General features: G+C 27.2%; 3 protein-coding genes across 3 annotated transcripts; 2 read left to right on the forward strand and 1 right to left on the reverse strand.

The window, feature by feature from the left end:
* The first annotated feature begins 419 nt into the window (after nucleotides 1–419).
* On the forward strand, nucleotides 420–2,247 carry LOC132941552 (ATM interactor). Its single transcript, XM_061009651.1, has 3 exons — nucleotides 420–888; nucleotides 958–1,169; nucleotides 1,228–2,247. The coding sequence occupies exons 1-3, from the start codon at nucleotides 724–726 to the stop codon at nucleotides 1,688–1,690; spliced, it is 840 nt and encodes a 279-aa protein (XP_060865634.1). The 5' UTR covers nucleotides 420–723; the 3' UTR covers nucleotides 1,691–2,247.
* Nucleotides 2,248–4,518: 2,271 nt separating this feature from the next.
* Nucleotides 4,519–5,931, reverse strand: LOC132941551 (superkiller complex protein 8). Its single transcript, XM_061009649.1, has 2 exons — nucleotides 5,218–5,931; nucleotides 4,519–5,155 (listed from the first exon to the last, which is right to left on the reverse strand). Exons 1-2 carry the CDS (start codon nucleotides 5,714–5,716, stop codon nucleotides 4,683–4,685), a joined length of 972 nt encoding a protein of 323 aa, XP_060865632.1. The 5' UTR covers nucleotides 5,717–5,931; the 3' UTR covers nucleotides 4,519–4,682.
* A 4,197-nt stretch (nucleotides 5,932–10,128) lies between these two features.
* LOC132940736 (protein dimmed-like) lies at nucleotides 10,129–54,504 on the forward strand. The gene is made up of 4 exons (XM_061008465.1): nucleotides 10,129–10,262; nucleotides 43,255–43,388; nucleotides 43,475–43,648; nucleotides 51,103–54,504. Exons 2-4 carry the CDS (start codon nucleotides 43,257–43,259, stop codon nucleotides 51,397–51,399), a joined length of 603 nt encoding a protein of 200 aa, XP_060864448.1. The 5' UTR covers nucleotides 10,129–10,262; nucleotides 43,255–43,256; the 3' UTR covers nucleotides 51,400–54,504.
* Nucleotides 54,505–62,179: the final 7,675 nt, after the last annotated feature.

Here is a 62,179-nt window from a genome sequence, read left to right on the forward strand (position 1 = left end):
ATTGGGGGGGAGCTTGAAAATGAATTACAATTTTATTTTTATTTTGTCCAGTCTAAATAATTGCAGACATTTAGGTGAGGTATTTGAAAATGTTTTTACAACTTCAACTTCTCAACTTTTCTAGTAGAAAAAATGCTTTGATCATAAACTTCAATGGAGGGTTTTGGAAGTTATATATAAGTTAATATTATAAAATAATTCAAATTTAACCCGCAACAATAACTAGGATTTAGAGTCCGAGAGTACCTATATCTATAATTAATTCACGGATAAAAAGTTCTCATGATATTATGATCTATAAGTTTTTATCTGTGAATTAATTCGTGTTGTTATCACGCGTGATTAAAACCACGGAAAATGTGATTATAGTGATTATCACGATTAAAGATATTTTTAACCGTGGTGATTATTAATGTCTGTTATCAATTTTGGCGTAATATTAGATTGTGCTTAGCTTATTGTTCACCCAGTTAGTAGTTAAAAATCGTTTTTTTATTATATTATATTAAATTATATTAAATTATATTTTTGTTGTACCTTAATAGGACTCGGTATTAGGTACCATGTATTATACTAAAAATTCTTTTGCATATAGGTAATGAGATTTAGTTCAATTGTCAATCTAATAAAATTGACATTTGATTACGTTTAAGGTGTATTTTTTGTAGTATTGATATTTAATATACAATCTGTGGTAAGTGTAAGCACTGCATATCGTAAGGTATGTCAAAAAATTGTATAGTTATGGTGTTGTCGGAGAGCAGTCTAAAAAGAAACAATGGTCAAATTGTTAACGATACATTCTACTGCCCAATCTTGGGTTGTAAGTACAACTTACATTTTGGTCAATCTATGAAATCTTTTAAAACTCAAAAACTTCTCAAACAAGTAAGTATTAGATCGTACAATTTTAATTGTGTATAAATTTAAATGTTAATATATTTTTTAATATTATAGCACTGTATCAAAGTGCATTCCGACAAAAAATACAAATGTGACAATTGTGAAAAAGGGTTTCCTTTAGAATCAACATTAAAGTCACATCGTATAACATGCGGAGTAATATATTCTTGTTATTGTGGCATTCAATACAAATCTCCAGAAGCATTCCTCACTCATACAAAACGAAAACAGCATAACATTGGATTAGGATATTCAACTATTATGAAGTTTGATTTATTTTATAAAACGTTAGTATAGTTTTTTTTTATTCATATTTTTAAATAGGTTTTTGAAGACAAGAAAATTGTTGCCAAACACAGAAGACTTATTAGGAGAAGAATTAGAATCTAGCAAAAGATCTACCCAGACACAAACTGTTACTGATGTACAGACTTTATCAGATTCGTCAACTCAGACTACATTTGAAAATAAGGATTGCATGTTAAGATACAATGATCCAAAACTCTCTTCTGCTACTTCTAGTCCTATAAGACGGTTATGTGCACAGACTCAAACCGATCCTATGGTTGACTCTATAAAAATTGAATCAGATCCAATGTTTTTAGATTCAGAAACACAAACCAATTTTGACTTTTTAGACATCTATACTCAAACTGCCGAGTCTGAATGTCTATTTGGTGATTTAGAATTTACCAATATTCAAACACAGACTTATTGTAGTTCTTTAATTAATGATAACTCCATTGACATGAGAAATGATAATTCCTTAAACACAAATATAATATAATTTAATCAAAAAATCAAAATGGTATTTAAATTAAAAACAATAATAATATATAATGTCTAATTTCTCCTTTGGTAGTGTTTCAAATTATTGCTTAGTTAATCAATGATTAGTTATTTTAATTTTAATAATACTTCAATGGGTTTTTTCTAGCACCACCAATCGCCATGTTAATTGTTTACTGTATAAATAAGTGCATATGTATGTGCAGACATTGTTCACAAGTTGCTAGTATAGCGCATTTTAATACCTACCTTACCTACCTTCCTACCCTTTAAACTACTCATATATTATATTAAATGTATTATTTTTTTAACGATTATTTTAAATTTGTTATGCTTCATTAGTGCAAGTAAACACACTGTATTGCCACATGAAATATAATTTTTAAGCTACTTTAATTTTAAATCATAAATGTGAATAACTGTTAATAATTCTTTATCAACATATTGAATATTATTTTGTCTAAAATTATTTTTTTTACATTTTTTAAAATGGCTTATTTAATATAATATTATTATAAATAATTAATCATAAAAATAAATCTATTTGATTATTACTTGTTAAATATGTATTAAGAAAGTAAATACTTATTAGCAGGGCTTGAAAGTTCTAGTAAACGCATATTTTTTTTTGGTAAGTTTTAGAAAATCTAAAGGAAAAACCAAATTTGTTTCACATTTTCTGATGTAGTAAACAACATTTTATCTATTTTTAGGTATATTCAGGAGTATTAGTAAAATAATTTTAAAAAGTATTTCAAGATACTTATTAGTTTTTGTTTTAAATATTTTTTCGGGAAAATGTTGAATTTGCGCCAACATACAATTTAATAATTCTATACTCTGTTCAGCGAGACCGTGTCGCGCACCGACTAAAACTGGTTCCCCAACGCATTTTGTTAGGACGCGGAGGGATGCGCAGAATCCACGTGCTCTCTCATTCAACAGAATTATAAATATAGTATGATTAAAGATTTTGATATTAAATTTAAAATGTGTATAAGATTGTAAAAATGTTCAAGAAACCAGGGTTGTAGCTTACATGTAAGCACTAGTATCAGAAAGTATTATAATGAAAGTGCCGATTAAAATATAAGTTTTATTTTCAAATTTTATAAAATTGTGGAAAATTTGAAAAACTGGCAACGGGCTCCTTAACCTAAATATTTTGACAATGCTAGTGTATATTAATATACTTACATAAAAGTTACAAGACCCCATGAATAATAGTTTTGAACTAACTATAACAAAACAACTAAAATTGTTATTGTTATGAAAAAATCCAATTTCGTCAAAACTTGAATTTTAAATGCCAATATTGGTAGGTATCTGTATCTCGTATTCATTAATAGTCAATACAATTATAATTGATTCACTTACAGTCCTCACGGAACACTCCACAGAGCATTTTAATATAATTTAACTTTTTTTTTTGTTTAATGTTTCATTTTTGAAATAATATGTATCACGAAAGAGGTTGATGTATGGAATTTAATGGGATTGTGATTCATGACAGCGGAAAATTAACTAAATAAAATGGTAAACTAAAAAAAAAGTCCCCAAAGAAATCAAACAGGATAAAAAAATCTCCTACTGACATAAAATTAATTTCATGTATGGAAGGGTTTTGACCAATACTTTAATGTTTAGCTATAGTCCGTTTAGGTGTATAGTATACTTCACGGAAGTAATGCGAAAGCAATTACCGCCAGTTGAAACCGGAAAAAAAAAAAAAGGTGTATAATATACTATACATATTAAGCATAATACAAGTTATTCATCATCCTATTGTAAACTTATGAGCTACGAACTATACCACCTGGGTACTTATCCGTTCATATTTCAATCAATTTGTATTTTGTTCTGCTTTAATAATTCTTTATGAATAGATTTTACTGCTAACCTGAATTAATGCTTATTATCTAGTAAGTTACTCATTGAACATTATTATTTATGACAATAGTATAAAATACATGAAATAGTTTAGGCACGTATTAAAATCAATGACTAATTAATAATTATTAGCATAGACGTAGATAGAATTTTAACCTGGAAGGGTATTTATTTTATATTTCATATATTAGAAATTCATAAAAATTAAAATACCTATATTTTAAATTAGGTTATAATAGTATTAATGATACATACAAATGTACAAAATACATATCACTACCTATAGCTTGTTTTAATAAAATAAAACCATTTTATAATTTGTAAAAATAGACTAAGTATAATAAACCTTAGTGGGCACCCATGGCTGGTGTCAACGCGTAGTTCACATACAGTAACTAGTTTTGTATTTAGTCTTTATTAGGCGACTATAGCAGAACAAATAAAAAATTTCTATCAGCCATTCATAACTGTATAGACTATTAAGAAAAATCTACCAATTCTACAAATTGTGATGGGCACCCACAGGTCAAATTACGTTGGCTACTGGTGGGCGCATGTACAATTGACATTGGGTTTTGAACTTCTTAAATTTGTTTAAAAATAACATGAATGGAGACATTTTATTACTATAAGTTTTACCATATTGTTATTTATTATATTGAATAAAATGCAAACTATGGTATCTTTTCAAGATAAAATATATCTTATAATTATTTTCGAGTACACTTTTAAATGCTTTTTAACACTTTTTTACAAAATTGAATAAGTTTAAAAATAATTTTATATGTATTTTGAGTTTTTATGAATAAAAAATACCCAAAATATTGCAGGTGAATTTAAAACAGAAGTTTTCATTCAATAAATTATATTTTAGGATCATATTCAAGTAAAATGTACTCATTTTTTTGTTGTTATTTAAAAAAAACAAAGGATATGTATAATGTAATTGTGTAAACTCTAATTCATATTGATCTAAATTAAAATACATTTTTTACACCGACAAAAATTGAAACAGGTATGTATTGTTTATAATATTATATTATATACATCAATAAAAAAACGATTAGTTGGTATTATATACATTGGAAGTTAGTAGATTATTAAAGAGATGAATATATATTAATTGATGCATCATCAGATACTGATACCATTTTATCTCCAGTTGAGTTATATTTCACACACCATACTTTGTCTTTATGTTCTTTTAATGTATTTAAACAACTACGGTTAGCTACATCCCAGACTTTAACCGTATTATCAGCACTGCCCGAAACAAAGCTTTTACAGTCTGGTGAAAAGTCCACACTCAATACCCATGAACCATGACCAGATACAGTTCCCAATACTTCAGCATGATGAACTGCATAGATTTTCATCTGACCATCATCTGCTCCAGTTAATAAGTATTTTGAATCTGATGAAAAGCACAATGATCGAATTGGCATAGCATGTCCTTCAAGTGTGTGAGTAAGTTTGCCGGACAAAACATCAAAGACATTGATGATACCATCTAGAGCACCACAAGCTATGTATTTACCATCTGGACTATAAGCTATGCTCAATGTAAATTTTCCTATTAAATAAAAAAAAAAAACATATTAATTTTACATTTATAATTTAAGTTCATTAAAATACCTCTAGTGTCAAATGTTTGTTCTTGTTTTCCTGTTTCAACGCCAAACAAATTAATTTTACCAGAATGACTACCAGAAATAATGTAGTTGTCATCTGGTGAAAATGCAATAGTCCATAATTCAACAGGTCCAATTGAGAATGTTTTTATTTTCTCTCCTGTTGTAGTGTTCCACAACATTAACGTGGAATCTAATGCACTGGATGCAATTATTGATGCATCTGAATTCAGTGCAACAGATATCACACCTAGTGTGTGTTCGCTAAGAGTTTTGTCAAGATTGAGATTGGTCGCTTTATCATAATTCCATATTTTCACAGTTTCATCAATGGAACCAGTAACTATACAATCAGATGAAAGTTCTTGTACTTCTTCGTCAGACTCATCACCTTTATCAAAATCGTCTCGATCTATAGTTTTTGTTGTTCGCAATTCACCCCAATCGCATGACCAAATACTATCGTCGTGAGCATTGCTGTGTTTATAAGCTAACGTATGCATTTTACGGTACAAAAATTACTCACTTGACATGCAATTTACAAACGGATGATTACATGTATAACATTAAGAAACAATTTAACTGTATACAATATAATTTAACACAAGACTATGAATTTGTATTACTTGCAAGTACTTGAAAACCGGTAACTCAAATGTAGGGTTTTTATTTTTTATGTAGCTTGTGATTTGTAAATTTGTAAACATTACAATTATTTGTTAACAGCCTGTGTTATTCAAATGAAATGTTTTATCAACATAACCTAGAACTGATGAACAATGTCGCCAACTGTGTTTTACGTTATTATTGTAAAGAACGTAAATTGTAAGACGGCGTATTAGCTATGCAATTTAGCTACACGGTGATGGTCAGATGACATTATATGTAACGATATATGTTATAATATTATAGATAATATTATATTACAATAATTGTATTAAAACGATAAACGTACGTTTCAGTCGTTGTACGTATTAGAATATTAGAAGAGTGGACAATATTCAAAATGCGTGTCTTACCCGACGTTAAAATTATCCATACAGCTATATGTGGCAACAAAATACAATGAATCGATTAATGGCAGATTCGTGAGACAAATAAGTCTATCGAAATATTAACAATAATATATTGCTTTCGCCGGGAGAATGTGATTACTTGGCGCACACGACTGGAGCCGAGGACTGGGGATTTGGTTGGTTGTGGCGGGGTGCGTCTCGTTTTGGTTTGTGCACAACCACATTTTCTCGGCGAACAGAGTATAGTTTCAACGTTCAATTCGCGAAGACTCTATGCGTACCTATATACACATAAAGAGAATCAATATTTGGGAATTTGGCCATAGCTTACACTACTATCCACATTATAATTTATAATCAGTATAACTTAAATAAATTGTATGTCCATTACCTATATTATAACATAAATATTTAAATGACTAATTAGCAATCGCATATAAACACACAACAAAAAAAATAATAATATTCAAACTCAAGCATAAAAATTAACAAAAAAACGTGCTTTAATATACGATATTTTTGCACTCAAATTATCCATATGACCATAATACCATATACATAAAGTTCTGCATAATCTGTAGGTACCTACATAGAATAATAGTATAAAATATAAATATCAATGAAATTAAATTAAAAACTATAGTGATAGGAATCATACAAAATCATTAAAATTTACTATAATGAGTGAATTGGGATTAAGGATGTATGGATTAAAATACATACATAGTTTAACATCATTCAAGATCATTTTATCGGAGGAAAAATAAAACTAAGTAATAATAATACTCTACGATAGTGACCACTAACACGTTTCTCTTATAAAAAACAACTTCGTAGTATAGTTTAGTTTGAAGATAAGACAATTATAACGTCCAGCAAAGTAAAAATTATCTTTTAGATCACTTGATTGATATGTGGATTACGCGGGTTGACTTCGAGACTTATTGTAAGCTCTTTCTGCTTAGTTAATAATGGTTTATTGATTAAAAAACGGTTATTTTACAGTCAAAAAAATAATTTAGAATTCTTATAAAAGCTGTACCAGGTGATCCATTTAGCATATAAGAAATTCATTTATTCACGACATTTTAATTCGTTCAAAAACAATGATTTAATATTTTTTAATGACAACGTACATTTTTAATTTCTCATTCTAAAGCAGAATATTTTTTGAAGTATTTCGATCTTTAAAAATCAAAATTTGGACGAGTAGCTTATTAGTTAAAGTATTTAAATTTTAAATCATTGATGAGTGTAGTATAATAGACCAACATTTTTAGGAGTACCCCTGTACCTCTCGTCCTCTCCACTCTGCTCATCTGAACTTCATAAATACCTAAAATTGATAAACTACTTCTGAAGCATAATATTTTTTGGAGAGCTAGTAAAAGTTTATCAATTTTAAGGATTTAAAGTTCAGATGTGCAGATAGTGGAGAGGTACAGGGGTACTCCTCAAAATATTGGTCTATTACTCCACTCATAAAAGTTATAAAATGTAAATACTTTAACTGATAAACTACTAGTCCGAATGTTGGTTTTTATAGATCGAAATACTCCAAATAATATTCGGCTTAGGAATATGAAATTAAAATTGTGTGCGGTGATTCAATAGAGTAAAATACTTAGGCAATTATAATGATAAAATATAGTATAAAATGTAAATACTTTAACTGATAAACTACTAGTCCGAATGTTGGTTTTTATAGATCGAAATACTCCAAATAATATTCGGCTTAGGAATATGAAATTAAAATTGTGTGCGGTGATTCAATAGAGTAAAATACTTAGGCAATTATAATGATAAAATATAGTATAAAATGTATATTTTTTTTTCGAAAATAGTTGTTATATCATAGTTATATCATATCACTTAAAGTTATTTAATTATAATTTATGAATTAATTAATCGATCACAACTTATAATATTATATAATCTAGATAAATAAGTAAAAAACTGATTATATATATAATAATGGTTTAATAGTTGAATATAATAAACAATTTAATTTTATTATATTGTCAAAATAATTTAATAGTGTGATTCACCAAATATGCTCAACTCACTTATATTTAATTATTAATATTGCTTATATAGTTATATTGTATCGAAATTCTCTGACTTTTTCATTTTGAATTCAGCATATTTAAAGACTATATATTTTCAGATACTTAAATCTTTAATACCATTTAAGGAATATCCTGTGGTGATACAAATTCTTTTTTTAAAATGAGAACCACCCTTTTTATATTTTCAATATTGTTAAGGCAATTTTTTTGTAAATTTTTATGCATCTAAATCGACATTTATAACGAGTAGTTTATTCTGAGTTACTAAACTTTATCTTCTAAAAGTTTTAGACTGAAACTATACTAATACAAGGATAATAATCCTTATTAATGATTTTACATAAAATATAAAAATAGAAGTAATATTCAGTCTAATAAGTAGGTACACATTATTATTTTCTGACAAAGGTATTTTACAAATATTAAAATTATAATATATTTATATTAATTAATACCTAGGTAGTTACTATAAATTATAATATTCAAATCACCATAGCATCCATATATTTAAACTTATTACCGTGGACAATTTATCATCATATAATTACATTTTAATAATTCAGAAGCTACTCGTTCGAATTTTGCTTTATTTATTACATAAAATAAAATTAAAATTAAATAAAAAATATGCTTAACAATTTACGGTAAAAAAGCATCTTCTTATTCTTCTTATTTGAAAAAATAAATTTTCATTGACAGGAGTAAAGGATCCATTACAGTTCTTAAATAGAATACATATTATAAGTATTCGAAAATAGGTCTTTAAGTATACTTAAAAATTCTACAAATCAGAATTTGAAAAAAAAATCATTACTTAAGGAGAAAATGGGGGTGAGTATGCTTCGTGAGCATATATGTAATCGAATAAGACCCTCTCTATATATTATGATTGAATTGCTATTTGGGTATCGAGTAAATTATAGTTTTTGATTAATCAGAATAAGGATGAGTTAAAGAGATATGAAGATATAAAAACTTAGACCTCCAATTGTAAACTACAGGTAGTTTTAAGATCTGAATTGGCTAAGAAATTAATTGTTACAACAATTAATTCTTTATAGGTAATCTTTCGGGTACTATTTCTATCTCTATACAATATTACAAGACTTATTATATAACTTAACAACTTAATTACTTATAAGATAGATATTGTTTATTGTCTAAAGAATAACAGTAATAAGCTGTATAAGTTTAATTGAAAAATTATAAATACTCGTGGTTCGTAATCGTAAATTCAAGTGACTCTTCTTATAAATCAATAACAATATGACGGAAATAATATATATACCAATAATACACACAAAACAATGTAAATTTGTTTAAAATATATTACTATTTCAAATGGTTTTTACTGACAATTTTTACCTCCTCTATGCAATAATTGTTACTAATACGGTTATTATTATGTATACATCCTACAAATAATGGTGTGCATGAATCAATTCCAAAACTCTTAAATTTATAATATAGCAAACGATAGGTGTGCATTATTATATTATTATTTTAAAAACCGTAAAACATACTCAAACAGAATCTCATACGTACAAATGTTATAATATGTTTTATTAGTATACAAAATGTATCTTGACAATAATGATTGATATTAAAAATAATCATTTTAAATATAATATAAAAGTACAGTTCAGTAAACATGCATCGTCACAACGACACATCGTACATAATATACGTTGTACCTACTTTATGTACATGTGAAATTATGAGGGCGAAAAAAGTACACGCACACACATCTCGCCGCGTGTAAACACACAAATTCGTTATTATCGAGTTTGTCGTCGGCGCCGAAGTGTGACGTCAGGTCATACTGTTGTGTTTTCATGTGGGTGGATGGGCGGGTCGTAGGTTGCCACCTGTTCAAGAGAAACGGTATAGTTGCAGCCCGAACGTTCAGCCGAGAATTCGCCACTTGTTGGATTTTTCTGTGGATCGTGCAATCGTAATCGCAAGTAAGTCTTAAGTTTTTTTTTATTCCATTATATATAATTATTTTTTTACTTTTATTCAACGATTGGACAATTACATTAATTTTATATTATATAAGTGTACCTAACAATACAATAAGTTTAATTTATATCTGCTAATAAAGGCATTTTAAATTTCAGTAGTGAGCTTTAGCGTGAAAAAATTGTTGGATACACAATAAAAATACTAAAAATAACAATCAAGTAAATAGTATAAATTTTCCTTTTCTTAAATAATTTTAGTCAGATTTATTTATTTAAAAGCTACAAATATTCATAGTATAAATAAATTAGTATAGTTTTACTGATAAATACATTTTTTTACCTAATAAAATTATAAAATTGATTTTAGTATAAAATAAAGATTTTATTTGAAGCCTTTTCGATGTTTAATGAATAAATATATATTTTTATTGAATGTAATTATAGAAAATTGATTTTTAGTATAAAATAAAGATTTTAATTGAAGCCTTTTCAATGTTTAATGAACAACTTCAATATATTTAACAAGTTTTGTACAATTTTAGTTTTATATCTTGTATGGATTCTGTGGAAACATAAATTAAAAATAAAATTAATCCCATGTCGAAAAAATATGTATATAATATGCGCTTTAGAATATCAGATCTCAGAAACCAAAAACTCATTTTCTCCAATGATATGTTTTTATAACTTACACGTATTGACATCATTGCCATTTTAACAATCGACAAATTATAAAAATTATTTATGGATATTTTTAGGTACATTAATAAGTAACTGTTTCTCAATTCCAAGTCTGAATGATAACAAAATAAAATATAAATTGAGTTTGGAAAATTATCCATTCGTTACTATGAATAATGTAAATTTTTTTTGTCAAACGGCGCCATTAGTATGTAAAAGTCGTATTAAATGTATTTAAGTTCACAATTGAATAATTTAAATTTATATTATTTTTCTTCATGAAACTAAAATTATGTATTATTTAAAATAAAATACATGAGTGGTTTATGCAAGTTTGGCAAGTTATTTTAATATTTAACTTAAATTAGTAAATTAAGTTCTTCTTGTTTAAGTATTAAATGTCAAATATACATTTAATCGAGTTGCTCTGTATATAGGAATTTGTTTTTTGAAAATAATTGCGTGCTCCTATTTCGTCTCATTTAAATGTGATAATAATATTTCTTTTGTATTTGGATTCTAGAGTCAGTTTCTCAGCAATAAAGAAATATTATACGATTTTTTTTTATTTTATATTCTTTCTTTCGACTCTGCCACAATTTTTGCGAAAATCAAATAATATTATTCAGCTGGCCTTTGAAATTAAATATTTTAACTTAATTGACTACTCAGAGTCAGACTGTCGCGTATAATAATGTTAAAATAATAAAAAAAAAATGCCTAAAGGGAGTGGATATTCCATAGCTTAAGCGTGTTGTATTACACGTAAATAAAGATACCATTTATAACCCCTGGGTAGATTAAAGCTACAGTTAATCCTTAGTCGGGTATTGGTGTGATCATTTTCACGCTGTCCCAGCACAAGGGAAATAATATATTAAAATGTTACGTTTAAGATATATTTTAACATCATTGAGTTGATTATCATATGAATAAACAATTTGCATTATTATGAAAACAAAATAAGCATATTATAATTTGTGTATTGCAAATTGTATAATACTATAATAGTATAATGTTTATAATACAAATACATTCGATAAATAAAAGTTTTAATTCAAAAATAATAAATACATTAAAGTAATCTATGATGGCACGATCTAGAGCCGAATGACTTGGGTTTAATTAATTCGTTTTATAAACACGTTATTGCATATTAAACTTAATAATTTCACGTGCAAACTTCCCGCATTTATTAATTATTTTTGTTATGAATTTCTGATGTCTTATCCCATATCCCCTGAGGCTAGAGATACGTTTCTTTACGTGAGAGGAATTGTAAAAAAATGGTTTTTTTATATAAAATAATTTATGTCTGGATAACTGTGCTGCTGCCAGAGTACGGGAATTAATTACATTTTGGTGAGCTTTTAATAATCACTGCTAAATCCAAAACCCTACAGTGTACAACTGAAATGCTCGTCTGGTATTTTTTTAAATCAAGTTATTTTGGACTTAATTAAATACACCTGCCCGGATGAGGTTGTTTTTAATCTCAACATTTAAATTATTCTCCCCCCTTTCGAAGAACTATATAATTTATATTAAACAATTTCCTGCTGCGTATATATAATATTATATACAATACTTTAATGTATATATTTTTCGAACTGATGGAGTAGATATTTTTATCCTTGCTAAAATAAGTACATTTTAACGATTTTATCATTAGAGCGTTCAGCATTTCATCGGTCGAACAAACGTTTTCAGTATTAGCATATACATATATAATATTTTTTCGTCGACATTTCGTATTGACAATATAATTATTATTGTGATAGTGTGTTATTTATACTAGAACATATTGTGGCTTTTATTAAAAATAAAAAATAAGACTAGAAAAAATATCACTGCCGTGACGTATAATATCCGGTTTAAGCTTCTTCCTAATACAAAAAAACCATTTTAAAGAGTTAACGTCCCATAAAAGTTGTTTTATATTTTTAATGCTGTTTTATATGTCTAAAAATGTTCAGATTTTCTTACGCTGAAAATTATAACAAAATTATATCACTTAAACAAACAATATAGGCGTTGTTTATTGTTTAATTTTGTATATATACAGCCAAGGCAATTGAAAATTTAAATGTAGCTTTACGCTTTAACCTTATATAATTAGCCTATATTGAATATTTTTATATAAAGTTTGATACATAAAAATTGAATTTCAAAAATGTAAATAATTAGAAAAATGTATTTAAAGTTTAGATAAGTGGAGTGTATAATGGCACATGTACCACCCATAAAAAAATTAATCTTTGAATAAATAATTATGTCTGTAGTTTATAGTATACAACAATTGAATAACACTTATAATAACATCAAATATTCAACTATCAATAATAATAATCAAGAAATTAAAGTTGTAAGCTTTATGCGTCTATTGTAGATAAATATGTAATTAAAAAAGGATTAAATAATTATACCTAGTTTATTTAAACAATTTTGAGTAATAAGCTGTAAAATATTTAAATTAAAAAAAATATGTTCCTTATATCGTACCTATATTAAATTACATAATTACATAATTTAATTAATTAGTCTGCCAATTGTCTACTTTTATTATTACGTGATTGATGGTATTCAGTTTAATTAGTTAAACACTTTGTTCCAAAAATATGTAATACAGAAAAGAAAAGTGAGGTGACTAACTCTTCTGTACATAATTTTGGAGTACCTATTTCAAACAAAGAGACACTATTTTTTTTTTATCAATTTATGGCTTGATGCTTCCTTTCTGGTGTTGAGCATAATATATAATATGATTAAAAACTTGAAATTTGTTGGACAAGTTTACCCTAAATAACCTTAGAAATGTCGCATTTGTGTAGGAAATGTAAATTGATAGGCACATTTGACATTTTAATATCAATATTATACAAATTATAATCAGTTGGATACATTTTACATGCCTATGTAGAGTCTTAATAAATATAAAATATAAATAATTGTTTTATAGTTTTAATTTGTCCATTCGACGTGTTAATAAATAATATATTACGTTATCATGTTCTGAGATAAGATTATATGAAATTATACCATTAATAGTATAACAGAATAGGTACCTACCTACTTATATTATAAATTTATATAATAAGACGTTAAATTAAGAAGGATCTTAAATTGTGGCTTGATGCATCTTTAGTTATATATCTATACGCATGGGATGGATGGTAATCGAATAAACATTTAAGGTATAATCAAAACCATTATAAATGTATAAATAAAATAAATTGAAAGGCCAGTGGGGAACAGCTAATTTAATTAAATGAGATCATTTATCGGAGCTCTAATATTGTGCTACCTAACATAGTTACCTATAATACATGTTAAACATAAAAATAAAAATAAAAGCTATTCAATTTATCTTAACAATATAGTTAGTCCGTTTAAACACTTTAAAGATCAATGACATTTTCTATTATAAATAATCCCCAAACTAAGGATTTTATATTTATATTGCTCTAACTATAGGTAGACAATTAAATTACTTTTAACAAATATATTAATTATTTTTTAGATAACTATATAAACTGCCTCTTGTAATATGTATACAGTCACAGTGAAAATAATGAACGATCTGAACGGATTTGATTTCCAAACCAAAATATATTCGATATTCACTTATGTATTATGTAATATGATCACTGACCAAAAATGTTGAAAAATGTGGAACCTAAAAGATTTAGATACATGAATTGCACTCTTATAATATATTATACAGGTTATAACTTATATGGAGAAAATGTATCACTAGAATAAGAAAGTTGTTACACCAACATTGCGTTAAGCTCTAAGTGCTTATAGATTAAAGTATAAGAAAAGCACATCAACCGAGGCTCTTGAGAAATGTTTCATAAGTTTTATAATCTAGGACCCCCTCACGAACTAGGCAATTTTACAAGAAATCTCATGAATCCGATTGATAAAACTAGAGAAAGAAAACAAATTATGTAGAATATAAGGAATGTCGAATGTAGTTATGTAATACTTTTACTGTCTTAGGTATTTGCTATTTGATACAAACAACACGAATTTTAAATTACTTATAATAGTCAATCGTAAACCAATTATATAGTTTTAACTTAAAAAGTTTACTGGAATTCAATCAGTTATAAGACCGTTGTCAATATAACACTTAGATAATCGAATACAACGGTTAAAATTAGAGTTTCTCATGTTTAAATTAAACAATTTCTCGTTTTAAGATATTATATTCTACGCTTAATATTATTATTCTGAGTAAAGCGAAATACTATAAATATTTAAAGTACAACCCTGTATGCATAATATACAAGTATACCTACAGCCAATACCTAACCGGTATGGGTGTACCGATATAATATATTATTTGCAGGTATACCGTATACAATATTATAAAAAAAGTATTTACTTCAAAATATAAAATTAAAATTACGTAGCTGAATAGTATAGCATAACAGTAGTGTAAGTACCTACTTATAATATTATTATACGATATACGTTAGTACATACGAAAATATTAACTCCACACGATACATCATGAATAATAATATGATGATAGCAATATAATATTATGTCGAAATTGTGTGATGGTGAAATTCGTTTCGCGCTCAGTGTAAACATGCAAAGTTTACACACATCGTGGTATTGCCGTTAATTCGAATACACGGACTGCAGAGGATTTTAAACTTAAAATTATTGACCCAGTTTAATTCAAACTTTCAAACTGTTCAAAACGAATACCGATTGGATTCAATCTGGATGCCATAATCTGCATAATATAACATTCAGTGTAACCCGTAACTCGTACTGTGTATCTACAGCCTTAAATAATAATCAATAGAGTATTTTGAAATCAATATTATAAAAACATTGTTTCATCTTTTTTGGACGACAAAGAATACATTTTTTTATTTCATATTCCAAAGCAGAATTAGATAAGGTAAAGATACCTATACGATTTAAACAATCTAAATATAAGGATTTCAAACAGGTACCTATATGCAATTTGAGAAAAAGAGTGGATGCGCACATAATAGTAGTCCTCGGCTCCGCTAATCTCAACGTAAAATACTGATAAGTTATAATTTATTATTTAGGTAGGTACTTGTTTGAAAGTCATATTTCATGTATCAAGAATTCCGAAAATTTCGGAGTAGGTATGAAATTAAAATTGTACGTTTGTCATTTTAAATAATAAAAAACTTAATAATAAAAAATATATTTTTTTCAAAAATGTTCTTTCAAGATGACTTCATATTATATAAGAAAATCATTAATATTTTTCGAAACAATGAGTGTCTTGAGTCAAAATAATAAATCTGTATGTATGAATTCACGGGACTATACCCTTCGAATTTTAAAATAAATCTAAATGTTTAACAAAAACATTTTTATTTTATTTTATTCTTGTTCATTGTTGTACAAACTACAAAAAGGGTAGGTAGTTACCATATTTTCTTATCTTCATGTGTCTATAATCCTATGTACAAAAGTATAATATAATGTTATAATTATTATTTGCATCGTCATTCAAGGGAAAATATAATTTAAAAAAAAAAACTAGAAACATACATCGTATTCCACACACGACCAGTGTCTTGCTGCAGTATTAACTATTAAGTACAATATAATATATAATAAATATATGTATACACGACGACGAGCTTCAAGATTATTGACGTATTGTTGCTATCAACTTCTCTCTCTTTCTAGTGGTTGTTTCAACACCAGTTTTTCATTTATTCGTGTGCCGTGGCTTCCCTCCCACAACAATACAACCGTCCGTTAAACCCGCGACCCTTTGTATACAACGGTCTTTTAGCGTTTAGGAGCTTAAAAAGCCTTTCTCATTTATCTCGGCGGGTAATAATAGTGGAAACTGATGTTATGTCGCGCTGCGTGTGTAGGAGTAGGACAGCGGGTTACCGTGGCAACCAGATTTTCCACTATAAATGCCACCGTAGATGGTTATTATTATTATTATTATTATTATTATTATTATTATGACGTTTTATACTTGATCCCGACGTTGACCATGCACGTGTACAAGAAAGCATCAAAACAGTTTCGAATCAACTGAAAGATTACGACTTAACAATAGATATTTTCATTAGGTACTTATTGAAATATAAAGACAATGTCTTTACTCTTTATCTTATATTTTCATTTACAAATCACCAGATAATCAATATAGACTATAGTCATTAGTCGTTGTATATAGCATGAGTGTTACCGCATGACTCATCGTTAATTCTTCTTGAATTAATATAATTCGAATTTTAAAAATAAACTTTATTTTTACTTCACTTTAGTGCTTTCATTATACCTACATGATTTTGTTTGAAATACAAACCATTAATTTTAAAATGTTCATATTTAATATAAAATATTTCACTAGAACTATATCCTCTAAATATACGTGCAATTTTAATATTACCAACTTGCTTAAATATTTGCCGTTTTTATAAATCAAATATAATTAAAATTACTCAAATAGTAAGTAGTAGGTTGTTTACTTTATACATAATGTTATTGGTACATTTTAATAGTATAGTTAGCGTAGCGAGGAACCAAAAATGGGATCTAGGCCACACCTAGATTTTTTGTTGGGAGTATAATACCTATTATCTGTCTTGTCATCAATTACATAGAATTATAATTGTTTTTAACGGTTTTTATGGATACTTTTAAAATATTTGGCCAGGCACTAATGGACTTGGAATAGTCAACAGATATTTAATGAAAATATTAAATTATACGTAAATCGAATACTGGCGTGGGAGTACCTAATATTATAAGCTATTAATAATCTTCAGCGAAGAAAATTCGATTAAAAATATATATTATATACTTGACAATAAACTATGAAGTATAACGTTATAAATATTTAGTAACCGTATTTTTAACACAGAATTACCTACTCTATATTATATTGATGGATTTACTGATGTATTATTATTATATTTTTTTTTTGTATTTTTACTTATTATATTTTAATTATTTAAAAATTTAAATATTACTTACTTGTATAATAGTTGTATGGTATCAACTTATCATACTACTATAATTTATAACTATATAGATTATTGTGTAAATTAAATAGGATACGGATGTATACATAAAAAAAGAAAAACTCCTTAGGGTTTTAAGTTGGTAGCAAAAAAGATTTGTATTCCCGTAATTTATTGCTGTAATCGTATTGTAATAAGTTTCTCAATCCTGGTGAGAGGCGATAAAACATCGAATATTTCCCCCTTCTATATTTTGAAAAGCATATATTTTTTACACCGAAAATACCGACCCACCTAGGGTCCCGACAATATAAAATATGACAAGAAATGTATTTTAGGATGAAAAATTGTCAGGGTTTTTAAAAGTGCAGAGGAAATATCCGGTTTTGAATAGTTAATTTAGGCAAATGCTTCAGGTTTTCTCGTTAAAAACGATTTATAGGGGTCGCAGCGTTTCTTAGTGTAACACGAGATGATAACGAAGAGCAAATGATTTATCGAAGGAGGTATGTTATTTTTTAGACATAATTTGGTTATTCAATTATTAAAGTCGTATAGTGAATTTTCCCGTACATATTACAAGCGTATTTAAAAAGTATTTGGTTGGTTTTATGAAAAAGTATGGGTTTTATAGTTGATAGTTTGGAGGACATTTTTTTCCTTTGAATTTTACAAACAATAGCCTCATAACTTATTGGGTTCAATATTGTAAACTAAAAAAAATTGAATAAAATAAATTAATATTTTTACTTTATGCGTACAATAGGAAATATCATTAAAATCTAAAGAATTCGAAAGGACTGTAATACTTAATTTATTTTGAAATATTATCTACGTATAAATTGAATACTGCTGTTAATTTATAAATAGGCACGTTAATTAATCAGGACTATATTAAATGTATAATTATTTATTACCATATCAAAGTCATTTGGAGGTGGGGTCCTTAGTTCTTAGAGTCTCCTAAAATGTATTACACTTAATATCATAATATAATGTACCTATATATTTGTTTTATGTGATATCAAATTCGGACCATGAGATATTTTAGAACCTTTCCTATTTTCGTCGCAAGCTGGGAAGTGTCAAATCAAAAACGTCGATTTGATTGACCCTTCTTGTTTCAGACGTCGTTTCGATTAACACACTTCGTAGCACGCATATTTGTTTGAATATCGAGTAACTCTTTTACCACATTTTAACTCTCGTGTTAAATTTTAGCTGTAGTGTAATTATTTGAAATAATAATTTCCTAATAGTATTTCTGCAACAAGAATCTGTCTGGAACAAAAGTAATTAGTAAAAAAATAATTGGACTGAAGTGGACAGAGAAAAAAATGTACCGAAAATTAATGATTTTTGACATTGAATATTCAAGTATATAGAATATAGTATACGAGGTAGACCGTAGACTTCAGTCAGTATATTAAGCACTGTAACGTAGGTAAATATTATATTATATTTGTTTATAATTTTTTTATCACCAAAAACATTAATGTTTTTGAAAATATTTATTTTACATGATATTTATGGAGTACCTTATAACACAATTGCATTTTTTTTTTCATAAAAACTAAAAAGTGATATTTGTATTGTCTTAACTCTTAAGCAACTATAATTCATCTCAAATGTTTATAAAGATCTAAAAACAAAAAACACCAATATCATGTCTAGAAAATGGTATTGTAAATATCAAGTCCCTGCGGTAATTTCTTTTTGAATCACGACAAAAATACAAAATCGTTTTTGTCAAAATCCGGTAATTTTTTACAATTATTAAAAAAATATACGAATCTTTTATACGTATAATACTTTTGATTCTCCAGTGTACTAGTACCAATTTGGCAGCAGAAACTACTCTCAAATTGTTTCCGCTACAAAACGTGATAAAAGACATGCACAAAAAATGTTTTTTTTTTTTTTTAAAAAATTTGCTCAGATCCTAAAACTATGTTTAATGTATCATTTACACTATTTATGTATATGCTAAATGTATATACCTACTCCTATATTGTTAGGCAGTTGCTGACCCAACTTTTTAGAATTTCATCTATATTTTTTTAACTGAACATTTTACTAATTTAGTGATTTCTAATATAACCAAGACCCAAGTCATTTGCTAGTTTATAGTAAAAAGGATTATAGTATAGGGTCAGCATTAGTGACCGGGGGTTGTGGCTTGTGGGTAATATAATTTATCCGCTGCCCGGAGGGTTTATGTAAATCGTCGGGATACTCATTGGTTAAAATATAATATGGATTTGAGTATAATACAATCAATATATACAAATATAATACATTTATTTGCTGAATTATTGGTATGACTGATAGGTATACATAATTCAATTGACAATCGGAAAAAGGTATTCGAAAAAGGAATCGGAAGATATTGAAAATTTAAAAAAGTTTTAAAAGATTGTCGACATTTTCGAATTTAAAACGTTTAAGAGATTGTAAGATTGTAAACAAATAACAATATCGTTCGTTAAGATAATTGAGAATAAGAGGTTGTTAGATACATAAAATTTTGAAAATATAAGTACTTACCTCTAAATAAAAGGCATAATGAACTATATTCATAGAATATGAATTTGGCCAGTTGGCTTTATCATCTTCACTCATGTAAATAGTATAATAATAAACTACATTAATGTATACAATTAAGTATTAATCACCACCTATAGCATATAGGTAGGTACCTACTTATCTATTATTACAATAAAAATATATTGTATTATTTTCATAGCTGTATAATAGCTCATGTAATTAGGTCATAGTTATATCATTGAGCGCGTACAGCGTACGTTTTTATACTTTGCTGGGCATGTACTCGTATTAAAAATTGAGCACCAGCCACATGATTATTCTCTAGTCCTTTTTACTCTACAAATTATCTTCGTTGGCCGACAGGAGAGCTAATTAAACTTTTCTTTCTAATTTACTGTCAGTTGAAATTGACTCCACTAATCTCCTATCTTGCGTTAATTTCAAAATCCCTATTTTGGTCACACCTAAATAACTACCCGTTTTATATTCCTGTTTGTGTGCTGCTGATGAGCTGCCTGTAAAAATGATTAGGATTGTTAATACTGAATCGTCTTACTCTCAATCTAATTAATTTTCTGTACCTATCTTATATATATATATATATATTTTATCTTTGTTGTTCATTATTCATTTTGCTGTTTTTTGTTTCTTATTGATCATTTTTTTTTTGTATGCTAATATTTCTTGTACTTAAATGTTTCTTTTAATGTAAGCCATTGGGCTACCAGCTGTACTTCAATAAATAAATAATGCATAATATTGTATAACAAATTAATAGTATTTTTTTCCCTGTGTTTGTATTTAATTTGTAATGACAAAAACAACACAGTGTAAAGTTGAATCAGTACTGGTTGAAGATAAAAAATAATCCCAATAAAATCGTAAAGTGAATCTAATGTTTTATTCATACAAATAATATAAAAATGTAATTTATCAGATAGGTTATAATAGGAAATATTAGTGATATTACACTACCTGCACCTAACTAATAGTACAAGTGCTTCACTAATATGCAGATAATCCTGATTAAAAACAAATGACTAAGGAAGGATCAATAATAATAATAAAATCGATAATAATTGGTCAATACCATTTCAGGAAGACCAGTCTTTTCCATCTTGAAAATTGTTTCAATTCCTACATCTAGTTAATTAAATACATTTCAAAGACGGGACATCTGGGTCGTATTGATTTTGTTTTTCTCCTATTCTCGAATTTCTTGGATGTATTTAATGTGTATATACATATAGACATATAGACATGTAGTATATAGATAAATTGTAATATATACATTACCTATACTATGTGTAAATGTGTAAGGCACGTAATACGATCCTGCACTATTATATTGAATATGCATTACTGTATTCGTATAATAATGTGATATTATATAGTTAAATTATTTTGGGCATATTTTGTCAAATGTCGGATTATAGCAATGTCCTGATGGATTACACAAAATATTTCACACAGTGTTATTTCCTCTTCCTTCCACAGCTTTATTGGTGCACTGGCCACACTATATACTATCATTATTAAGCCCTCTCGAATCCTCCCTAGATATCCGTTTTCCCACACCATTACACATACACATAAACCAACACCCACAAACAAACATACACAAACACACCGGACTCTCAGGTTTACTAATGCTAATAACTGTATTATCTGCAGCAAGTTAAACAATTAATTACTATAATATAATATATTATATACCTACGCACATAGTAATGTCTACGTCAGTTGTACCATTGCCGAGCATTGGAGTCTGCCTCATCCGGTCAGCACTGTTGCTGATCCCGGAAACGTTTTGGCAAAGCGATGGCGGGATTAATGGAATTGAACGGTGTTGTAAACATTAACAAACGCCCGTGGACAAATCCTCATCATCCTCACGGTTATATACAAATTATCATCAAACGCTACGAAAAGGTCCGGTCCATGGTCAAAATTTGTAAAAGCTATTTAGTTTCCTCTATATACACTATAAAGTGAACACTTTGGGCTGTTTACTTTAAATTCTACCTAAAATATAGGACACAATAGTTCCATAATTGGTACATCAAAACTTTTTTACGTACATTTTGGTGGAAATTAGTTGTTCGTCATAATGATTTAATATATTGTTAAGTAATAAGTAATATATTCTATATTCATCGTTTTGAACTGCAGATTGTTGCATCGAAAGGTACGGAGGAACTGGCTGGCGAAGTGTCTTTATAATAGTTTATGAGTTGAATGATTTTTTTCACTTAAAACGTATTAGAATAACTATGATACACGGTGATCCCTTTAACGAAAGAGATTTTTGTTAAAAGTTAAGATTATTCATTTTTTATTACTATTTAGTAAATATTATTACTATTATTTTATATATATGTACATACATAATATTATATAATATATTATACGCGTATTTCCCCTACTGGGTAATACCGATGGATATTTCTCTGATTATATCACTTCCTATAGCATGTTATCATAATTTCTTACGATACTTTCATCAAATTTACATATTGTATTATATTATAGATTTATAAAGATAGTGAATATTTCTCATAAAAAAAAGAGATGTGGGCAAGTGGTTACCTCTCTGCTGTACGTTAGGTGTTTAGTTGGTCACTGTAATGAATGTGTTAAATTTTAATTCAATTATATAAAATTATTGTATACGAAAAACGATTCTGAGCAAAGACACAGTTGATCAGCCAATATAATAATAATATTTTTAATTATTCAATTATCTAATTTCGTCTAAATTAGAATTTTAAATATTTATTAAAAAGTCTGTGCTTATAACATTTTTAGATTTCTTGGTTATTCTATTAAATACTTGTGTAAAACCTCGTCTTAAAATTACAATCCTTAGATATAAAAATTGAATATTTTATAAGTTTTTAACTACAAAATAATTTGCGAATTTTCGTTATTTTGATAAATTTGGTCAAAATTTGAACTTTAAATTTTTATAGAAATATCGTGCTTAGGTATCATTAATATTTTTGAACTGTTATTATAACACTTTGTGTTAAACTTTAAAGTTTTTTGACCGAGTGAAAACATTTTTATCGATGAATATTCAAAAAATATATTATATATAAAATTTCTCATGGCTATTATGTGTAAAAGAGGATAAATAATGTTATATATTATTAATGAATATTATTTATAAATATATGAATATTCTTTATATTCTATATTTTATAGGTAAATGTACTGACAGAAATACGGAATCGATGAGTTCTACAATACAATGCTCTGATTTTTATGACATTAATAAAAACAAGTAAATCAAACAATTTTGTTTCCGGGAGTGTTAACCCTAAATTAAGCTGGGGTACAGTAAATATTTGGGGCCGTTAATATAAAGAAAATTGATCTTTTCGCTCCAGTGGCGTAGCAAGAAACGTTGTGGCTCTAGGGCCATAAGAGGCAGAAGACCTCTTTAAGGCATCTAGCCAATGTAACTTTGTTCACAAAAATACGCTCTATAATGATCCTGTTCTGTAGAATCAACCAAATTCGATTATATTTTTTAACTAATAGAGGGTAATATTTTACAGACCCCATTGAACTCCGTTTTTCAATATTTTAATCTCAAACTTTATGATATGTCTTCAAAATTATTACAATTTCGAGCTTTGCCTTTTTTTACAAATTATATTATACCTTTATTTGACAATCTTTATTTATGTACCTAATGATAAAGATCCTGTGGTCCCCTGACCTGAATATACTTGGGGGCCCGGGACCCAATTATGCCACTGTTTCGCTCGGTAGGTATTGTCTACACATAAATCTATTTTATTCTACTAAGTTTGTACATTAAAATGACAAAAAAAAATTAATAAATTAATATGATAATAAAATTATATATAATTTAGGATATCGTAATACTCTAGGCTAATAACCTGGGATGTTGAAACATTTATTTGTTTAATAATAATAAAAAAAAATGTATAATAATATTTATTAAAAAGAGTAATAGTTCAAAAAATTTATATTTTTTTGTTGACAAAATGAAATATTTTTGTTGTTTGTTGATATGGTTCGACCCCTCTCTCTCGATATTTTATATTGCAATACATATTAGTAATTCAATTTGGACTGATAGAATTTCTAAAATCCAGCACATGATTCTAGCCTCTAGGTCCTTGAGTCTAGGAGTTCGAACCATCCTTTTTCAAATGAATACACTTTTTAAGTACCAAATAATTATCATTATATAATATAATATAATATATTATATCATGCCAATTAAAACAATATAAAAAAATTTCTCATTCAATGAGCAGTAATAAAAAATTATGTAAGTTTTATACACTCTAATAGTATATTATTTTAAAAATAACTATAGCGACCCCCCATACATTTTTTGTCAAAAATAAAGTTAAGTACAATTTTTTGATTTATTATTTGAAACAATTTATGAGCAATACAAAAACTAAAGAGTAAATGTACCTACATGTATGATGTATGGATAATTAATGTATTTAAATAGAAATTAATAATTAATTAAAATGAAAAACTATTTATTTTTAACTTTTGATGAAAGTAGTAAAATAATATAAATAACCTATACTGAAAAACATTATTTATTTTAAATAGTGTAAATATTGTTTATTAACTTGACAATGTGTTGTAACTAACTACTAAAATATGTTTTAATTCATAATTTTATTAGGTAAACCTACTTTTGAATGATGGGTATGTACTATGTATATAAGTAGTATATATAGTATTATACTTTTCAACACATTTGGTGATACATATTTTATAACCATTAATGGATATGAAATAATTAACTCAGTATGTGAAGGATTAATTGAAGTATTTTGTATAAATCACAATAACAAATTTATATTTAAATCTAATTTATTTCAAAAAAGTATCCTCTTGTACGAAAAAACCATACAATTTATGATTTTACTTACTTAGTGGTTAAATAGAAATTTAATTAGATAAAAATATATTTATATACTTTGTTACAATTTCGATTTGAATACAGACATTAAATATATATTTAACTATGTTGTATATACATTATTGTACATGACGCTTTACTATACAAATGCGCAACCAAACAAACTCAGAACGGGTTATATTTTTTAATATTTTCTTCCCGGTAATCGGATATTAGCTTTATGCTTGACTCTGGTATAGTTCCGGTAGTTGAGGTATATATGTGAAGACGATGCAAAGAGGAAACACAGCATTTTCGCTAAAAAGAAATATCGTAGACGGGATAATACTACAAGTTACAACAAGCACAAAATGGCGGCTCAGAAAGAGCCTGTGGTATACTTATATAATACAATTTAGGCCCATTAAAAAAAAAAAAAAAAATAATAATAATAATAAAGGTGTTCGACAGACAAGCTACGTAGGTACCGTTATACGCGACAAAAACGTCGTTTACCGCCGGCAAAATGTTATTTTATCTCGACGGCTTGTTTGTTTTGTACTCTCTATAAAACTGTAATCAATATCCAACAAAAACAATGGAAAACCAACGCTATAGAGGGTTGAGTAGAAAAAAAACATGTGATAGCAGTCAAATGAACTATATACGCGCGAGTTTGTTACATTTTATACTTGAGAGTTTAAGGCCTAGCCGTCAAATCATATTACTTAAGACTCAAATAGCGATTTAAATTTAAAAATGCAATTTGAATATTATAAAGTTTGATTGAAATATCGTGTCCACGTAATGATTCGCATATAAAACAATCGGTATTGAAACGATACACATGCAAATCTAAATGAAATACTGATATTGAACTCGTAGATAAAAAGGATATTATTCGTATTAGCACTTAGGTATTGGATTTACTGAACTATAGTTTAGATTCATATAATATCCGTTAAGATAATAACTTTTTTAAGCAGGCAGGTATTAAAGTAAACATATTTTTTACTGAAATATTATTGTTCTTTTCAATCAAAAAACAAAATACAATATAAATAATATATTTCATTTTAGTCATTTAAAACGATTGTATAGGAATTGGAGACGACTTGATTGCAATAGAAGTTTACGTGGAAAAATACAAATCTGTCAATAACATTTTTGTAATTCAATCTTAACATTAACATTCTAATAAATTGTTAAGTACCTCAGCAGCTATACTTAAACTTGTTGTTTAGTTTTTTTGAAACATGCCGATACATGTATCTACCAATACGATTATATATTAGGTACCTACGATGGAAATTAGTTGTTCTCACAAATAATAAAATTATCAGATAAACTATTAAACCTGCATAACATTATAGATTATTATTATTATTATCAATTGATCATGATTTATGAGGTAGGTAATTTGTAAAATAAAATGTTTTCGTAATAAAATTAATTAGGTACCAACGAAAGTTTGATGCAAATCACCAAAACATCAGTTTTTTTATATTATTATTATATTTTTATACTTTTGTATTTACAATAAAACTAAAAAGTTTATGACTAAACTTGCGTGATATGCACATTCAAATGGTATTTTACTGGACTTGTTTTTTTTTTTTATGATTACACCGTGAAATAAGTCGATATCAGCAGGTATAAAAAAGTGTAGGAATTATAAATGTTTTTTTAACGTGTTGTAAACGTAAATAGATCCATAATAACAAATTTAAATTAAATACATAAGTAAAACTGTAAGTATTGGATTTTACAATCGAAGTTTTTAAGATTCTGGAATAAATTATAGTTCTACTTGTACATGTATTATGCGCGTTTTTAATTAAAATAAATTTAAAGTTGTTCTAATTTGTTATTAAAACTATATTTTGCATTTATATTGTAAATAAATTATTCTGAGTGGAGCGATGAATGTATTGATTTTACAATGATGTGTGTTTTTTTTTGTGTCTGTCCTCGCCTTTTAGGACAGTAAAAGTGCTTAGATTTTCTTCAACAGTATCTTTTATGATAGGAAAGTGAATATAGTCGGTACTTTGTAGGGTCAAAAGTAAAAACTTCCCTGTAATTTTCAATAGTGCAGTGAAAAACAAAAGAAAAATTAAGGAACAGGCATTTTTAATCAAAATCGATTTTGGTTTTTGGTGTACCTAACATCATAGGCTGACTAACCGTCTTCGCTCAGAATCGTTTTCCATATACAATTATATTATATCATTGAATTCAAATTTAACACCATCCATTCCAGTGCCCACTTGTAACTTACTGTACAGCAGAGCAACATCAACTTACCCACTTTTTTTTTTATATTTAGTTGTACTTATACTACTAAACTGTTACAAATTCAAATATTTTAATAGGTAATTTAAATAGCTAAGTACTACCTAGTTATTTTAAGCATATTATATTAAATTTGCGTTAGGAATATTTATTTTCTTATGAAATCTATTCAGTTTTAGATTCTGAGCGAAGCGATGAGTGTATTGATTTTACAATGATGTGTGTTTTTTTTTTATTTTTGTGTCTGTCATCACCTTTTAGGACAGTAAAAGTGCTTGGATTTTCTTCAACAGTAATTTTTCTGATAGGAAAGTGAATCTAGTTGGTACTTTGGAGGGTCAAAAGTAAAAATTTCCCAGTAGTTTTCGTGTGACATGAAAAACAAAAGAAAAATTAAGGAAAAACAGGAATTTTTACGAAAAATCTGTTTTTGAGAAGATCATGAAGGTACATGACATTTTGACTGAATGTTTATAATTGAATTTCCTATACACCATAACATTTTCCAAATATTTTGACTTATTTTGAGCTGTTTACGGACATTGTCAATTTCCATTTTTTTTAGTTTTTTTTTCTATAAATATCAATAAAATTTTAACTGTTGAGTAAAAAAGCTTGACAATTTAAAAGAAGGCTCCTAGGTTATTGTTTCAAAGGCAGATGAAAAAAATTAAAAATCCTTAGTCACAGTTTTTTTTTATAAGCATTTAAAGCTCAAATTTTGACTACATTTATCAAATTTATAATTTATTAACTATTTTGTAGTTAAAAATGTATAAAATGTTTAACTTTTATGGCTAAGGATTGAAAATTTAAAACAAGGCTCCACGGAAATAGGTTATATATAAATTACTTTATTCACAATAATATCATCAAATATACTTGGTAATATCATGGGCTGACTGACCGTTTTCGCTCAGAATTGTTTTTCTTATACAATGATATTATATCATTGAATTCAAATTTAACACCATCCATTACAGGGACCCACTTGTAACCTACTGTACAGCAGAGCGACATCCACTTATACACCTTTTTCAAATTCAATTTACATTTCATATTTTAATGATGGCTTATAAATATACTAATATTGTATATAAATATAATAGTTAACTATTATGTATGTGTTTATAATTACTCGCGTTCGAGCTTATAAACTTGCAATGAATAATAAAATAAAAACTTTCTTATACATTGACGGGATTTTATAGTTCCACCTTTTTATTAGGAATATTTCTTAACATTTTTTATATAATAATATTAAATCATAAATAATATTATATAATATAATTTTTTATACCTAAGGCGTAGAAAAAGAGTTTTTTATAATTAAACAATAGAGAAAAAATGTATACTTATAGCATAAGTCATTTTTTATTGCGTTTTATAAATCATTTTTAGACTTCGATAAGAGCTAATACAGTTTTTCAAAACTTTTTTTTAGCTACCCACATAACTACTTTGGGGAATCATTTTATACTAAACATTGATTTCCTTTTATGATGTAGTTTTTAATTTTATTTTTATAGTTGGGAAGAATTTATTGTTCTTAATATTTCTTAATAATTAAATAATATTATATACATTACTTACTGATGAGATCAGCGTTCAATGTAATATAACAGTACAATGTACTAACATGTAGTCACTAAGGATATCTAGTATTTTTGTCATTGTATATATTTTTTAATTTTGTTATTTACATTAATTAGGTATCTACTCTATAATTATTGTAGGTATTCGATCATATTCGAAAAAAAAAAACAAAACAAAAAAAAACAGGTAAGTGGGTGTCACTCTGTTGTACGGTAGGTTACAAGTGAATCACTGTAATGTATGGTGCGTTAAATTTGAATTTAATCATATAAATATTATAATATCATTGTATATGAAAAACAATTCTGAGCAGAGAATCAGTCTAGGATATTTTATATTGTTATAATTAAACGGTAGCTGATAAGTTAAATTAATATCATTTGAATATTATCCTAAAATTATCAGTGATGCTGAAAAAATAAACTATATACTTAAGTAAAATTGGGCTGTTTTGAAACCAGTGCACACGGTGCATCGCAAATTATAATATAAAACATTATGATAGCAGTCGAGAGTTAAATAATACTAATAATAAAATAAATAGCGTCTAAAATTATATTTTTGGAAATATTTTTCAACAATTTGTAACACACGTGCATTTAGTTTCAATTATTCCATTTAAAATGCTGAAATTTAAAATTTATATTAAATTTATTAAAAATAAAATAAAAACAATTCTAATTGCATTTTTTTAGTGCATTAAAGCATTTTTAAGGGGATTATTTTAAAGTTTTAAAGGGCATTACATTCCCACCCAAACTTATAATATTATAGATACGTAAAATATAATATAATATGTAGCTTATTATATACTATAGAGAGAGTAACTAATCAAATAAAAACTAGGAAATATCATAATAAATAAAATATTATATTGTTCGCTCATATGCAGTCATACTGTAGTTTTTAAAACTACCTTTAATGTTGTTATATGATATTATTGCAATTTGATCACACTCTATAGTACTATACCCATACACGAAAAAAAATACAAACAGCGGAAGGTTAAAAAAAACGAATCACGAAATACACGTGGGATTGCGGGTATATGGTTGAATCGTTGAATGAATCGGTTAATTAATTTAAAAACGGCAAACACGAAGTTTTCAAAGTATAGGTACTGTGTACCTATCAAATTACTAAGCTACCTACTCAATTTATTAATTTAATAATATAATCATTTTACACAACTCATTAAACACTTATTTATTTTTTAATACAAATATTAGTGGATTATTTGAATAACAATTATTTACGATATTGAAAAATTGAATAATTATTATTTTTAATTACTTAGTATTTTACACTAAGAACTAAAAAATAAATTAAATGTTTAATTGAATGAATACGTACTTATTAAATAAATAAGGAAATTTATTTATCTCATAACTTGTGTGCCTATATTATATTTAGTATTTTACATAAACTATAAGTACTCTTGACATAATTTATTTTATATTTTGTTAAGTAAAAACTGAATGTTTTTTTATTTATTTATTTATTTTTATTGGATTAACTATTAAGGCTTAGGTTGGTAGGGTAGGTGCGGTAAGGTTGGAACGGTTGGTACAGTTGTAAAACCGTATATGTGTGGCAAGGTTATTGCGTACTACGAACACGGGTGGTCACCCATCCGGGAACTAGTGGCTGCGGCCGTTACTTACTCTCAGTCACTTTTCTATGTCCTATATCATTGCCTATAGGTAATATAATATAATATATTATTATTAATAGGTCAATTAAGTTATGTTCACAATTTTCAACATAATTATTGTTGTAGATTGTCTCACTGTGCTTGATGGAGGAATTATACAATTTAATAGAAAAAAAACCTCATATGAGATATACGTGTGTAGTTAATAAATAATACTTTTATTTTGTCAAGTACAGAGTATTTTTGTCATCAAATGGATTTCCTCGGGGAAATATATTCTATCCTATCTAATAATTTTAAGAAATATGAAAAAAAAATAGCGAGAGAGAGTGATGGGGAATTACTGAAATGTTATATTTATTAAAAGCATAAAGACTCTATACACAATTAAATATCAACAAGAGGGATTTACTCATAGTTTCTATATATGTATGATATATATGCCTTAGTTGTATAAAGTTCTCAATACATAAATGAAAAATACCTGTTTTTATACAATAGAAAATCATTACAACTTAATATATTTTGGTTCGATGTAAAAGTATAGATTACACCATTCCGTACACGAGCACATTATATTATATTATATATGATGTAGTATAATAATATGTACAATGTATACAAATACACGGACTTGGATAAATAGAATTATTTTACTTGGTTAGGGTTAGGAACAAATGTATTATATTTATATCTATAACTCGAATGGTTTCAATTTTTAGTTCCAACGTAATGCAACAGCAATGTACCTATACCAGTTTTCAAATTTTCTCAATGCATTGCATATTTTTTTCTATATACGTTTGAACAACTGTTAAATTATGTTTAAAATTTAAATCGACACATACTTTGAAACACATCATATGTTTCATATTTAGACAGTAGGCCATTTATATGTACATTTAACAACAAGTACACATCAATACTCCGTTTCACCTACATGATATAGTATACATGTACAACGTGCTGTGAAGATATCTATTAGGCATCTGTAATGCAGAACACGCATATACCCATCAAGTTTCATCAGGGTTCATCAGGGTTAACACATTTTCAATACCTATATATATATATATATATATTCTATATGAATAAATGTTAAATAACTTAAATAAATTGTGAACATTATGTACTAAAACGATGACAAAAACGTTATACGTGCCAATAATTAATAGAGGTACCTTCCTAGCTTTATAATTCATCATTTTTTATGTATTTGTAATATTACACAGCGTATGAAAATAATCTCTGCATAAATGTGCTCAACACATAATCATACCATGTAGAAATTCGCTTGACAAAACCGGTGTGAAAAATAATGCACCGCGGGATGTTTGGACCATATCATTTACGTGGTTCATTATCCCGGTGCGGGATAATGTGGGATAATTTTAAACCGGTTTAGTCTAGCGAATTTCTATCATAGGTTAACAGCTGATAAGTTATTTTATTTTGTACATCAAATATTCAAATGTACATTATTGTAGGTATATTAATAAATGTATGTATATTTATGTGAAGACAATGAAACACAGCTACTGTACCCTACGATTCAATGAGTAAATAATATCATAATATAATATACCTATGTACCTATAGCAGTGTGGGTACGTGTTTAATAAATATTTGTTTTAAATAGAATAGCCACCTCGGCTCATGTAGTACTGTGAAAACGTATAAACATGCTTTACCATAGGCGAGTACAATTTAATTTACATTTAATAAAACATTTAAAATAGTATAAAATAACATTTTTTTTTTAAAATCTTATTTACGTCTTATAAATTATCATTTTCTAATCCTACTTTTTATGATTATATTTCCATAAGTCATTATCCGTGGTCATTTTTTTTTTTATATATAATTTCAAGAACATTGGTTTTGAAAATGACATATTTTAAAAATATGTTTAGTCAGGCTTTTACAAAATATATAGTTACCTGCATTGGACATTTGATATTATAAAATGATGGCTATTGTTTTAAAAACATATTATAAAAAATAGTAAAAAACGTTCAGAAAAACGTGCATTTATGTAAGACAATCGAACAAATATTTCGTTATTTTTAAAATCTCAGACTATTACGGTATTTCTGTAAAAAAAAAAATAATAAATTGATGTCTAGAAGACTAAATAATAATTATATGTATGCTATGTTACCATATTAGTATAAATATTCGTATGCTCTCAAAATATGATTAATATATTATTAACACAAATAAAACACAATATAACACAAATTAATTCATCAAGATTTTTTATGGTACGATGAGTTTGAAACCCATGATTTATGATAAAATGGTGCGCGGTGTAATTAATTTATTAAATTTGATGCTATGCATTATGTTCCTAAAATGCGAAATTTGGCATAAAGCATTCTGATGCTGAAGCTGAATAAAGAACGTGTAATCCATTTATATACAACTGAATGGCCAATATTGCTAAGTAGGTACAGGATATAAAACATATAAAATCATTAGTACGTTATTTTTCTAATATGCTAATATGCAGAAAATTACAGACACATATTACTTACAACTGTGTTTGTAAATATTACAGAGAAAAATATAAGTGCAATTTTCCATCAGTTGTATTTGTATAGAATTTCCGAATAAATTGTATAGGGAATTATTGCTCATATATAGGAAGAACTTATACTATTATAATATATATAATATATAGGTAGGTATATACTAATACGTGCAATAAAAAGAAGATTCGCATGGAATGAAGATTTAGAAATAGAGTATATAATATAAATGATTTTTTACAAAGCAAATATATTGGATAAAAGAGAAACGTGTGACAGTTTGACAAATAGTCTCAGTCATGGCCCGGCCGTTAAGTAGGTTGAAAAGTTCTCGTCGGATTTAGACTTAATAGTGAATGCCGTGATAGAAAATTTGTTTTCCTGTAGGTATACGGTGGGCAATGTGTAATACCGATGATATTCCGCATTAGAGTCCGTTTTTTAGTTGTTTATTTTACCTCTTACTGGTGCATGGCGCATACATGTATATAAATACAATATATATGTATACTATATATATATTATATATATGTATGTATACTATATATATATATGTATGTATACTATATATATGTATGTATGGCGATTGTGTACCCGAAAGTTCTGTTGTCATGGCGACCGACGTCTTCCGATCGTCGTCCTTCGACTGAATTTTCCGTATTGCATGTTTCAATCAATTTCCCCCGAAACCCCCATGAGGTCTAGAGGACAATAAATTTAAAAAAAAAACTCCCTACAGTAAAATATATGATACACATTTGATTAATTTATATGGTTCGATATTAGTCACAACGCTGTATGGAAAACAATTAAATTAATTACCAATTGACCAACCACTGAGTAATGAAAGCTGTTAGTTGTAAAGAATTAATTAATTGAAATAAACAATATTGAAAATTATTTTTCTATTTTTTTATTATTATTTGTGATTATGAGAGGACGGCAGGACGCCTCACATCGATTTATTATGTTATAATAAAGCATATATGTTTTTCATAGGATCGATTTTCACAGATGATTGGCTCCGAATCAATATTATTAAGTAAATATAATATATTGACATGTTATCTGAAAGATGAGAATATTGTGTATAAGTGTATTTGTATTGCTGTGGTGTAGCATTCGGTTTCCTTTTCCATATCTTATGGCTGTATAGAAATGCTCATATTTTTAATATTTTATGATCTGAGCAGATGGCGATTAATGTATTGGTATTACAATGAAGTGTGTTTTTTATTTATGAATTTGTTTTGTGTCTTGAGACACTTTTTAAAGAGTAAAAAGCTCTGATCTTCAACCTAAATAAATAATTACAGTAATTTAAAAATATTGAAATTACATACTCACAATATTGTTACCTTAAGTTTGAAAATATAATAGGTATAAGATTTTCAATAAGTTTTTCATACAAGAATAAAAATTATTTTAATGAGCGTTTGAATTTAATATTTTGACGAAATGTGTTAAAATCGGTCACTTATTTATTGATATAATATATCTGTAGACAATGATTTATTGTTTAATTCAAATGGAACACATTATACAGTAGCGGTAATGCACCTATTCAATGACGACGTAATTCGAAACCTACTATACAGCGGAGCGTTTTACCAGTCTTTTTTTCGAAACCTGACTATAGCTGACTATACATTACACTCATGTTGGGTCGGTCTAACAGCCAAAAGAAAATACGGTAAAGTTGTACATTTGGTATTTCAATGAAACAATTACAAATTGATAAGAAGTGTCCTCTATTATAACTTACAAAATCAAAACGAATCTTTGGCCAATATAAAAATGTATTATTCCAATTACAATAAAGTTATGACTGTTATGAGTATAAATCGTAGAACATATACCAAAATTGAAAATACTTATTTATTTACTTAATCAAAAATTATTTTTTTACTACCTATTTATAATTTTACATTACGTTGTGATTAAAAAATTAAAAGTAATAATTTGCAATAAAAAGTTTTTTCGTGTAAAATATATATACTAATACTCATAGATATAGTATTAGGTGGTGTACCTACCCAATTATTTCTATAGGTACCTTGGTACCAACATATTATATTATTTTTAATATTCAATTAAAATATTTAATTTTTCACAATTTATATAAAATAGTTGTATATGTTTGTGCGATTTAAACCTTATTAAAAGCTTAGCTTTTTAAAAGTGATAATATGCAGCATTTTATCAAAAAATATACTATACTCAACTCTGCCGGCTATGATTAACGATGCAATTTTAAAAAAAATGCTATATCCGCAATGTCGCGATGTCAGTTGAGCTATAGCTGTATGTGTATTAAAGCTGTGCCCTTGTAAGTTTTTCTCAAAATTGGTGAACATTGGTTTTAAGGTAATCACTTTTTTAAAGAAATAAATAAATTCTGCAAATACAAAATTACATTAATTTATCATTGTTTAGGACTTCAGATGAAATATTTACTTTTTGTAGAGTTGCGGCTCAGACATTATACTATAATATTATATGATTATTATTTATGATGTATCATGATACACAAAACAAAATTAAGAAGTGTACCAGTACCTATTACAAAAGTAAATAAAATATAATTTCGTCCAATAAATAAGTAATAACATAGATACCTACGAGTAAGACAATACACAATACATTTATACAATTATATACCTATAATACTATAATATGTCTATATAATTACTGCTATAATGCATTTTAATTATTTTATTGGCAACTTGCTTTAAAATATTGCTCCAACACTTTTCAGATTGCCACGTTGCCGACAAGTAACAAATTGTAGGTAATTTTAAATTAATAATTACATAAATACTCTCTCGAAATAATTTATTGAGGCCAAAACATGAGATCTAATACGCAATATAATTATTTTTGATAGTGATATTTTTTTCATATTTTTTTATTTTATTCATAATTATTTATTATTAAAGTATGTATAAACAAATCAGTTTTTATGGCTGAATACGGATTTTGCCAAGTATAGGGATTACCATTTTAACATTTATGACTATACAATTTATAAACACTTGAATAATTATTTTTAAAAATCCTGTAATATCTATGTATTTTAACACTTAGTATCCATGTCAATATATCATAATATATGTAAATTGTATTATTGCATCATGAACTCCGCCTTTAGTCCACAGTAAATATTATACTCACAGACAGGGCGGCAACTCAAAAAAAATAAATAAAAATGTGAAAAAGTGACCAATAGTTTTTTTTATAGGTGACTAAAAGTGACTATTTAAATAAGCTCAAGTAATGCAAAAAAACTGTGTATTTGAATGCTTTTGCCCGCATGTCGAACTGTTATTATTACAAGAATCCTTTTTTAAGAGCCACGCATCTAAACTGTATGCTTTCTCATAATCGGATAAAAATATGATTTAATTTGATACACTCCAATAACAAAAAAAAAAAAACATTACTAGTAGACAAATTGGAAATTTTAACAGCATAAAAACCACTTAAAGCTTTAATAACAAAATATAAAGATTTTTATTAGAGAAGATTACAACTAGTCATGATAATACAGTGTGATTCTTTTTAAAGGTAACACTAAATAATTCTGTCCAGTGACATCGGATTAATATGCGGTTTTCGGGAGAGGATAGGGAATACATAAGTACACATTTCTTGATGATTTTTACATTTTTTGATCTTTCCGTGTGCGCATGCGCAATACAACTTGCATTTTTTTTTAAATGGCAACAGGTGTTTTGAATACCAAATTCGGATAGACCGATTTTTTTTAAGTCGATTTGGTCCTTTTTACCATAACTCTAAAATCAAAATTGACTAAATGGCAACGAGTCAAAGTTTCGATTAAAATTATTGAATTTTTCAACAATCATACTAGAATTTTATGAATTATTTTGAAATTTTAAGTATTTTTTTTGTATCTGTAGGTTTGCAGATATTATTAAATCATTTAAATTTAATACAAAAAAAATACTTAAAATTTCATAATAATTCATAAAATTCTAGTATGATTGTTGAAAAATTCAATGGTTATACAATATTACCAGCAAACCTTTTTTTTATTATCTCTACATCAACCACAGAATAGGTGAAATCAGAATGGACATTCTCTAAACCTATTATATGGTAAAATCACGGACTAAGATATAGTATATTATATATCTCAGTTCGTGGGTAAAATTAAATAAACAGAATTTTAAAAATTACATGATTAATTTCGGTTCCTGTCTCGAAACATTATAATAAATGGCTATAAGCGAGAAAAGTGACAGTTTTCGAAATATAGTGACAAAAAGTAATTAAACCTAAAAAAAGTGACAAAAAGCGAGAAAAGTGACAGAATTTCAGCTCTCTACTTATTTATTTGTATCATTTGTTTTTAGACTAAATTAGTAAATTAGACTAAGCAACAACACGGTCGTTGTACTGTGACAAGCAAAGAGAGGTTAGTGCTGCTGCTGCACAATATTGCACCTTGCATCAGACTCGCGGTACAGTCACTTAGTGCATAATGTATATATTTTACACCCTGTTCGATTTTGAATGTTAGATATTCATGTATTATATAACATATTAACATATTGCTACATAATGTATTTGATTATCCATCATAAACATAAAACAGTTTATGTTTATAAACTTGAAATAATACATGTACCTACGAGCGAATAATGATATACAATATATATATTTATATCGCATATATATTACAAATATCGAATGTTAATTGAACATATTGTTATATATTACAAGCAACAAGCTGATAAATGTATGTTAATATAAATTATAACAATATTATACGGGTATAACAATCATAATGTGCCGTATTGAAGTCTAAAATACATAAACTCCTAATAAACACAGTATTATAAAAGCAAACTTTTCATAGCACTGTGTTGAATTGACATAATATGACACTTACATTTCCAAATACAGCAGTTGGTTAAGTGTTGACTAAATACTATTTAATCATGGGGATTGATATATTTATCGAATTAATAAATAAATCAAAATACGTATTGTCGAGTAGTTGTTATTAAATATAATATTTGTTATATCTCAAATGTAATTATTGTTATTTTAATAATTTACTATAGGTAGAGTAATATCAATCATGAGTATTTTTTCAAACATTTAAATAACAAAAATTTGTATCTATTTGTATATATTTAAATACAATTTGAGTACCTACTGAAATTTAAAAGTATAATTTAGCGATGAGAACTAGTACGATTACGATTTCCGCCATTTACCTATATTGTTTTATATTATAATTGGCCATTACAAGAAATTGACATAAACTCATATAGTTATAAGGGCTTATGTCTAAAATGATAGCAAAATATAATTTTAGATAAAAATCTTTTAGCCTAACTATATAACATTAATATAATTTCTCCATCGTTAAAAGCCATTGTGAAAAACTGTCTTTCTTCATTGTTGTTACACCCAATACTAATGGAATTCAAACTGTTTAAAAATATTTATTTTTTAAAAAAACAAAACAAAAAACCGTGGAAGTTTTTCTTCATTAGTTGGTCACTGATGTGTTTAATTTTAATTAAATGATAAATCATTGTATACGAAAAAAGATTCTAATTAAATATTTATATTGCTATACCTACATCATTTATTTTTCTATTAGTAATATAGCAGATTGAACTAATTATTTTCAAAAACCAAAATCAAATCGCCTTTACACTATAATTATTATAATATTATTCAAATCTCAATTGGTAAATTTTCCAAACTAATTCAATAAATAAATAAGTTAAACAAGTTATACCTCCGAATAATTCGTAAAATAGACTGTGGTACTATTATATAGTGTTTCACAAAAATAAAACCTAATAAACATTTTTGGCTTAGTTTCTCATGTGTCAAATATATTATAGATTTTAAGTTTTCAAATTCATATAATATTATAGTATATATAGTTTCTATGGCCTGTAATCAACAAAAATAAAAATAAAAAGTTTTGTTTCTTACTATATGTAGTTAAGATTACTCTCTAAACTTTTCAGGTATCTTTTGAATTTTTCATCAAAATCGGTTCAATAGTTTTTGAGTCTTTAAACTACAACTTTACACACATTGCCTTTCATATATTTTATGCAAGATACCAAGATCTGGAAAACTATCATCACATTTGAAGATTATTTCTGAAAAGAACTGTGTAGCATATTATTATGTAAACCTATATTTGTCGTTTATCGTTTGAACAGCTTACAAAAAAAAACTTATCAAATACATTTTCAATAATTATTAATTTTAAAGAAGCCATAAACAAAAAACTACTTTTTAATAAAACTATTAAATAAATAAATCTATTCTTGTTTCCTCTCTCGGCACTGAATTTGAAATAAAATTATCGACTTTGTATGTGACATCTCATTATTTCTACCACAGAATTTTAGTTTAATGAAATGTCTTTTATAGTAACAATTATAATTATTCACGTCTTCTGGCTGCCTACCCAATTTCATTTTAACTTCGCATAGCAGCTGTGCTCCTTTTATTATAACTATAAGCTCACAGCTGTGATAAAAAAATACTTTACTATAATATAATATAGGTTCACTATGTTATAGATAAATAATTGCTATAAAATGATGAAGTAATATATTCGATTATTATGTCGTGGAAGGTTCGGAATAGTATTGAGAACGTATATATCTACCACACAAATAACTAATAAATTATAGTAATAAACATGTTACACGTTTGTAATGAACCTACATACAAATACAATGTAAAATATAATTTTGTACTAACTAAGTATGCAGCTACCAAAATATTGCACGTTAGCGCTAGCACGTACTTCTTTTAAAGTCACTAAAAATAAAAATATCCGAATATAATACCATAAAAGATGAAAAAGTTTTACATCTACATCATTCGTTGATTGTATAATATCATTTTACATTAGATGTCAAAGGAATTTTTTTCCCTAAAAACAAACACAAAAGAACCAAATGGCTATACCGAGTGGCGAGTTAAACTAATTATGTAGCGTTGTATAAACTGATTATAATGTAAAAACAAACTCGTAAGGAAAACAGACTACCTACTGGATTTAAAACGTGAAAACAAAATAACGACGTCAATTAAAACCTTTAGTGTACTCGCGTATTGTTGTATAGGCTTTATATATTACTATGGAGAATATCCTGGATCATTCAGTCTGAATGTAATAAAAAAAATTATCTCTAGTGGCGTTCGATGTGGTGACATGTGACATATTGACATAATAATATCATTAATATTATATTCATATTGTAACTTTCTAAAGTTAAATTATGTATTTAACAACATTTTAAAATATAGGTATTTGTTATTTTTATTAATTTTTTTATTTCCTTTTTTTTATCGTATTATTTGCTTTACCTAACCAAGATTTATTCAAATATAACTAATGGTTCCGGCTGCGGAAGATTGTATAAACTATAGATCAATAAGTGTAATGCGCAAAATGCATTTCATATTTTAATCATCTGATTATCTTAGAATGACAAATACATACAATTTTTATATAATAATTAAAGAACGCAATTATTTTAATCATGGTGCCGCAGATATAATAATAATACTTTTCTTATAACGTAGGTTTGTTTTTAAATTTAAATTTTTCTATTAAAATATTATAAATTTAATACAGATATTATTATGTATTTCTTTTCAAGTAAAACGAGAAAATTCTCATGATACATTATAAATGCTAATACAATATTGATTTGTTAAAAAAATTCAAACAAGCGTTTACAATATAATCAGGACAAATAAATTGAAATAAATAAACACAAAATGGTAAATGCTAATAGTTAATACCCAATTTACAATTAGGTACTATATCTGAATAGAAAATTAAATTATTACCTACTAAAATATATTCTAAGGTTAAAGTGAAATTAAAATAACTCGACTTCGTTGAGTCTTAGTCAAGTGTATATCTTTGTATTAGCTTAATTTCATACTATAGGTATATAATTTTATCTTGGTCTATTCAATTTACTGTGATCCATTGATTTTGGATTTACAATGATGTGTGTGTGTGTGTGTGTGTGTGTGTGTGTGTGTGTGTGTGTATGTGTGTGTACCTAATATCTAATTTCGTCCAAATTTTAACTTATACAATATCTATAAAAAAAAAAACTGTGCTTATATTTTATTTAGATTTTTTGGTTACGATATGCAATGCAAATCTTGTTTTAAATTTTCAACCTTAAATATAAAAATTGAACATTTTATAAATTTTTAGCAACAAAATATTTTTCAAAAATTTTTGGTTTTGATGAATTTAGTCACATTTTAACTTAAAATGCTTTTTAAAAAATATCGTGTATTTTTAATATTTTCAACTTATATAAGGAACCTTGTATAACATTTTCAATTTTTTTAACCGAGCGAAAATTTTTTTATTGAAAATAATTAAAACAATCGAAATTTTCTTCGTCTATAAATGACTCAAAAACAGTCAAAATATTTTTAAAATTACATGTTGTATAAATCTCTAATATTAAAATTCGGTGAAAATGTCAAGTATCTATTGTCGTTTTTTACAGCATTAAGTATTTCATTATTTACACCAAAAATCAAACAAAATTCGTCAAAAACTGGCCTTGGGTAAAAATCTCCATTTTCCCTTCTATTTTATTACTGTTTTTCCTGACTCTTTTTAAAACTATTGTGAATTTTTTTACTTTTGACCTCCTTTTCGAAAGTACAAACTAGATAGTATAGATTATTCACTTTCTCATAAGATAAGATGTTGAGGTTGAAATTCAAAAGATTTTTACTGCCCAAAAGCGGTGACGAAACACGCACAAAATAAAAAGAAGCACAAATCATTGTAAAATTAATATAGGTACATTCATTGCTCCGCTCAGAATGAAATACGTATGAGGGATTTTATTGTTTTATATTTTCCAACCTTAAATTTGCAAATTATTTCATAGTAAAAATGCATACAATTTTAATTTTAATACTTATGACTTTAGAACAAAAAACAAGATTCCTCTTAAATATTTTTACTTGAGTTAAAAAAAAATTTGCGTCAAGTGTATGTACATTTTTTGTAAAAGTTTGAAAACAAATTTTTTTATAGAAAAATTAATAATAAAAAGAATAATTTCGTTATAAAAACGAAAAATAACTAATTTTTCTTCAACTTTTTTAGTGATTCAGTATATATGTTATAGTTTAAAACATATTAATATTAATGGACTTGAAACTTTTTACTATATATAACGAAATTACGGAAATTATTGTTTTTTATACGCAATGAAATGTTCAAAATATATTTTAGTCTAAATTTAAATTACTTATCCACATTTCAAAAATAATTTGTTTGGCATACTATAGGTAATCCCTATTTTAATAAAAAAAAAATTATCAGTAATTACTCATAGTTATATAAATAAAATATAGATTATATCCTTCTCAATAGAGCCTGTTTCTCTATTTAAAACTGTTTTAATATGCGATGGTTCATCATTGAATTAAAATTAAGTAGGTATACTATGACCAGATGACCTACACGGCTACATTTACAGTACCTTCGAAACCTACTATACAGCAAAGTGTATTACCCGGATTTGTTGATACTTTAAAGTTTTTAGTGATAAAATAACTTAATATTTATTCTTTTTCTATATCTATACTCAACCTTATTGTTTATCCGATAAGAACATAGAAGGTACATAGGTACATAATGTAGTATGCATTCCAAATACCCATTGACGTGCTTGCAGAGTATAGTGATTATTAAAATTGTAAATCAAATGTTTTGCGACAGAAATGCGTTCAGATTCACGGAACAATGTCGAGGAAACGAACTTTGGGAGCAGCATAATGACGGCAGGGATGACGTGTCGCAAGTCCTCAAGAACGTCCTGTCAACGGGAACTCGAACTTACCGACTCATCGTCGGTAAGTTAATTTTTTTTAAATCGCACATCGAATATATTTCTGTGTTTACGCTATAAAGAATATTTAGTAGAATTGATCTATGGCAGATCAGCGATGATACGTGCACCGGGTCGGACGGACAAGGTCGGAACGGTAGCGGAGCAATTAGATCCGGTAACCGGAGGAAGCGCAAATCCAGTGGCAAAGACAAGAACGTCCGGAGACTAGAAAGCAACGAGAGGGAAAGACTGCGAATGCACAGCATCAATGATGCCTTTCAGGTACACTGATATTTTAATGAATAAAGTATAGGTTTATGTTAATTACATCCTAAGGTTATATATTTTATTTTAGAGCAACACAAGCTATTATCAAGAAACAATTAAGTTATTATTTTTTTATTAGGTAATTCATACCTTATTTATAATTCGGAAAATATTAGATGACCGGATATGAATATTATAAATATAAATGTAGAAAATGTAGTCCAGGTTTATTCAAAATTAAAGTTATACATTTTAAATCATTTAAATTGCTCTAATTTTGTAACAATAATTATGTAGGTATTAAAAAGTGTGCGATTAAATAAGGATTACACTGTTATAGTTGATTACGAAGGGCAAAGGCATTACTATATTGAATATGACATATAAAATTATAAAATTAAGAAAGAAAAATATATTAACACGAGTATAAGTACATATAAATTGTTATTAACTTCATAAAATGTATTTCTAGTTTTTAAGGCTTTAAACATAATATTACGATATCATCATATTTCATTGATTTGATATTGTAAGTTCATGTAATTGTTTATTTTTGGCTGAAAATTCTAAAAGCATACAAGTATATTATATTTTTATAAATTATAATATATTATATGTGTAATAAAAAGCGTATAGTAAACATGGTATTTATGGGGGGGGGGGGGGGGGGTGTCAGGAAATTACATGTAGGTATATTATATAAATTATAATATATTATTTTCAATATGATTTGTATACTTTGACTAGACACTATTAATAATTTAGAAATATACAATTAAAAATTCAATATCTTTTTGAAAAATACGTCTTATTATTAAGCCAATGACAATGTTTAAACTTGTATAAATATGTTTTTCCCTACAAATCTTAATTAAATGTTTATTTATAATAGCTAACTAATAATTTAATCAGAAATAACATAAATTAGTTTTTTTTTTACTTAATTTTTAGTTTTAATTAACTGAACACATTTCAACCAACATGGCAACATGAAACAATACTTGAATTCGTACGGTTGTAATTAATGTGCAATGGTGCATGAGATTGGTATTCGCAAAATTCAATAATATAGAGTATAACCTGATCAGTGGGATCACCCCACCAAAATTTGATTCATTTCACTAATCGTCCCGCTAATATAAATATAATTTCATACGTACATTATTATTATTCACATAGAACCGAAATAAAATACGTTCAGAAGAGTTTTGACAATCAAATCCTACATATTATTTTATAACACAATTGACCTGAGTGTAAGTAAGAAACTTAACACAGGACAGGAATACAGTATTATCATGAGGGCACTATCTACAAACTTCCTACGCGCGTATAACATAAAAAACCTACCCAATGCATAGGTACCACATATTGGATATTCACGAGAACTGAGTAGCATAACTCAAGATGATAATATATTCATCAAGTACACTTCTGCGCCATTACATTTCAGCATGTCATACGATATAGGGTAGGTATATGTATATTTAAAATAAATATATATATATTATACCTAATAATACACAATGGCAACCGACTGAAAACATTGAAAACAGTGTAGAAAATGTTCTGTACACGCACTGTGAATAGTAGCCGGGATTCCGTTTTTCACGTGAATATCACAATATAACAATAATGTAGTAATATGTAGAATGTATAATATGATGGTGATTATAGCAATAAGTATTAGCTTGAACAAAGTGAAAAGATCCGCGTGTAGAATAGTGCGAAATGTGTTGTGCGGCGACTTAAACATTGCTGATACTACGTGATTATTATAATATTACTTGGGTATGGATATAATATGCTCAAAGTAGCAGTTCAAGTGAAGCGATTGTTTCGGAAGGCTTTTAGTATAAAAACGAAGAAGAACTGTTTGTTTAAACTTGAAGTGCATCGATGTTGGGAGCGTAGGGTTACAGGCATAACGATGATTTGTTTATGTGCCACGCAGAGGACGAGATAAACGGTTATACACTTCACCAGTTACTATAGTAACATGGGAAAATTAAATTGTTATATATATATATGTGTGTGTATGTGTGTGTGTGTGTATGTGTATGTGTGTGTGTGTGTACATACTACATAAACTAATATATACATCAAGAGGGCGAAAAAAATAAGGATTCTGTAGCCTATCTTTTAATTACGCTAAAACGTTGTATCGGAGTTGTAGTCGATGGACCAGTGAATAACGCCAACGCCCCAGAGAGGTGGAGATTAGAGTACATTTGCTTTTAGCTCCCGTGTGAGGATGCATAACGGTTTTTTTCAAACAGCAATATTTATAGGTACCTTTTAACCTTTATGCAAATTACAAATTGCACAGTATAAAATAAAAAAACATTGTCATTTTTTAGTGTGTTAACCGTTATGTATAATCCATTTAAGTTATAAAACAATAAAACACGTTTTGCATAAAATAAATTACTAAATTTAAACGAAAAATAATATAACGCCAAATTAATAAGTCAAAGCCTGTATTCTTGTTCAAAATATTAAATTATTAGTGGATGAACATGTAATATAATTGTATAGGTATATCGTATGTATACAGTAGGTAGGTATACCAATTAAGTTATCATAAGTAAAAAAAATGTCTTATTACCTAGGTAACTATTTAATTTAATTTTAAGTTTCATTAATACAGCTTATGTAAATTATAGTATTTAAAATTAATTCTCAATTATGTAATTTAGTAATAAATAAAAATGACAATAAGGAATTATAAGGAATCAAATAAAAAATATATATAAAAGGTATACTTCAAGACTTAAGTTATGACTTATGACATTAAGACATATACAATATCTTTTTAAAAAATATGACTTATTATTACGTCACAAAAATAAAACAAGTGTAAAATATATTTCTAGTTATTTATCATACCCAAATTATATTTCTATTGTTTTTCCGTTTTGTTATAAATTAGGTCGTTAATGATACAATCCAGTGATCATTATTATTTAATTAACAATTTAACGCTCAAAAGTTACGTTTAATACGTCATAACTCATAATTCATAATATAAAAGTATTCATGGATATAATTTTTTAATAGTTGCCATAATAAGTTTTATGAGATTAAAGATTTATACTTGCAGCTGTTTTAGTATTTCGTGGTCACTGTAAAAGAAAACATAACAAATATTAGTAACTTAATTTTTTTTTTATTGTTATTTAGTTTAAATAACAATAAAACACGATATTATATAAAATATAACTCCTATAGAGGGGAAGAGCAAGGAGGCCGGTTCCATATAGTTGGGAGCGTAAGGCGAAAAATTATAAGAAGATATAAAATATACAACATACCTATTATAATATGTTAGAATATGATAACGATCGTAATGGTATAATTCATTTGAATTTAATAGTTTAGAGGCCAGTGAAAAATTAAATAAGATTAGAGTATCATACATTCATTATGATATATCATATTATATTATTATACACAAGTACATAATATGTTATTTGTTGTGTTGCAGTCGTCGCTTTATAGGTTTTTAATGCTGTAATTACAGTTCATGATGTTTTTAATACTTTGATAATATCAAATGTGACCCAAGATTAAAAAGGTGGATAAGTGGATGTCGCTCTGCTGTACAGTAGGTTACAAGTAGGTCACTGTAATGGATGGTGTTAAATTTAAATTCAATGATAAAATATCATTGTATAAGAAAAACGATTCTGAGCGAAAACGGTCATAATATGATATTACTAAGTATATTTGATGATATTATTGTGAATAAAGTAATTTATATATTTACTTATTTACGTGGAACCTTGTTTTACATTTACAATCCTTAGCTACAAAAGTTGAACATTTTATAAATTTTTAACTACAAAATAATTATTACATTTTAAATTTGATAAATTTTGTCAAAATTTGAATTTTAAATGCTTATAAAAAAAAATTGTGCCTATGTATTTTCAATATTTTTCAACTGCTATTGTAACCATATATCAGGAGCCTTGCATACAATTTTCACGCTTTTCTACCCAACAAATAAAATTTTATTGATATTTATTGAAAAAAAAAAAAAAAATTGAGAACAGACAATGTCCGTAAACAGCTCAAAAATAATCAAATTATTTTCAAAATTTTATCGTGTATAGAAAATACTAATATAAACATTCAGTGAAATGTTCAAGTATCTACAGTCATACGTTTTTTAATTACAACAAAATAAAAAAATCGTTACACGAGAAATCGAGTGAATATCAAATGATGTAAAAATATGAATTTCAAACGCTCATAAAAATTTAATTTGACTTTCTTGTGGACATTTTTTGATAAAGGTAGATAAACTATGGATAATCTTGTATTACATTTTCAAATCTTAGATTGAAAAAGAAAAATTTTTATGAATTCTCAACTCAAAATAATTTGCTTATTTTCGTGATTTTTGTGTATTTTGTTAATATTTGAACTTTAAATGCTTATAAATAAAAACTGTGACTAAGGATTTTTAATATTTTTCAAATGTCATTGTTAAAATATAGTAGGAGCCTTGTTTTAATTTTTCAAGCTTTTTTACCCAATAAATAAAATTTTATTGATATTTGTAGAAAAAAAAACTAAAAAAATGGAAACTGAAAATGTCCGTAAATAGCTCAAAATAAGTCAAAATATTTGGAAAATGTTATGGTGTATAGAAAAAGCTAATATAAACGTTCAGTCAAAATTGCAAGTACCTACGGTCATTTGTTTTAGAGTTACACCAAAACCCAAAATCGATTTTTCTCAAAAACAGATTTTGCGTAAAAATTTCGGTTATTCCTTAATTTTTCTTTTGTTTTTCATGTCACTTTTGAAAACTACTTGATATTTATACTTTTGACCCCCAAAGTACCAACTAGATTCACTTTCCCATCAGAAAAGTTACTGTTGAAGAAAATCCAAGCACCTTTACTGTCTTAAAAGGTGATAACAAACACAAAAAAAATTTAAAAAAAAAAACACACATCATTGTAAAATCAATACATTCAGCGCTTCGCTCAGAATCTCAAAAATATTTAGAACGAATGTTAACCCTATGTATGCTACTTTCTATAACAATAACAATAATAAATTGAATAATACTATGTTTTTATTATATAGGTATCAATTATTATAATATCAAATTAACAGAAAATATATTTTTCAAAATATATAATAAGTAATTTGCGCTATAAAGTATAAACTTAAAACAAGTACAATTGTACAAATAAAACTGCAGTTTACTCATGAGTAAAAATGTTTCGTGATACGTAGTCGTTGTTGTCTCATATTTATCGGTACTTGATGACATGGCATTTGATACATAGTACACACTGGTGAGTGGTGGGTATATGAACAAATAAATATAGTTGAAGCAAAAAAATGAAGCTTTAACCTAATAGTTAAAAAAGTTAATTTATTTGACTTTTTAACTTATCTAGTATTATTTGATTTTCTAATTACAATAGCTCAAGTTATTTTTTTTACTTTCCCATCATTGATTTAAGTAAATAATTTACAATATCGATATTCGATGATAACAATCGGTGCTAACAATGGATAAGATAATTTTTTATTTTAATATGTTTATATAATATAGGTACCTACCCTAACATATTATATTAATATAATATATTATTATAATACATTTAAACATTTATATAAATCCTGAAATCGAACACAATTTTCACATTTCACATTTTAACATTTTTAACGACTCTTGTTTTCGTACGCTTCCGTTCATTGCTCCCCAGCGGCGATTAAAATCAATTGTTATTTAGTGACAAGATGGCGTTTAATTTGAAAAACGTAGATAAACCTAACAAAAAAAACTCATTTATCGTAAACGAAATAATAATAACATTTAGTCGAGTCACTGAACATATAGATACATCGTATATCCAATTGTACGTAAACGCTGGCGTTTTTAACTTTTGGAGGAATAAAAACAGTTCACTTGGAATCGCATTGTGTACCTATTTGTGTGAAGTACCTAATAGAAGGTATCGTAACATAGGTACTTATAAAACTATGTATTTTAGATCGATGAATATACCAATCTATATACACCAATATGCAATTTTTTTTAATTTCCAAAACGAAATCGTGCCATGTTGTTAATAGTTATATCAGTTGCATATATTAATATATCTATTCCAAAATCGTATTAGTATTAGTTATAAAATATGAATCTAGCAAGATCAGTATTATGCTCATAAACCAATACAATAATCCCCGTACGTTTGTGATGGTATTTTGATCGGAATCATGTATTATAGATGGTGCATGTAGTTTGGAAGACATTTGATTATAATTGTAGAAATTATTAAATTACATTTTCAAGCGGTGTAGCTGTAAACGGAAGTGGAATATAATAATTTCTGGTTCCGGCATCCACGCCGGACCGTAACAAAACAAGTATGATGACATAGGTGCGACAGGCCCTTTAAATAAAACGAATTAAAAATATTGTCGTGAGCTTAGATCATATACTATATTATGATCTTAGGTCGTGAGGTTAATATCTCAACCAAATTAAGAAATCACTATCGAATATGATTATCAATATTATCATACAAGAACAAGATATCAGAAGATAGTTCCACGGATTCAAGTTACTCGACATAACCATGAAATGTATAAGAAATAGTTTGTTTTCGTCAGGGTTTTCAACAAGAATGCTCCCCCCATTTTTCCCTTTGATAATGAATTTATTCAAATTCTATTTTTTGGATTTTTCAAATATACTCTAAAACCATTTTTTTTTTCAAATGAGAACCCTCAGTTTTACTGTAAATTATTTAGTGGATTATTATTTTACAAATGTAGATGTACCTAATTCAAAATTTGACATGAAAAAAGTTTTACAAGAATATAAAATAAATATAATATTTGATCTAGTATTATACTTTGATCATTTTTACAAATTATTAATGTTGATATAGAATATTATTAATCAGTAAAATGATCAAATCACCACAGCCTCCATATATTATAATTACAAACCCATTATTATGGACTTATTATCCTTAGTACAGCACAAAGTTAAATAACAAAAATAAGGTGGGCAAGTGGGTGTCGCTCTGCTGTGCAGTAGGTTACAAGTGGGTCACTGAAATGGATGGAGTTAAATTTGAGTTCAATGGTATAATACTATCATTGTATAAGAAAAACGATTCTGAGCGAAGACTGTCAGCCTATGATATATTGATATTACTAGGTATATATTTTGATATTATTATTGTGAATAAAGTAATTTATATTTAACCTATTTACGTGGAACTTGGTTTTAAATTTTTAAACGTTAGCTATAAGAGTTGAACATTTTATAAATTTTTAACTACTAAATAATTTGTAAATTATCAATTTTTTAAATTTCGTCAAAATTCGAACTTTAAATGCTTATAAAAAAATTATGGCTATGTATTTTTAACTCCTATAGTCCTATAATACTATTGTATATTTAACCATTATTATGTCGTTTACAGTCGCTTAGGGAGGTGATACCACACGTCAAGAAGGACCGGCGGCTATCAAAAATCGAAACGCTCACGTTGGCCAAAAACTACATCATCGCCCTGACCAAGATCATATGTGAAATGAGAGGTGAACTGGATCCATTCAAGGACTCGCAGGAAGGATCTGGTGGTGCGGCTGTGTCCTCAGACGCCACAAACACCGGACCGTCATCGTCTATAGCGGCGGCAACAGCGGCGGCTGCCGAAATCGACAGACGGCTACAATTAGCGTTACAAAACTCAGATGAATCAATGGATCTTTCTTAATCGAAGACGAAGCAGCCGCCTCCGTGGCCGCCAGTCGCCACCATCACAACCGCAAATCCATCGCAACCACCACCAACCATACTTCCATCTTATTATTTCCTTATCCTATACGTTAAAATATTATTAAAAAATGTTTGACTAAATTCAAGTCAGCTTTCTCTGTTTCCGTCATGTCATAGATACCTTTATACACGAATACGTTTTCATTAACGTAAAAGTTACAAAATTAAAACATTAAAAATAACGTACCTACCTATAGATACATATTATAGATGTCCAAATTGACCATAGCTTTTTACACAAAAGGTTATCAATCAGTATCTAGTTTTCTAGCCAGTAAAAAAACCGAAACACCAATACACACTAAACTATTTATAACTATTATTATTATTAATATACTATATTTTAGGTATAGAAAAAAAAATATTATAAGTTTAAGTAAAACGTATAAAATGGCATTATTTTTGGATTCATATTTATAGTAGGTAATATATAAGTATACTATATTTATATTACATTAATTTCTGACGGTCTATGTGACTTAATATCTGTATGCAATACAGTTATGATCTTTACATGAAATAATATAACAATAATATTTTATCGTATGTGATACGAGGCGAAAAATGTAATTTTGTTCGCCTTACCCATATTTGATGTATTCATCAAACTGTGAGACATTATATGGCAACTAGCAAAAATGTGATTATATGTGCGTGTTTATCATGATTTTACCCTTTAAAAAAATAGTAATGGATTTCAAGCTGCTCAAATAAATAATAAAATCCTCATTGATTTTACTCTGGCTCTCTCTATCTCTCTATATGTATTATATATAGGTACCCCATATCCTTAAAATAACACGTCACAACTGAAATTATATAAAAAAATAAAATTTCACAAACACTAATAAAATATTATTGTTATTAATTTATTTATCTCAAAGAAGAATAGAGCCCTATAGAACCTTGCTGAAAGTACGTCTTTGTGAGAGCCTGAATGGCTTGAACATAAAATATAATTATATATTATAATTTATAATAAATAATGAGTAACAGTATAATGTGTTTATTTTTTAGACATATTTTATCTTAAGAGGACGTCAGCGCACTATTTTTTTTCTCTCTCTGGCCCACGCGTAACATAGACAAAACTCATTTACGAAGAATCACTTTTTCTATGTTTTTTAGTAATCTTAGAGTAAAATCATCCATTACAAAAAAGATAGAGAATATTATTTTTGAAGGAATGACATATCGATTTTATATTTTATTGTTATTTGACTTTGTATTCGACTTTCAAAATAAACAAAAAATGTTGTAAATTTAAATTATATCTAAATTGTTTTGAGACAATATTTAGACAAATCGATATGTCATTCCCTCAAAAATATTATTCTCTATATTTTTTGTGATGGGTGATTTTACTCTAAGATAACTTAAAAATATAGAAAAAATGATTCTGCGTAAATGCGTTTTGTCTATGTTGCGCGTGGGCCAGAGAGAGAAAACAAATGGTGCGCTAACATCCCATTAATGTAAATTGTATTATGTTTAAACCATACGTCCATACAACTATTATACAAGCGTGTTTATATAATTATTGTATTATTTATATTAGATGACAAATAATACAGATAAACTGCAATATGTCAGTAAATAGTTATTAGTTAACTAATATTTAATTTTATTGATTTATAAATAATACTTTAAAACACTTATAACATATACACATTGCTTAAGTCAATATCTTGTATAATACCTTTATTATTTATAAGACCCATGCCGGATTTTGAACTCTAGGTCCTGGGGGTCCCAGGTGTAAAATAACAATTTGGGGCCCCTTAAAAACATGCTATTAGGATTCTTACTTAATTTTATTAAAAAACAAATGTATTATTAATTATGACGTACAGATATTTAAAATAAATCTTTAGCTGTCCAAATTATCATTTAAATATTACTACAGCTCTAAAACATGATCATCATCTGCGCGCGGTACGATATGCTATTATGTTTATGCCGTTTATGATACATTCGATATACATAATGTCGGAGGTGCTATTCCAAGTCAACGGGGTCCTAGTGCAATGCACTGTTTGCAACAACATAAATCCATAAGGGTACCTATATAATACAAGGTACCTAACTCATATATACCTACTGGCTACTAGTCTATGTATGATGAAAGCTTTTATTACACATATTTTATTACTTAGAATAACATTTAGCTTCAAAACTGTTTATTTTTAACAGCCATACATATTATGTTAACTGTCTTTATCTTACATAAGTTACATAAAACATAGTGATGCTAACATATTTAATGTGGTATAATTTATTGTTAGCAAAAGTCAATAAAAATAAAATTTTTTCTAAGAATATGTAAAATATGATAAGCCTTATAAACAAATCAATAAATCTATTATTATTATTAATATTAATAAATTAATCAACAATTATTATACATGTAAATCGAAATATTGTATACTACCTACGTGGCTACGTCCTATATACTAATTTATTTTAATTTAGACAAATACCGAATAAAATTAATCTTTTTTAATTCTTTTTCTAGAAGTGTCAATATTATTAAAGAATGATTTAGTTAAATCATATTTATGAATATTTGAAATGCGTTTAATACATTTTGCTTGATATAAATTAAATAGATGACGAGCATGCTTAAAAAATATATATCTTTAGAAACTCCTGCCCATCGCCTAATTAATAACAGTCCAATATTATTATCTATTACATAAAAATGTTGATTATATACTATGAAAACTTTCATTAAGTAAAATTAACGTTTTTTTTTATCAAATGTAAATTTATACTTTTTATGTACCTATTTATTTTCTATGTTATTAATAACTAGGTGTTCATACACAGCTGAGAGCTGGTTTCAACTTTTAAACTCTTATTATGTAGTGGGTGTACTAATTATAAAAATGTACGTTATAACCACGATGTATCCTACTTTATTGTGGAATAATTTATACTTATTATAGTGTTGGTATTATGTAATAAATCAAATATAATTTAAATAAATATATTGTTCGCAATATTATTCCTATATAGTCAAATAAATATTATATTTTTGTTGAACACAAAAAAAATCGTATTCATTTTATATCTCCTACTTTTAATTATGTATTATAGAATTAAAGGTACAAGGTACTGCAGCATATACATTATACTTACCTAATATATAATTATCCAATGAAAAATATTGGTAAGTATTCATTACCATGCAGATATTTTAGTATATACTTTTTAATAAAATGACCCATGACATGAAGTGTAAACCATCATATATTATATAATAAAACATCATTAGCGCAACTAGGGTTAAAATTCTGGGAGGGGGGGGGCTAACAAAACTATTTATTTAAAATAATCCATAGGGGGCTTATATCTAAATAAATAAGGGATATTTGGGGGGGGATAAATCTTAGTCAGAAGGGGAGGGGATAAGCCCCCCCCCTAGTTGCGCCAATGTAAAACATACCTACAAGTTCATAAGCAATTAGCTCTTTACAGACAGTTGTGATGCATCTTACTTCATCGATTTATTTCAAATATGTTGAAGCTATACAACATCTACCTATGTTATTTAAATGTATCCTATACTAAACGTAATTTCATTTCATAACTCATAATCATTATTTAGTATTATAATTTCCTAAGACATAATGTATATGAGTTAAAATACCTTTACTACTTGCGTCTTTGATAGTTGTTTTTAATATTCAGTTAAATATATTTAATATAAAACATTTGTTTTAGAATATTAATAGAATATCCTTAAAAGTTAAACTGAGTATACTGAGTACTGGGTGTTTGTAATTCGTGTAAAAACTCAAACCAGGATTTCAAATATAATAAATAAAATTATATTGATCAATGATTAAATATTTTAGATTCTGAATTTTGACTCATAGTCTGAAATGATTATTTATTTTACAACGATGTGTGTTTTTTTTTGTGTACTTATACACATCATACGATAAGTAAAACTTTGTTGTACCAATGCCAAATACAAAATATTATCTCAATAATTGCACCACTCGGTCCCACCTACTGTTCTACATTTCCGTAATGCGTTATATGTTTATACCTAAATGCGGAGACAACGCAGTAGGTGTAATACTGTAATGTACATACAATCAGTATCGTGGCCAGATATAGGGGGGTTGTTAAGGTTTAACCCCCCCCCCCCATATTACCTTTACCCCCTAATAGATGTAATATTTATATTTAGAAATATAGAAAACTACAAAATCATTTTAAAATTAAAAATTTGATAAATGTTGTCAAAATTTAAGTTTAAATGCTCATAAAAAAAATTGTGCCAATTATGTATTTTTAATATTTTTCAACTACTTATATTGTAACAATATATCGGGAGCTTTTTATTAATTTGTCAGGCATTTAAGCATTTTATCCAACAAATAAAATGTTTTTGACATTTATAGAAAAAAATAAAAAGTGAAAATGCCCGTTAACAGCTCGAAAAAAGTAAAAAAAAAATTGAAAACTTGATCAAGTATAGGAATTGATAAAATAAACATATGAGATCAATTTCAAGTGTCTACGATCATTAGTTTTTGAATTACAACAAAATAAGAAAAACTACTTGAAAAATCGAGTGAATATCCAATGTTGTAAAAAATTTAATTTCAAACGCTCACATTTAGTAGCATCGAAAAAGAAGAATATGGAAGTCTGTATGATTTCATTAATGCCAAAAGCTAAGAGTGAAAAACACTGGCAAATCAGTAATGGAATTTAATCATTTTATTTTATACTAGCCGACCCGGCACAGCTTCGCCCGTGATTGGTTGTTTTTTTTGTTTTCGGACGATGATACGTATAATTTTGTATTCAAATTTTATCGTTTAATGTGATCGGCAAGTAAATATAAGAAACAGTTAATGAAAACGTATTGAAATGTTTCTAGCGGTATTAATGGTAAATATATTTTTATAGCAGAACCCATGTACTTCATTACCCGTAAAAAATCGCAAATCTTAAAAAATTATGATTCCTCAACTATTTTTGGGTGTAACTTACAGCAGCCTGCATTAAGTGCAACTCAGCCACCCTGGTAGGTAAACCGACTACGTCGGATCGCGGATAAAGAGCAACTCTTTCACCAATCACGTTGGTAGGCAATGTTCAATAATTCGATTTGATGCAAGCTTGTACCTGATCTGCCCAATTCACCAATGGCAACCGATAATAAATAAACACAAATTTATACTGTTGACTGTAGTCTGTAACCAATGGGAACTATTAATAAATTAAAATTAAATTTCCTATATGAACTTCAATGTTCCTGTTTGAGCACCTAATTTAAATTCGAATTTTGGCAAATCCTTTCTTATTGCACGATGAAAGTATTAGAAGAACCACTATTCCAAACTTCAAGTTCGTACGTTGTATAGTTTTTGAGATACAGCGATCAGTGAGTCAGTGATATTTGGATTTTAGGTATATGATATATATATATATCTACCATTAAATAGAATTTTTCATCATCTAAATTTCCTATTTTGAATTTTACTGTTTTTTTTTTCAGATGCTAACCGTGTGTCTGACTCCACGGTCATATAATTAACAGTAGAATAAACAAATTTTATTTGTTGGGTAAAAAAGCTTGAAAATTTAATAGAAGGCTCCTAATTCATTGTTTCAAAGACAGATGAAAAATATTAAAAATCAATAGCCACAATTTTTTTCATAAGCATTTAAAGTTTAAATATTGACAAAATACGTAAAATTCACGAAAATGTGCAAATTATTTTGAGTTAGAAATTCATAAAAATTTTTTTATTTAAATCTAAGATTAGAAAATATAATACAAGATTCCTCATAAGATTGTCTATCTTTATAAAAAAAAAATGTCTACAAGCAAATCAAATTAAATTTTTATGAGCGTTTGAAGTTCATATTTTTACAAGATTGGATATTCATTCGATTTATCATGTAGCCTAACCTCATGTATGTCTAACCGATTTTGTGTAAAAATTTCCGTTTTTCCTTAATTTTTTTGTTTGTTTTTCCCGGCGTTATTGAAAACTACTGGGAATTTTAAATTTTGACAACCCCAATGAACCAACTAGATTTAATTTCCCAACGAACAAGATGCTGTTGAAGAAAATCCAAGTAGTTTTGCTGCCCCAAACGGCAAACGGTGATGACAGACTCCAAAATTAAAAAAAAACACATCAGTGTAAAATCAGTCGCTCCACTCAGTATCTAAAAGTTATAACATTAAAATTTATACTAGAAGTGCAGCCAAAAGAGGTAAGTATTATATTATCGTGCCTACTATAAAGTATAGCAAGGTTAGGCAACTCAATGTTACTAGAGGGGCAATTTTTGGGATCAAAAATCTAGCGGGTCAGAGAACATATAAAGCAAAAAAAAAGTTATGTTAACTGTGCTTCTATAAATAATATAATATTCAGACATTTAATATTTCAATATTATATAAGAATTCATATATACGTTTTACGATAAACATTATATCGATTTTAATAATTTCATAAATATAATAAAATAAAATACAGACAAATCCTAGCATTTTATATTTTTATAAAATAATTTGAAATGTAGCACGGGCCAATTAAAAATGGTACGCTGGCCGCCAGCTGACCATCCCTCATTTACAGGTATTAACAGGCATGTTCAGATTGGGTGAGGGGGGGGGTGTCTCTGGGTCAAAATTGACCCAGGCACCCGAGGATCAAATAATCAAGGTTAGGTTAGGCCCCTTTAATATGTTGATATGAATATTTTGATAATTTTTTAACAGTAAATATAGGTAATAAATTTAGGTACCACGGTCAAGACGTAGTCGAAAATATACCAGATGTCTAGGCATCTGTATATGTCGTTTATGGCTTTATAATTCACTCCAGCTATCAGAGCTATGCTTCTGTTTTTATTTGTGGTTATTCAGTGAAATGTCTTCTTTTTAACTGTGTATTTTATTTGAGTTTTTGGCAAAACTATATGTTTTTTCCCAGGAAACAGTTTTCGTCTACGACAATCGAAACGGTACCAATATTACATATTATTTTCATAATCTATGTATATAATATATATCTGGCATATACCACTCACTCAATCAGTCATCGCTACATCTCATAAACTACAAAACGTGCTAACTTGAAATTTGGGATAATGGTTCCTCTACCTACTGATATTTAATGATTGATTGATAATATGTAACAGCTAATAAGAAGGGATTTTCTGATATTCACATTTTAAAGAGGTGGTGAAACTACAGTGGCGGATATCCTATACTCAAGCGTATCCGTAGATACACTTTATAACTGGGTGGTCATGGACAAAGGTTGATAACTGGGTATAGTGGGTTATGACCCTAAACTAATAAGAAAAATATGTTTTATGATTCGATTTCTTACCTGTCTTGAACCCTTTTCTTGCTTTGCCACACACCGAAGATGAATATTCTCAGAGCTCAGGAAATGCAGAGGAAATAGGAATCGTATACTCGTAATAAAATTATTTATTTGATAAAAGCTTAAAAGACACACGCGTAGAAACGATTTTAGTTTATAGGCCAAGTATGGCCTATGGAGAAAGTTAAGCCTCTGTGGGCAAAAATAACGTTGTATCCACGAGTGGACACTAGAACACTCTGGGCGTGATGATATGTTTTGGAGGGGCGTTTTATTTTGTGTTTTTTGTTATTTAAATTCAAAAATGGCTGTAGTATTGATATTTATTGGTTTGATGCCTTCCCGTGATATAATTTAACCAAATAGTTCTATTTTATATTATTAAAGAAAGAATATTTATTCGTTTTTAATGAAAAATTAATTGAGTCTAGAATTTTAAAAGCTTTTTCTACATTTCATAATGCATCATCAAAATCTTTACCATAAGAAATTAAATCATCTATATCCATATATTACCAACGATTTGTATAACAATGAGGAAAAAGATTTATTTAATTTTCTCTAGAAAATCGCACTACTGCTTTTAAATCCCTGAGGCAATCTGGTAAAAGCAAGTTTATTTAGGTCTTCGAGTCTAACTGTTAATTTAAAATATCCACTATTTAGGTCTAAAGGAGTGAAGTATTCTGATCCTTCCAAGGATCTTAGTAAATTCGCTGTCCTTGGTATAAGGTACTGATTTGTTTCAACTCTTTCATTTAATTCTTTATAAGAAACTACAAGTCTGTATGATCGCTTTTGTTTTTTCTTACTAGAAATACAGGTGCCGCGAATTTTGAAATTATTGGTAGTATTATTCCGGCGTTTAGTAGTTTATCTAACTAGGATTTTAATTCCTCCCTTTGTATTGAAGAAACTCTATGTGGTACATTACATTTTGGGACCGTATAATTTGGTTTCACAGTTATTACACAAAGTTCAACGTTTGCTGGTTTTATATTAGATGTATCACTAGCAAATAAATGAATATATGTTTTTAATAGTTTTATAACTAGTTAATGTTTAAGCTGAGAATGGGAGATACTTTTATCGGAGTACCTTCACAATCAGTAATTATTTCTTTTTGATTTGATTCGCCATTAATTACTTTGATGTCATTATTTATGGAATCGTTTTTTAAATACTGTGTTTGTTTAACCGTTTTATCATGAATGTTATCGCCTTCCATTAATGTATTTTTGTCACAATTTGTATTGTCTATTTTAATGGGTATTGTTGAGTTACTAACAAAAACGTTTATTTTGTCTACTATATTTTCAATAGAAATTAAATTGTTTGTTGAAATATATTTAATTGGAATTTTATTTGATTTTAGTGTTGACTTTGTGTCTGGGATCCAATGTGTATTATTATTGACACTATATAATACGATTAGTGGTCTATCGCTGTTATTGTTATCGTGATATATAATGCCTGTTTTTTTAGTATCATCGTAAATATGTGTACTATGGTTATACTGATTAGCAATTACAGCTAATTCGTCATCTGACCATTAATAGTTTGGAAGTTTTGTTAAGTTTAAAATATCCAAGATTGAAGTAATTTTATTTGGTTTGCCGTCATTTAAAGCGTTAAAAATCACATATATTCCATAATTTCCGTTCCCAAGAACATTTTCACCAGGCTTATAATTACCAATTCATTAATTTAGAGTCTTGGTGTTTAAACATTGCAAGTTTTAATTTTTGAATTGAATTTTTAATATCTTCGATTTTTGGTTTATGAAAATATCTAATTTTTGTAATTAAGAAATAAATTATACGATTTTTTAATTTTATTGGTATTGTTTCACCTACTTGGGGATTCAAATGCGTTAAAAGAGGTGCTGCGTTTCCGAATATGGTCTTTATAGTAGCCGCGATTCCTTTGCTCATTTTGCAGCCGAAATACAGTGTGCCGATGAATAGGAGGAGTCTACGTTAAGTAAATCTATATTCTCTTTTTTTATATTATTTATATTTGAGTTTCGTATTTATTAAAAGTTTTGATTATAATCCAGTTATTTAATGCAAGTGTTTGATTTTTGAAATTAATATTTGCTTTATGTTCATGTACAAAATTGTTTCCTATTATTATTGCACATGATAAATCTTTAACTACATGCATAAGAATATTGAAATTATAATTATTAATAGTAACATCTATGTTTTTAAGTAATATTGTTATCCAGTGAATTTTCATAAAATGTTAATTCTGGTCCTTTTAGGAAGACTACAATATATTGTGCTTTATTTTCCGTTGACCAACCATTTATGTTTGCTACTCTTTCATATTTGTTTAAGAAAGAGTCAATGGTTTCTGAGGTCTATCCAGAAAAAGTCAAGGGTTTAATATAAGGTCTTTTATTATCCATGTCGTTTATGTCTCCTTGAGTATACAGGTTTAAAATGTTGTTTTACGAATTCAGTGAAATCCTTTGGTAGGAATTCTTCGTTTAAGTATTGGAAAAGTCTAGTGTTTAATTCAGCAACGGTACCTACCTGTAGTAACCAGTCCTCTCTTATTTAATTCTAACACTAATTGAGTATGGTCTAATTTATTAATGGAATCTGCTGAAAAAATAGACGGAAACTTTTCTGAACAATCGTTATTTGAATCGTTAGACATGAGTTTTTTTAATATCACGAAAAAAAAACTTTATAAGATTATAAAGATCTTTATTTTTTTTTTTTTAATTAGTTGTTATCGCAAAAGAAAGCCAACGAGTTGGGCGCCACTTTGTAATAAAAATGAAGGTAGATATGAATAAGAATGAAAATTAACCTAGGTAATCTTTCATTTGCATGACCTTTTCCTGTAGGAGGAAGTATTATTAAAGTGGGGTCGTGAATCCTATAACCTAGACCAGGGATCGGCAACTGGCGGACCGCGGTCCGGATCCGGACCCTGTCAAAACATTGTACTTCATCTTCATTATGTTATTTTCTGTAATAGTATTATTATTAATACAGACATTTATTTAATTTAATTTATATTTGTTTGGTTCGACATACATCTGTGAGGCATCGTTTTCAAAAATTAATTTTTTGAAAAACAAATATCGGACAAAATTAACAGACTCTCACCTTGAGGACACATTGCGCATAAGCTGTTCTCCACGAGTTCCCGATTTCAAAAAGCTGGCTAAGGAAAATAAATGCAATTTTTCGCATTAAATAATTTACTATAATAAATATATTTTTTTTCATACTTTTAATTTTGTAATTATTAATATAAATTAATTGTAATAACTGAATAATTATTTTTATTTTTATACTGCTATTTTTATTATATAAAGATTTGAAA

Source organism: Metopolophium dirhodum, chromosome 3 (assembly GCF_019925205.1).
Source record: "Metopolophium dirhodum isolate CAU chromosome 3, ASM1992520v1, whole genome shotgun sequence".
Taxonomy (NCBI): domain Eukaryota; kingdom Metazoa; phylum Arthropoda; class Insecta; order Hemiptera; family Aphididae; genus Metopolophium; species Metopolophium dirhodum.

Excerpts from the sequence above, each read along its gene's own strand:
- LOC132941552 (XM_061009651.1), top strand. The coding sequence starts at position 724 with ATGTCAAAAAATTGTATAGTTATGGTGTTGTCGGAGAGCAGTCTAAAA. Across the intron at positions 889-957 it reads CTCAAAAACTTCTCAAACAA|CACTGTATCAAAGTGCATTC; the intron begins GTAAGTATTAGA and ends TTAATATTATAG. Across the intron at positions 1,170-1,227 it reads GGATATTCAACTATTATGAA|GTTTTTGAAGACAAGAAAAT; the intron begins GTTTGATTTATT and ends ATTTTTAAATAG.
- LOC132940736 (XM_061008465.1), top strand. The coding sequence starts at position 43,257 with ATGCGTTCAGATTCACGGAACAATGTCGAGGAAACGAACTTTGGGAGC. Across the intron at positions 43,389-43,474 it reads AACTTACCGACTCATCGTCG|ATCAGCGATGATACGTGCAC; the intron begins GTAAGTTAATTT and ends GATCTATGGCAG. Across the intron at positions 43,649-51,102 it reads GCATCAATGATGCCTTTCAG|TCGCTTAGGGAGGTGATACC; the intron begins GTACACTGATAT and ends TGTCGTTTACAG.
- LOC132941551 (XM_061009649.1), bottom strand. The coding sequence starts at position 5,716 with ATGCATACGTTAGCTTATAAACACAGCAATGCTCACGACGATAGTATT. Across the intron at positions 5,156-5,217 it reads ACAAACATTTGACACTAGAG|GAAAATTTACATTGAGCATA; the intron begins GTATTTTAATGA and ends TTTATTTAATAG.